This window comes from Cebus imitator, unplaced genomic scaffold (assembly GCF_001604975.1).
Source record: "Cebus imitator isolate Cc_AM_T3 unplaced genomic scaffold, Cebus_imitator-1.0 Scaffold79, whole genome shotgun sequence".
NCBI lineage: Eukaryota > Metazoa > Chordata > Mammalia > Primates > Cebidae > Cebus > Cebus imitator.
The window spans coordinates 956,078-1,017,208 of NW_016107394.1; the positions used below are offsets into that span (position 1 = coordinate 956,078).

At 42.5% G+C, this 61,131-nt stretch overlaps 1 protein-coding gene and 3 pseudogenes across 1 annotated transcript; all 4 read right to left on the minus strand.

Moving 5' to 3' along the window:
- Positions 1 to 3,947: 3,947 nt before the first annotated feature.
- On the minus strand, positions 3,948 to 10,063 carry LOC108307413 (annotated as a pseudogene).
- Positions 10,064 to 20,961: 10,898 nt separating this feature from the next.
- On the minus strand, positions 20,962 to 37,092 carry LOC108307414 (annotated as a pseudogene).
- Positions 37,093 to 38,508: 1,416 nt separating this feature from the next.
- LOC108307415 lies at positions 38,509 to 45,338 on the minus strand (annotated as a pseudogene).
- An 8,822-nt stretch (positions 45,339 to 54,160) lies between these two features.
- Positions 54,161 to 56,036, minus strand: LOC108307491 (olfactory receptor 52M1). The gene has a single exon (XM_017532845.2). It carries the CDS (start codon positions 56,034 to 56,036, stop codon positions 55,083 to 55,085), a length of 954 nt encoding a protein of 317 aa, XP_017388334.1. The 3' UTR covers positions 54,161 to 55,082.
- Positions 56,037 to 61,131: the final 5,095 nt, after the last annotated feature.

A 61,131-nucleotide genomic window follows, 5' to 3' on the forward strand; every position in this document is an offset into this window, starting at 1 on the left:
TACCCTGAGCTGTTCACCCTGATGAAAGAAATTAAACCTCATACAGGAGTGGTTAAACTTTAGAAGAGGTAAAGTTTAGCCACTCTTGCCTCATCTGCAGCAATTAATAAATACACCTTGGGAATTCTGGAGTTTGTGGGATGGTATGGTGGCCATAAAAACTGCTTCTGCTTTTTTGTGTCTCCCCATCTTTATCATGAAAGACTGAGGTAGCCACTTTCCCGAGGTTCTTTAAAGTAGTGTCTGGTCCCAGGGCCCATTTCTGCAATGTCCTCCTGATATCAGGGGCTGCCTGGGTAATAAATTTATCCTTCCTAATTCATCAGCTGAATCAGGAGATAGCTGTGCTTTCAAGGGCCCTTCTAGCCTTTCCAAAACAGATTTTTGTTAAATTCCTGTTATATCATGGTCTATTTCATCAAATTCCTGGTACATCTAATTGAGGCTTGGTCTTAGTTCTAAAAAAGCCATCCATTATGCACGCCTGAAAAGGCCGCCTCTTCCAGTCTCCTCTAGTCACTGGAATCCCATCCAGGGTCATTTGCTGTTGCCACTTTTCTTCCAGTTGGATAAAGTTAGCCCTTCTCCCTGACGCTATGTGATACAAAACTCATCCCCAAATTTTTCTCACACTGGCAGAGCAGCTTAGCTTGCTTCTCAGTGTCCAACAGGGTTTGATTTCAGAGTAACATTTTCAAGAGGGCTTAAATATTTGGGTTACATTCTAAAAACCCTCTCTCTCTTTCTCTCCATACATAACAACCTATATAAAGACTCTCCGGGGGCTGGGTGCGGTGGCTCACGCCTGTAATCCCAGCACTTTGGGAAGCCGAGGCGGGTGGATCACAAGGTCAACAGATCGAGACCATCCTGGTCAACATGGTGAAACCCCCATCTCTACTAAAAATACAAAAAATGAGCTGGGCATGGTGGCGCATGCCTGTAATCCCAGCTACTCAGGAGGCTGAGGCAGGAGAATTGCCTGAACCCAGGAGGCGGAGGTTGCGGTGAGCCGAGATCGCGCCATTGCACTCCAGCCTGGGTAACAAGAGCAAAACTCCGTCTCAAAAAAAAAAAAAAAAAAAAAAAAAGACTCTCCGGGATATCTGAAAACTTGCCAAGATTCCCTTAATTTGCTTTAATTTCTGTGGAGAGAATAGGACCTGGACCTTACTGGAGCCAAATTCACCAGGCATCAGTTGGAGGTGCAACAGTGATACTGGGGCTTGTCTATTGTGAGGATTTCTAGGATGGGGCAGGAGAGAGACTGAAGCTGGATAGGGAGGTTGACATGGACCTGGAGAAGCAGGGCTGGAGGGAGCTGGCTGCTCAGCTGGGGTGCCTGTGGAATTCATTTCTTTAGTTTTTTGGGATTGCCTCTTGTGACCTTTCCTTAGATGGCAAACAGGAGGGCTTCATTAGCCCTACAATGCTGTAAATTGCCCTGCAAGGTAATAGAAAGTCTGTACATATGGAACCTCAATCTGTCTTCATGCCTATATAAAAAAAAGTCCAACTGCCTAATAGTATTGAAATGACTCCTAAGCCCAGCCAGTCCTTTATAATTTGGCCAAACCTTTGTGCAGAGGGCTATGAGGCATTTTGTTCTCCAGGTATTGAGGGTTAAAGCAGTCTCCATGGTTCAGGATACACTCCAGAGGAGTAAAAGTTGGGGGTGGTAAAGAGAGCTGGTTGCCCATTCTGTAAGTAAGGGAAATATAGGCATTCCTCATTTCCCTTCTTTCACCAAAAGCTTGGGGTATGAGAAAGCATTCCCTCTTTTGTCCCCAAGTCCCAGTGACCCTAGACAGATGCCACCCATGCATACCACTGTAACCTGCAACTGTGAAGCAGGGAGCACCTAGAGAATAGGAATTACCCACTGTTGCCTGTGTCTGTATTTTCCCTACTGTCGGCAACCTTTGAGTTTCCTGGCCCTTATCTATGCCGTGGAGCATGGCCTCCTTCCCTGAATCAGGGTTTTAGTCGGCAGGCATTTGTTCTGCCTATTTACATTGTGCCTGTCACCTGGCTTTGGATTCCTCAGATCTGGTTTCCTTTCTAGGGCCTCAGCCTGAAGCCTGGAATTGAGTTTCAGACAAAATATTTCAGAGGCCTGCATGTATCTAAGTCTCAAATGAGGCCAGCCATATTTACAATTATTAGCCAGCAGGGGGCACTTCATTATTTCTATCATAAGCAGAGTGCTAGAACCTTCTCACCTAAGGAGTAGGAAAAAAAATTGGGGAAAGGAGAAAAACACAGCGTAAGTGGTAAAAGGGCGGAGGTCTAGAGGAAAAACTTCTATGCAGGGCCCTAAGGCAGCTGCAGTTTTCTCCTGCCCTTTGTAGGCATTGTGCATGGCTTCTGCTTGCTGCTGGACACTGAGGCACCTGAGCTGGGAGGGAAGGCACCATGTACCACGTGCACCTGTGGCTGTTGTGATGGGGCTGGGGATGGCACCTCTAAGAGACCACATGGTTCTGAACTGTACCTTTTGACTGAGCCAAATGCCATCATTTAATGTCATTGCTGCAGTCTGTAGCAAAGCCATTAACATTATAAAAGAAGAAATAGGAGCCATTTCAAATTGTGAAAGAGATACCATAACAAAGTCTAGGGATCTTGGCCAATGTAGTTCAGTCTTGGAGTCTTCCAGGAAAAGATGCCTTTGGTTGCCCCAGGGCTTTACTCCAGTCCCATGTGACAGCTAGATCTCTGAAGGGAAATGAAGCCAACATTCCTTTAACTTACAAGAGTGGCAGGATATGGAAAAGAAACAGATCTGACAGTTCTGTGTTTTAACTTGCTATTTTTTGTGTAGCAGACAAGCTCTCAGAGGACATGGAGTTCCCTGACCCTCATTGCAGGATATGTGACAAGGGTGTGGCTCGCGTTTAGATGCTGTGTGTGCTCAAGCCCCTTATGGGAGTGGGAGCACCCCTGGGCTCCAGCCCCATAGCAGTGTCCAAAATGGGAGCCTGCAACTCCCAAAGCCCAAGTGAGCATGTGTTAGTGTGCTTAGTAGGATGGGTGGGAAGCCGGAAAGAGGACAGATCAGAATTGACTACTGGATGAGCTGAAGTGTCTAATTTGCAGGCCAAAGTCACCAGGGAGAGACTTGCTGTGGTAAAGACGGGACCTTCAGAGGGTGAATGGTACCTTCCAGAGGGTGGAAACAGTGATTTTTGAAAAACGAAAGCTGACTAAAGCTCAGTTTGTGTATGTGGTGCCCAAAGGCAAAGACCAGAGCTGTTTCTATCAGGCCATCTGGGCCCCTCCCTCCTTTATTTCTTTTTTTAGAACACACATTCCAATTATTAAGATGGAACTCTATACAAAAGGATAAATTATTTCTCCTTAAGCGAATATGCACAAACCATAGACAATAGGATTCTTTTACTATATTCAAGCTGCCTTTAAAAACAGGAAGTGCTTTTAAAATGTTTACAATGATTTACACAGGAGAAATATTTTAAGAGGAAACATTTCATAAGTTTATTTCAAAAAAACATGCCAGTTTTCTAGCAGTGAATGGAAGATGTTGGAGCAATGGCAGCATTAAATAATTCAGCTTATTTTTAACAGGTTGCATGTGTTTAAACATCAGAAGCTGTGTAGTTAACACTGTGTCTTGATTTTATATCATAGAAGATGAACCTGATCAAATCCTCTAAAAATGTTTCTTAGTAAACAGACTTAAAGCACCAAACAGTGATCCTATCAAGGTTAATTTCTAACTGAAACATTTAATACTATAAAACTCTTATTTTTGCTTAAAATATGTATTGTCTAATTGTGAAAATTTAGGAATACCCACCCTGTTTATATATCAGACTTGAAACGGGTGAGATGAAGATATAGTAAATGACAGCATGACTTTCTTTTAACAGCACCTTGAAACAAATGCACTGAACTAGCAAATGCATTAAGAGGGAGAAAGTCCTTCAGACCCAATAGTTACAGAGCCCTGCAGCATGTGTGAGACCATAAGGGGACATGGTGACAACACTGTCATGGGTTAATATTAATGCTTTATGAAAAGAAAATAGGTTCAATTCATTCACTTCAAAGGGCAGTTCTGGACCTTCATTAGCTGCCTGGTGTTTCTGTTCTGAGGTCTTCATTTTCTTCTTAGCTTCTTTAGCCTCAACCTTAATCTTGTTTAGTTCCAAACAGTATTGGGGCTTACTCAGGTTTTTGTGCTGGTAACGAGACAGAGGAGAGACAGGTTGGATTACTGTGGTTGAGATGCTCAACAGGAGTGGTAGAGTGCTGCTCTCCCCAGGCACATACAATCAAAACCAAGCCCTGAGCAGGTGCAATGGCCAATCCACCAGTATTTGCATCGAAAAAGATGTGCTCATTGTCTGAACAATACTAATCAATGTGGAGCAATTTTTCCTCAGCAGGTGACAAGAGGTCATCAGATAGGAGCTCCCCTGATAGAGGCTCATCTGCTTCAGAGTGCTGCTCATCTTCCATTGTGGAAGAGGCAAGGTCTTGAGCAGAGGTGAGGAAGAATGGCTGCTGGTTTGGCTGATGAGACATTAGTGGCTCAGTCACACTAGTGGGAGGCTCAGAATTAATAAGGGGCTCCACAGGAGCAGACAGGGCAGGGAGAGGAACCACTGCCTCAAGCTGTGAAATGCCAGGGCCTTCTGCAGCAGCTGCATGGGCACCACTGCATCTTCCTGAAGGCATCGTGCAGTGGGGAGTGCTGCTTAAAACCCACACAAGGCTGTTGGATTATTCTTCAGTGGAGTTAGTGTCGCTGAAGCAGTCTTCAGGGACCAGGAGAAGCCTGGAGATGGCTCTTTTATTGGGCAAGATGGCATCAGTGAATAGGTTTAGTGTTGACTGAACTTTTTCAGGTAAAATGGTGATCAGTTTTACTGCAGGTCACATGGTCTGTTGTACTCCCTAAGGTTGGCAGTGGCAAAGCCTTACTGTTTGAGTTATTCTTCTGCTTGATTTGGCGAACAGCTTTCTTCTCCACTGCCTTTATGTTATGTGCAAAAACCTCCAATATTATTGTAGCCCTCTTCTTCCCAAAACAGGTAACAGGCTGAGTGAAAGACGTTTTTTTTGCTGTTTTTTTTTTTTTTTTTTTTTTTTTTTTTTTTTTTTTTTTTTTTTTTTTTTTTTTTTTTTTTTTTTTTTTTTTTTGCCATGGGGTGCCAGGACCTCAATGTCCCCAAAGTCCCCAAATTTGATCTTGGCTTCCATTTCTTCCTTGGAGCCAAACTCAACTGTGTCTGACAGTTTATAAAGAGGTAGCATATGGAGCTGTTCATCTTGAGGAACAACATCCAAAGAGTGGTTATCTCCTTGAATGGAAGCACTATGGTTTGTACTTTAACTCGTGTTCTGAATGTCCCTGTGGGGGTGGGCACAGAAGTTCATGCAAGCGGTGACCCCAGAGAAGAGATGACCATTTTTGCCACCAAGCCAACATTCTTGGGCAACGTTTTCATACTCCACCTGGTTCTGGTAAGCTACTGGAGCAAAGTGCTTATAAATTGGAGCTAATCCTGTGGCCAAACTGTTATCTTCAAGGTTTTTTCATGTAAGGAAGAGCTTGGATCAATTCTAAATCTTCTGGGGCTTGGGCTTCTACCAAACTTACAGCCATTAAAGTACATATTCCATGAACAGCCAAAAGAGAATGAAGCTCCACAAGTATCTGGATCAATTCCTTGACATGTACACGTACAATTTTCATTGAGGGTGCATCTTCCATCGGCAGGATGCCCACTGTATGATAGATTTTCTGTGAGCACTGTTTATAGCTGATCGGCTTTTGAAAGGGGGATGCCATCCCATACCATGAGCACCACCATCACAGCAGTTGGACAGTGGTGACCTACACGCTGCTGGACCAAACTATTCATCACTGCTGCTTCTTAAAACCCACTTAGCATTTGACACCCATGAGAGCTTGTCCCTTGTTTACTGGTCTACAATACTGTTTCTATCCTTACTGCATTTCCTTTTAGAACAAATCCTATTCTCCCTGATTTCCCTGACTTCAGAAACACTTGGTCCTGACCCAAGGTGTGTATAATATGGGGCTGTGTCTTTTTGTATAACTCGATCAAGACAGTTGCAGGTGGGCAGTTCAGAATCTTTATAGACATTAGGCTTTTTTATGATCAGTAAAGAAGTTCATGGCATAATCATTGAAATCTTTCTGTGCACTGTCCACTGTGGACAACTCTGATGTTCTAACACTGGACGAGCAGACTTCCTCTTCTCTTTTGGTAGAAACCAGTGTAATTCCACCTGAACACACTACATTTACATTCCTGAGAGTTAGTGCCAACTCCAGTAAGAGTGTTTCATGAGAGATACCAGGCAATGTTGGCAGTCTCTGATGCATGAGTTGCTCCTTAACCTGCTGAAACTGTATCTGGTCATTGCCAGCTATCATGTTAGCACACTGGTTAAGTGGAGAGGAGGGCTGGGTCAAAGGATGGGCTTTTTGATGGGCATTCATCGTTAAAGCTTGTAATTCTCAGGTATCAGTGAATGCCTTCCCATTGGATTCCATTTTGAGATGAAATAAGCTGAGTGAATCAAAAGGTTAACCCTTCATCTTTTCCCCTGCTGACTCAGGATATCTCCGTAATTTTATGAGTAGAGAAAATACTGTTTGGGTTGTATAATGGACCTCATTTGAGCCAGTGGTTTCCATAATTTGGTTGAGGAAGAAATTTTCCCAAATACAGTAGGAACATTGTGTGGACAAAATTTTGAAATTTCAATGCTATCCAAATGTCACATATTGTGCTATACATATGTGACAATGTTTCCTACTTCTGCTGATCATTTTCTTAATAACTTACAACTGTGGGCTCTGTTTTCCACCCGATGTCTTGATGGGTTGGATTTTTATCTTTTTCGGGGATGTGTTCTTTGCTTTGTTAATGATGAACCATGATTTTGTACACTTGAAGGTGGTTTCTGCTGTATGTATTGTACAGCAAAAATACAGTCGGGAGTAGGCACATTATATGCCACAAGGCTTGTGGGTGTACTTGCAACTTTTCGTCCTGTAGTTTCACATAATTGAACTTAGATAAGCTGTCCCAACTGTGCAGCAACATCTTCAATTTGAGTATGGGATGCATCCTGATATGAGAGATCAGCTAAGTCCAAAATTCTGCTGCCGTACAGTAACTGGTTACAATACACTACTTCATTATTTCTTGGTGGCAACTGATAAAAATTCTTGGAACAACTGTCAAGAGTAATTATCCCTGGAGCAATACTTGTTTTGGTTTCAGTCTTGGATGAGTTTGAGGTTGGTATAAAAATTTGAGTTTTGAATATTCATGTGAGTTTGTGGATGTTTGGTTAGTAGCTGAGCTGATATGTGAGTTGGAAAGCATAGTAGTTTGCCCATTGGAAAAAAGTTCATTTAACACGGTGGTTTCCTAAGATGGACATTGATGAAAATTTTGTGACTCTCCTTGTAAGTTTGCGTCTTGAGGTCTTTTCTTACAATGTAGAGGATAGCTTTGCAGCTATTAAGCAAACTGGCTATCCTCTGCTGATTCTTCCTCCTTCTGACTTTGATGGGGAGGAATTCTCTGGTGGGGCTTCTGAGAGTTGAGTCAGGGTCTCTGTCTCCCACTTGCTCCAATGTTAATCCCCTATCTTTCATTAATGATAAGACAGTTGGTTGAACTGGAGATCAATCTTTTGGTTCTTTACTTTGTATATTTTCGGGAGTTATGTGTTGATCACCTTCGTTGTGTATACTGGCATGACGACTTATGGTGGAGTGTGAAGAATGTGGGATGGAGTTGCAGTTAAAGCCAGGCTAGTGGAACACTAAAACATGACTTCTGCTCTTTGAGATGATCACAACTCATATCAGCAGCAACAGAGCTCATAGAATTGTTATGGGTTTTAGTGTCTTTTAGGAGTTTATAAGATTTGTTCTTAATGTCTTGCCAAAATCTTCAATATTGAATTTTTTAAAGGACACATTTGTTTCAGTTGGTAAATAGTGTACGCTTAATGCCATTTCTTACAGTTTGTACGAACAATTTTGGAGGTTTGGTTTGTTGTCAACTTCAGAATTTTTCAATTTTTCAGTTTCTGGGACATTAGCACTGAAATGTCCTTTGTGACAAGTTGAATGTGATTTCTTGTTTTATGTCCACTTCTCCACCTCGATGACTGTCATGCTTTCTTTATTCTTAGTTACATTATCAACAGGATGTGGGTTCAATTTCAATTTTTGTTCTTCCCATGAGCACATCTACTGTCCATGGATTCTGATCTGGGGCCATTTAAAGGCAATTTTGACAACAAACCATTAAACCTTTGGGCTGCTTTTCCTTCTGGGGCCTCTTGGTTTTCTTTGTAGCCTCCAGATGCCTCTTGGCAGGCTCAAAACAACTGACCCTTGGTGCTAAACCAGATAATCAAGAGACCCTTGAAATCTTAAAATCAACAGGAAATTGGGAAACACCCAATGAAGCATGGAAGAGTCCTCTCTCAGAACTTAATGGGAACCCTTGAGTGTTAGCTGACAGGAAGCTTATATGAACCTGCTTCTCATTTTCTGCATTGCTTATAGCCATAACTGGAAAGTGAATTTTTCTGAGTTTGAGAAGTGTGTCATGAGCCAAAAAGCTAGATATGCATACCACCCTGGACTGCAAGTTCATATGGGACAGTGCTTTGGGGCTCAGGCCATTTGGAAGGAGCATTAAAGGTAGCAATTGGGTTTGAAGGAAGAGAAAGGAAGACAGGCACATCTAGGACAACACCCGCACTCATGCCAAGAGTTTCTTGTTGCTTTAAAAGAATACCAAAGATCTCTCCTTGAACTGGAATAGCACCAGGAATCTCGAGTGGATCTGGGGCCTCACCCAGGATCTCACCATGACCTGGGTCATCCCCAGGAAGTACCCACTGGAGTAGTATAGCACCAAAGGCTGTCTTAGAAGAGAGGTGGTAACAAACTTCCTGTTGACTTGCAGTAGTTTTGAAGGTCTCTTGATCTGGCTTTAGCACCAAGGATCACTTATTTTGAGGCTGCAAAAAAAAAAAAAAAAAAAATCATTACGGTAGGAGATGTAGACTCACCAAGAGCCAAGCAGTTTCTACGGTTCCTTTCAGGCATAACCTTAAGACTGAAATGATTGCTACTCCACATCCATTTTTAACAGAATCCTGGTAAGAACTGGATAACTAAAGAGATTCTACTCGTGACCCCAACTCTTCTAACTGAATGCTGGGGTTTCCTTAAGAGGTAACTTTGGGGCTTGCTCTTTTAAGACAAAGGACCACACACTGTCCTGAGCAAACATTTTGGGGGAACCACTGCTATCATTCAATGTCTCTTCAGAGAATAGTTCTTCACCACTGCATCTCCCTTTCAGTGGCACAAGAAGGATCCCATCTGCAGGGCCACTGTGATTAGGGATACTGATTTTTGGAATCCTCAACTCTTTGGGACAAAGACTGAGTTGTCTCTTGGCTCTTAGCTTTAAAGAGGGATTTTGTACACCAGTTAGTCTCTGGATTAGGAAGGACTTGGGCGTCTTTCACTGAAATCGAGTCATTTTGAGTGCTTTACTCCCAAATCAGGGAGTATTTTATAATCACAATCATGTTGCTTTTCTAAACCCTTCAAAAGTGGAAGCTTTTGGTCTCCAATGTCTTGCAAAAGTCTTTAAGAATTTGGCTATTACCGATGGGGGTTGTGAGAGTCACCTGCTAAGAGGTGCTTCATAGCACCATTGTAAACCTATTGCAGGTTAAGGATTCCAGTTCTGAAAAAGAATCTCAGTCCTATCCAAATTCATTCGTGCTGCTCCAGCTCTTGTCAGAAGGCTTCTGACTGGCATGGGTGGTTTGGGTTTTTTTTTTTTTTTTTTTAAACGTCTTTCTTAAATTAATTGCTTTAATTTTCCAGGGCTTAGTCTTGACTGATGCCACATTTTGGCTGTCTTGGTGGTCTTTAGTAGTTGGCCGTTTTTCTTTGGTTTACATCTTTATTCCTGACTAATTTGGAAGGTCTTGCATGGCGGGATCAGGACATAGTTACAGAGTAGGAAAAAATGAAAGGGCACAAGAAAGAGTCATTGGTCCTTTTGGAAAGTCTCACTTCTGAAAAGAATCTGAGCTCTTGAGCTCAGTCACACAAGGTTTCATTCACTGGCCGGGACACACTCCCAGGGCAGTGCACTGCCCCCAGCTCCAAGCCTGCACCAGCCCTCAGGCGAATTTTCCAACTCATGCTCCTCCCCACAACTTTGGAGGTAGGGCCCCTTGAAAGCAAGGAAGCAAAGAACTGGGACAGGTGTGGGAGGATGCCTACCGGCTCCCAGCACTGTCAAGGCCCGAGCCCCATAGGTGGGGAGCCACTTCCTAAGGGTACACAGTGGAGGGAGGCAGATAAAGCTGTATGACTTGGTAAGAAGTGGGTGTGCCAAAGGGGCAGATCCAGGAGTAAGAGGATTAGGGGTTGCTCACACAAAACAGCAGGGAAGCAGACTGGCCACTCCCCACCAGGTCAGCACCCCGCCCCCCCACAGCAGCACTGTCTCCCCAGGACAGACCTCAGAAAGTCCCTCTATTCCTTCTTAAATGTCTTTGACAGAAGTCTTTGAAAAGAGATCTCAATGGACTCTACTCATAAAAGGTATAAGTTCTTCCCAGGGACCAACTGTTGTAGGCATAAAGTTGAAGACTTTCCTGTGGGACTTGCCGTAATTGTGTTAGCATGGGTCTTCCCAAGAACAAAGATGGAACTAGATATCTCAGAGGCTTTATTGAAGGGGGCTGGAGGGAAAATGGCCATAAAGAAAGATGGAGAGAGAGAGGGATCTCAAGATGCTAGGAGCCATGAGGTCACAATGCAAGCCTCATCTTTGGGAGGGTGGAAGGAAAATAAATGTTTTATATGTCTGTGCATCTCTAAGAAAGTTTTGGAAAGGCTAATGGAGACCTCGAACAAGGGTGCCTACAAAGAGTCCAGTATCTCACAAGATTAGGCCTGTCTTAATAGTTATGTGCTGATTCATTGGTTAGAAACAACCGAAGGGAAATGGAGCCCAGACAAATCCATGTATTTATAGAGCACAGAGCATGGTGACTGAGGCCATCCAATATACTGTCTGCATTGAAGTCTGAAAGGCATATTTTCATGGCCACCACAGTCCATTCTTTCACTGCATGGATCTCCTTGAAACAGATGTGGAAAAGCATCTCCTTCATAGCTCCAGTTGGCCTCCCTTTCTGAAGGGAATCTTAAGGTTAGTAGAACAAACTACAGGCATTTCACCTGAAGTTTTACACCACAGCTCTTCCCCTCATTCCTTTCCTACTCAATTCTCACCCTCAACTATCACAATGGCAAATCTTGGTGGCTTACCTAGTGGTGACCCCAATCCTTTATTCCTGAGGGGACTGACACTTTAATCAAGGAAGCACCAGAAAACATCCAAGTGGATCACCTGGCTTCACATATTTTGCATATCTCTTCCATACATTGCAACCCTCTCTTCCTGCTAATCAAGCTCAATTACTTTTTCCAGTATGGCAACTCATCCACAAATGTTGACCCCTGGGCATAGTAATCCAAGGTATCCTGATAGCTGTTGGTTATAGCTCAATGGGACCTTGAGTCCCTTGCCCAGAATGAATCTGCTTTGGTAACCAGAATTTCCAACCCTGAAGAGCCAAGACTTCCAGAGATGGGAAGTCAGTCTCCTAGTGGACTATTAGAAATGACTATATATAAGATACTGCTATTTTTAACCCAGTGGCTGCTAGTATGCGTTACTTCTATTGGAGACCCAGCACCATATTGATCTCTAAACACACATAATGTATTCTGAAGGCTGACATTGTTTCTGTTAAGTGTTTTCTGAGATGCTGCTTTAGTTTTTATTCTTAGATGGTAACCTCAATATCCTGAAGAAAACTGCTTCTGGTAGTTGATATGTTATACTACTAGTGAATCCCATGGTCATCAGCCCTATTCTGTCCTGCATATCCTTTGCTGTGAAACATGTCTACTCCTTTGATCATGTACCGTGTTGGTTCTCTTGCCTGTAGATAAGCGATTTTGGAAGACATCAAAGTTGTCCTAATGGCCAAGGCTCTGTGGACAAGAAAGGTTAAACCCATGGCCAAAACAAACATAATTATAAAAAGAAATTACTGGCCATCCCAGAATAAAGAGGCTCGATGTTGTTCTGAACTGCCACTAAGTGGCCTCCTTGAGGAGCAATACATCTGGGCTTTAGGAACCATACATAAGGTCATCTGTTGCCACGGATGTCATTCTATAACCCACTATAACCCATAATTCCAGTTCTGAGCTGAACAATGAAGCCTAGCTAACTTCAACTGGAAGAATCACTTTGATGGTTCAGTGCCTCTTCTGGTAGAATCTTTTAAAGATACAAGAAACTTCATAATTTTGGTCTGACTCCCATGTACTCATATACTCCCATATACTCATATTTATGTCCCTCTCCCAGTCCTCCTTGTTTCTAATCATCTAGTCTCTTTCTAAGCCCCTGACCAGACAGAAGGCATTGGCTGCTGTCCAGGGATTTGGAGAAATTGTCATCTTGGGCCACTTTTTCTTCCACAGAAACTGGAAAACCAAGTATAAAAAGTCTCACTAATTGAAGATTGCTTCTCTGTTCTCTTGAAATTGCTCCTGTATATGGCTATAATGCATGTGCCATGCATCTTAGACCATAGCTTGCCAGTGCATCTGGAAACAGGCTGTAGCTTCAGTTGGTCATATGGCACTACTCCACAGAGCCATGACCCAATGTGAGGAAGGAGGACTGGTGCAAATGGTGTGGGTTCCCTGAATCTGTACTACCTGTTCATGCAACGTATACTCTCTGGTTCTGTCAGGCTTGGTCCCAGATTAACCACTTCCATCTTATAGACCTGGACAGGTCCAGTGGTAGTCTATAGTGTGGTAGGTCAGACAAACCATTTCATAATAGGCTGTTTAGAATGGACGATCACTGGGTACCTCATGACCAGAGCCCAGTAAAATACCAGGAGCTATTTCTCAAAATACAATTGTTTTGCTGTAGACAAGACTAATTTAAAAATACCAGAGATAGCTATAATTCCATAAGCTCCGTCCTGCATCTCTTCCTACCACTGGCACCTGCAACACTTGTCTGTCAGTTCCTAAGGCTTACGTGGCAGTGATGCTTGCACCAAAGCCTGGACCTGCTATAGCACTCATTCCTGCTCTGGGCCCTCTTAAAGTTGGAAGCCTTTTATGGCTTTTCACATACGGGCCAGGGCAGGATTCCTAGGTGACAAATGTTCTCTCCAGAATCCAAAGAGACCTATTACTCATTGTGCCCTCCTCTTAAGGATAGCAGATGCAAGATGAAGGCTGCTGCTTTCCTCTGGAGATGTTCAGTGTAACCCTGGACCTAGTTAAATACTTCTGACATGATGCATCCTGAAAGTTTTTTGGATTTGTCTCCAACCTCTGGAGCATATGTCTTACTAAGGCCTTTAGAAAGCACCTCGTGTTCTTTTGGCACAATCTATGTGATACACCATTGGATCACTGATGTTCTCTGGAATGTTCAGGCAGTCCATGTCTTTTAGGACTATACTATGGCACACGACAGTGTTAATGTGCCTGAGGCAAACTGAGTCATATCTTCTATCCCGTATGAATATGAACTTTCTGATGATACAACTGGAATAGAAAGCAATACAACTGCAAAGTTCTCTATCATGCATTGAAAAAGCTTTCTATTTTGGTGGAGAGGGCAGTTTCAGAACAAAGGGTATATGGTAGTTAAACAACGTGGAACAGTAACTTTAAAATAGTAACTTTAAGTGACTAGAAAAATAACCAGTGGGTGGGTCAGTCTGTGGATCCCGGACGCATGGAAACTGTTTAAAGTGGGGGCTCTATTCTAGATACTAGTCTATGTAGTAAATAGAGGAGCCATGACTGTACTTCCAATTTCTGGATATTGGGGTTGACTCAAACTGTTCGGTAATCCTTAGTGTCCAGTTATTCTTTCTCCAAAGTACAGTTGCCTGAATAAATTATCACAGGTACCTGTGAGGAGGAACTGGGAGAATCATGATATGTAATGGGGGCATTTTCAGGGCTTTTCTACTTAAGGATTCAGGTACCTCTTCAATGAGTTACTGATCTAGAAACAGACACAAGTTTGGGAAATGGGCCTGACATTGGCTTCACTAGTAATTATCTTAGCCTTCTGATCGTCCATTTTTGACTTGTTCATAAGTGCTGAGTTAGAGCCCTGCTGGCTGCAAATCTAATTTGGTCCTTGGGGGAAAATATTTAATCTTCACACCTCTCTGGGTCAAGCCCCCTTAGTGTACCCTGTGACCTTGCCAGCTCTTACTGAATTGCAGCCTTCTGACTTCTCAGGGTTAAATGTTACCACCTGGCCTCACTATCACCCTCTTATCCTCATAGGTATTGATAAGCCTATCTGACTGCTGTCTTGTGTTCTGATCTGAAGAAAGCCATCACTGCACTATTTAATAGTGTTGGTGTCCATGTCATCAGATCATTTGTGATGGCCTTGGTGAATACTGTCCTTGGGTTCTACCATTGGACATAATCCTCTGGATCTTCTGCCCTTACATGTCTATTATATATTATGTTCCCATTTTTCCTCTTCTTTTTTCAGGGCAATCTACATATTTTGCTTTGCTGAGCACTGACCATCACTACTTCTCAGGCTTACAAGAGCCACCCTAGTGAAACAGAGCTCACCAACCCCCATCACAGCACATGTGACAGGGGTGCGGCTCATGTTTTCAACTGTCTTGCACACTTAAACACCTTACAGGAGGGAGGCATGCACACGGGCAGGTGCAGGACCCAGCAGTCCAGCCACACAGCAGCATGCAGGGCAGGAACCAGTGACTCCTGAAGCCCAAGTGGATGTGCTGGAAGAGGGATGCAGTGAGAAGATAATCTTCCCCTGGAGTTTGACCACCCAGTGGCCAATCTTGTATCTGATCACCCCCAGCAAAAGTCCTCACAGTTCATATGCTCCTTTTCTCTTTGCCATGCTGTTCTGTTTTATTCTGTTCATCTTGTTGTCTGCTTATCTGCTAATTGGTTCATCTATTTGTGGAGCCTGGGGTCTGGGGCTTATATGGGTACAGGATAAGGGGCCATAGCAGGCCAAACAGCTACTTTGGGGCATGAAAATAGGAATGTCTGTTCCCATTACGGGGCTGCAGGATTCCAGGCTTAAGTGTGGGGCCTTTGCTGAGGAATTGCCTCTTGTACCCATTATTTCCCTGTCTCTTGTCTGCCTCATTTCCCCTTCTGAAGAGGCACATCTGCCATTAGAATATGGATAATGGCTAGTCTTAGCTACATCCTGCTGAGAAGTGGTGTTAAAGGGAAAACAGTAGCTTCCTCCCAGAGGTTTATTAAAGGGTTGCCAGCACAAGGGAGCCATCGCCCGAGGCTCCAGTTACCTAACCATTTGGAGATTGGCCACCAGGGAAGAGAAATAAAGTTTTATAAGGTTAAATATGCATGGAATAAACCTGTGTATTATACAAGGAAAGAACCTAGTGCCCAAGATTATGGAAACAAAAAGTGAAATATACAAACAACATTGTACCGTAAGCTGTTTCACCCTGGTGAAAGAAATTCAACCTCACACAGCAGTGGCTAAACTGTTCTTGCCACATCTGTAGCCATTAAGAGGTACACCTTAGGAATTCTGGGGTTTGTGGGCTTGCATGGTGGCCATAAAAGCTGCTTCTGGTTTTTATCTATCTTTATTGTAAAAGGCTCAATGTCCAGAGGTTTTCTAAAGTACTGTCTGGTGTCAGAGCCCATTTCTGCAGTGTTCTCATGATATTGGGGGCTGCTTGGATAATAAATTTTTCCTTCATAATTATTGACCAACTGAATTAGGAGATAGAGGGATGTGCTTTACCAAGGGCCCTTTAAGCCTTTCCTAGAGGGCAGTGATATTTTTATGAAATTCCTGGTCTATCATGGTCTACCTATTAAATTCCTGGTCTATCTATAATTGAAGTGTGGTTCTAGTTCTACATAAGCCCCCCATTATGAACACCTGAAAATGTCTCCTCTTCCAGTCTCCCATCTCGTCATTGGAATCCCCTCCAGGGTCATTTGCTGCTACCACTTTTCTTCCAGTTGGATAAAGTTTGCCCCCCTCCCTGATGTGCTATATGTGATACAAAGCTCATCCCCAAATTTTTCTGCCACTTGCAGAACAGTTTGCTTCTCAGTGTTCATCAGGGTTTGATTTCAAAGTGACATTTTTTTTCAGGAGTGCTTAAATACTTGAGTTAATTGCCAAAAAAAACCTCTATATATCAGGGTTATCTGAAAATTTGCCAAGATCCCCTTAATTTAATTTCTATAGAGAGAAGAGGACCTGGACCTTACTGGAACCAAATTCACCAGGCATCTGTTGGAGGGGCAAGAGTGAGACTGGGGCTTGTCTAATGTAAGGATTTCTAGGAGAGGACAGGAGAGAGACTGAAGCTGGATACATAGAGGTTGGCATGGACCTGGAGGAGCAGGGCTGAAGGGGGCTAGCTTCTCTGTTGGGGGTGCCTCTGGGATTCATTTTAGTTTTTTGAGATTGCCTCTTGTGACCTTTCCTTAGATGGCTGTACATATGGAGCCTCAGACCATCTGTCCTTGTGCCTATATAAAAAGGTCCAACTGCCCAATAGTATGGAAATAACTCCTGAGGCCCAGCCAGTCCTTTATAAGTTGGCCAAACCTTTGTGCAGAGGACTATGAGGCATTTTGTTCTCCAGATATTGAGAGTTAAAGCAGTCTCCATGGTTCAGGATACACACCAGAGGGAGTATAAACTGGGGTTGTAAAGAGAGCTGGTTGCTCATTCTGAAAGTAAGGGAAATGGAGGCATTCCTCATTTCCCTTCTTTTAGCAAAAACTTGGGGTGTGAGCAAGAAAGGCATTCCTTTTATTTTGTCCCCAAGTCCCAGTGACCCCAGACAGATGCCACTCACATGTACCATTGCAACGTGCAATCCTGAAGCAGGGAGCACCTAGAGAATAGGAATTCTCCACCCTTACCTGTGCCTTTTATTTTCCCTACAGTCAGCAACCTATGAGTTTCCTGGGCCTTCTCTACACCGTGGAGCATGGCCTTCTCCCTGAAGCAGGGTTTTAGTCGGCAGGCATTTGTTCTGCCTATTTACATTGTGCCTGTCACCTGGCTTTGGATTCCTCAGATCTGGTTTTCCTTTCTAGAGCATCAGCCTGAAGCCTGGAATTGAGTTTCAGACAAAATATTTCAGGGGCTTGCATGTCTGTCTGTCTCAAATAAGCCCTGCCGCCTTTGCAATTAGCCAGAAGGGGTCACTCCATTTTTTTTTTTTTAACCACGAGCAGAGCATTGGGGAAAGGAACCCTCTCTTAGAGAAGTGAGGGGAAGAAAATGGGGAAGGGAAATAGCTTAACGGGCAAAAGCGGGGGAGGTCTAGCGGAATAACCTCCATGCAGGGCCCCAGTGGCAGCTGCAGTTTTCTCCCGCCTTTGTGGGCATTGGGCGTGGCTTGAGTGTGCTGCTAGACAGAGGCACCTGAGCTGGGAGGGAAGGCAGCATGCACCACATGCACTTGCGACTATTAGTATGGGACCCGGTATGGCACCTCTAAGAGACCACGTGGTTCTGAACTGCACATTTTGACTGAGTCAAATACCATCATTTAATATCATTGCTGCAGTCTGTAGCAAAACCATTAACATTATAATAAAAGAAATAGCCATTTCAAATTGTGAAAGAAGAGATACCATAACAAAGTCTAGGGGTCTTGGTCAGTGGAGTTCAGTCTTGGAGTCTTCCAGCAAAAGATGCCTTTGGTTGCCCTAGGGCTTTACTCGAGTCCCATGTGACAGACCTCTGAAAAGAAACGAAGCCAATATTCCTTTTACTTACAGGAAAGAATTAGCAGGGTCATGGCAAAGAGATCTGACAGTTCTGTGTTTAACTTGCTATTTTTTGTATAACAGACATGCCCCCAGATAAAACACTTCCCTGCGCCCCCCATATCAGGACATGTGAAAAGGATGTGGCTCATCTGTTTGGATGCTGTGTGTGCTCAAACCCCTTATGGGAGTGGGAGCACCCCTGGGCTCCAGCCCCACAGCAGTGTCTGAGGTGAGAGCCTGCAACTCCCGAAGCCCAAGTGAGCACATGTTACAGTGTGCTCTGTGGAATGCGTGGGAAGTTGGAAATGAGACCAGAGTTGACTATTGGATGAGCTGAAGTGTCTAATTTGCAGGCCAAAGTCACAAGGCAGAGACCTGGGGTGGTAAAAATGGGACATCCAGAAGGTGGAAACAAAGTGATTTTTGAAAAATGAAAGCTGACTAAAGCTCAGTTTATGTGTATGAGATAAAGGCAAAGACTGGAGCTATTTCTGTTCAGCTGTCTTGGCCCCTCCCTCCTTTATTTTTCATTCAAATAAATTTATTTCCTTGCTTTGTGAGAAAGAGCATTCTAAAAGCAGTGTCGCCAGCATACAATCACAATACTGCAGAACATTGAATAAGCTTTTGAAAAATCACAGGGCAGAGAATGAGATGGTAAATTGTTGAAATTAGCAAAGACTCCAACAAAGCAGGAATCCAGTTTGGTTCCACAGTGGCATAATCAGTTTAAGAAGTCCGTGATAATTACAACAATGGAATGAAAATATTTCAGTTGATACTAGATACTTTCACATACTTGGTAAATTGCAACAAGCATCAGAAATCCCAATAGTCCCAAAAATTAAATGTACCAAGTTTAGATTCAGAAACCTATTGAGACAGGTCAATTTGAATTACTGCATATGTTACCAGATTATTCTGAAGATAATTTGCTATTTTGAAATATTTGAGGGTAGTTTTTATTCAAGTTTACTATGTCATAGGTGGTGATTCAAAAGAAAATAAAAGTGACAGATTTTGCAGGCATTCAGTAAGTGTAGACTGGAAGAATGAATAAATGAGCAAATGCGTAAAGAGCCATAGAACTTTATCCATTAAATCTGGTGAAGAAATAATTTCTAGTGGGAGCAAAGGCCTAAAATCTAAAACATAATCTCGCAAGGGTATATTCCTGATAGTCGTTAGTCAAACACTAGTAAACATCTTACTGAAGCAGCTGAAGCAGTAAACAATCATTTATATACTTAAAAGTGTAAGAAACCTTAGGCCCACAAAAATACACATGTTTTAAAACAGAAATCTAAGGCACACAAAATACTAAAGTCAGTGAACTACCCTATTACACATTTTTACAAGCAGTAATCTACTTGTACATGATGCTCTATCAATGGACATTTTATTTACGATCCCTTCATATTCCTTTACTTGGATGAGTCAAAAGCTCAAAACGGATACTTTGTACCATATATTAATAAGTTACAGTGAGTTTTACTTTAGAGAGCTGGCTGGAACTGTTTGCTTTTGCACCAAAATTTTAAGTGTTAGTGGTTGTGGGATTCCCATGGTATTTCCAAGGGAGAAGCACCATTAGGTTTTCCATACTCCCCAGGAATCTGACACTTTGAATGTTACAGCACCTCTGCATTTTAACAGAATCAAGTATTTTATTGAAAGTTCTCCTTGTTCTAAACATGTTGTTTGGGTACTCCTTTTTGTTTTGCAATACAATGAGTCAAAGTAATGGGAAAAAATGGAATGACTAAAATAAACTTGACTTTTTTCCTGTTACTTAGAACATCAGCAATTATCAGAAATTATTTTCCCAACTCTAATACGCTAAGATAAATCAGTTAGCTCTTAAAGGACAAAGCCATGTTTATAGTATCATTCCTCTTGTTTGACATGGGGTTGGGGAGGCTGATTAAGTAGAGATACTTTGAAAACAAATTCTCGACAAAAACTTAATTTTCTAATTCTATATTAGACTTCAGTATGAATATCTACTTAATTTTTGTATTTTATTCACCTTGAGGCATTAGAAGCATTTGACTCTGGTGAAACCTATCCTGTCCCATCATCTCCTTTTGGAAACACACCTCATGGATTATACCAAGAAATGTGGGATGACACTAAAGTGAGAGTGTTCAATAAGTCAGAAAAGACCACTCTTACCTAGCTCCAAAGAAAATGTTCATGTTGGTGATAGGCTTCCTAATTCCATAATTAACAACTTCTCATTAACTATATACTGCAAGTTGCTAATAGTTGAATGTGAAAGGACACAGTAAAAATACAAACCATACACATGATTAGAATACATACTGCACTTAAGAGGAACTCTGCAGAGCAAGGATAAATGATTTCTCTTGTATGCAAATAAGCACAAACAGTAGACAATAGAATTCTTTATTTCAAGCTACTTGTAAAAATAGAAAGTGCTTATAAAATATATTTACAATTTATGAACAGCCTCCAACCATTACTAACAACAATGATTTATTTTACACAGGAGAAATATTTTAAGAGAAAACATTCCATAAGTTTATTTCAAAAGAATATGCCAGTTTTCTAGCAATGATTGGAAGATGTTGGAACAGTGGCACCATGAAATAATTCAGCTTATTTTTAACTGTGTGGATGTGGTTAAGCACCAGAAGCTGTGTAGTTAATACTGTCTTGATTTTACATCATAGAACATGAGCCTGTTAAAATCCCCTAAAAATGACTCTTGTTTCATAGTAAACAGAGCTACACGCCACCACTCTTGTTGAGCATCCCAACCATCTCTCCCTTGTCTTGTTACCAGCACAAAAATCTGAATAAACCCCAACGTAGTCTTGGTAACATAGTCTACCAAGGTTAATGCCTAAATGAAACATTTCTCTTATGTATTTAAAACTGTAAAACTTTTATTTTTGCTTAAAATGTGCACCTTCTACCAATTGTCAAAATAGTTAAGAACACCCACCCCATTTGTTCTTTTTTTTTTACCTCAGACTTGAAATGGGTGAAATGAAGACATAGTAAATGACAACATGACTTTCTTTTAACAGCACCTTGAGAAAATACACTGCACTAGTAAAGGGATTAAGGGGGGAGAAAAGCATCCAGACCCAATGGTTATGGGGCCCTGCGACGTGTGTGAGAGCATAAGGGGAAATGGTGACAACATTGTCATGAGTTAATGTTAATTCTTTGAAGTGAATGAATTGAACCAAATTCTTTCTCATAGAAGACAGTTCTGGACCTTCATTAGCTGCCTGGTCTTTCTGCTCTGAGGCCTTTATTTTCTTACTATTAGCTTCTTTAGCCTCAAACTTAATCTTGTTTAGTTAAAAACCGTGTTGGGATTTATTCAGGTTTTCGTGCTGATAACAAGACAAGGGAGAGGCGGTTGGGATGCTCAACAAGAGTGGTAGAGTGCAGCTCTCGCCGGTCACACTCAAAACCAAGCCATGAGCAGGTGCGGTGGCCACTCCACCAATATTTGCATCCAAAAAGATGTGTGCTCATTGTCTGACCAATACTTATCAATGTGAAGCAATTTCTCCTCAGCAGGTGACAAGGAGTCATCAGATAGGGGCTCCTCTGATAGAGGTTCATCTGTTTCAGAATGTTACTCATCTTGTTCCATCGGAGAAGAAGCAAGATCTTGAGGGGAGGGGAGGAATGAGGGCTGCTGGTTTGTCTGATGAGACCTTAGCAGCTCAGTCACACCAGGAGAAGGCTCAGAATAATGAAGGGCTATGTCACAGGAGCAGACAGAGAAGAAGTGCAACTTCACCAAGCTGTGAAATGCCAGGGTCTTCAGCAGCTGCATTGGCACCACTGAGTCTTCCCAAAGGCATCATGCAGTGGGGAGTGCTGCTGCTTTCCGAAAACCCACAAGAGACTGCTTAATCATTCTTCAATGGAGTTGGTGTGGCTGAAGCAGTCTTTGAGGACCAGGAGAAGCCTTGAGATGCCTCTATCACTGGGTGAGAAGCAGATGGCATCAGCGAATAGGTTTTCATGTTATCTGAACCTTTTAAGATAAAGTGAGGATTGGTTTCACTGTGTACTCCAGATTGCATGATCTCAGTTTGACTCCCTAAGGTGGCGGTGATAAAGCCTTACTGTTGTTATTCTCCCGCTTGATTCGGGGAATAGGTTTCTTCTCCACTGCCCTTATGTGCAACAATCTCCATCTTTGCAGCCCTATTCTTCCCAGAATGGGGAATAGGGTGAGTGAAACATGTTCCTTTTTCTGGAGGGTGTCAGGACCTCAATGGCCCCAGATTTAATCTTGGTTTCCGTTCCTTCCTTGGAGCCAAACTCATCTGTGTTGAAAAGTTTATAAAGACGTAGCACATGGAGCTGCTCATCTAGAGGAATAACACCCAAAGAGCAGTTATCTCCTCGAGTTAAAGTACAAACCAAGGTGCTTCCATTATTCATGTTGTGAATGTCCCTGTGGAGGTGGGCACAGAAGTCCAGGCAAGCAGTGACCCCAGGGGAGGGACGACCTTCCTTGCTGCCAAGCTGACATTCTCAGGCAACATTTTTATATTCCACCTGATTTTAGTAAGCTACTGGAGCATAGTGCTTATGAATTAGAGCTAATAGTGTATCCAAACTGTTACCTTCAAAGTTTTTTCTTTCGTGTAAGGGAGAGCTTGGATCAATTCTAAATATTCTGGGGCTTGGGCCTCTACCAAACTTAGTTGTTAAAGTACATACTCAATAAACAGCCCAAAGAGAAAGAAGCTCCACAAGTTACCTGTACATGTCAAGAAATCCGGAGAAAATTTTCACTGAGGGTGCATCTTCGGTCAGTAGGATGACCATTGTATGACTTTAGATTCTGAGCTCTGTATAGTCGGTCGGGATGCCATCCCATACCATGATGAGCACCATCATAACAGTAGTTGGACAGTCATTACCTGTATGCTACTGGACCAAAGAACTTTTTCTTCAAATGCTAAGTGGGTTTTAAGAAAAAGCAGTGATGGACACCCATGAGAGCTTTTCCCTTCTTTACTGGTGTACACTATTTCTATCCTTACTGTATTTCCTTTTTGACCATACCTATTGTCCATGACTTCCCTGACAGCAGCAACATTCGTCCTGCCCCAATGTCTGTATAATATGGGCCTGTCTTTTCGTATAACTCGATCAAGACAGTTGCAGGTGGGCAGTTCAGAATCTTTACGGACACTAAGTTTTTTGTAGGGTTAGTAAAGAAGTTTATGGCATAATCGTGGACATTTTTCTGTGCACTGTCTGCTGTGAAAAATGCTGATGTTCCCACACTGGATAAACAGACTTCCTCTTCACTTTTGGTAGAAACCAATGTAATTCCACCTGAACATACTACATTTACATTCCAGAGTTAGTGCTGACTCAACTAAGGGTGTTTCATAGGAGATACAGGGCAATGTTGGCAGTCTCTGATGCATGAGTTGCTCCTTAACCTGCTGAAACCGTATTTGGTCATTGCCAGCTGTCATGTTAGCACATTGATTAGCTGGAGGGGAGGGCTGGGTCGAAGGATGTGCTTTCTGATTGGCATTCACTTTTAATCGTACCTGAGAACTATAAGCTTTATCAGTGAATGCTTTCCCATTGGATTCCATTTTAAGATGAAATAAGCTGAGTGAATCCAATGGTTTAACCTTCATCTTTTCCTCTATTGATTCAGGATATCTAATTTTATCTGCGTGAGTGTAGGAAATACTGTTTTGGGTTGTATAATGGACCTCATCTGAGCCACTGGTTTCCATAATTTGGTTGAGGAAGAAATTTTCCCCAATACAGGAGGAAAATCATGTGGACAAAATATTGAAATTTCAATGCCATCAAAATGTCAAATTGTGCTGTACATAAAGGACAACGTTTCCCACTTCTGATCCTTTTCTTGATAACTTACAACTGGGCTGCTTTTTCCGCCAATCTCTTGATGGGGTGGATTTTCTTGTTCTGGAATGTGTTCCTTTGCTTTGTTAATGATGAAGCGTGATTGTTTTGTAATTTGAAGGTGGCTTCTGTTGTACAGCAATAACACAATTATTTTTGGATAAATGTGCCCTTGTGCATGTAATGTGCCTATTTTACCTTTGGGCTCATGAGACACTCCTCAGTCATCAAACTCAGAAAAATTCAATACCTCCAATAATGGCTATAAGCAATATAGAAAATGGGAAGGGCACATTACATGTGACAAGGCTTGTGGGTCTACTTCCAACTTTCTTGTCCTGTGGATTTATATAATTGAACTTAATTATTGAAGCAAGTTGTCCCAACCGTGTTCCAAGGTCATCTTCAATTTGAGTATGGGCTGCATCCTGACATAAATAGCTGAGTCCAAATTTTTGCTGCTGTCTAGTTATGAGTTACAATACCATACTCCATTATTTCTTGGTGGCAACTGATGCAAATTCTTGAAACAACCATCAAGAGTAATTATCGCTGGAGAAATACTTGTATTGGTGTCAGTTCTGCATGAGTTTGATTTTGGTATAAAAAGGGAACATTTGTGATTTTTGAATATTCATATGACTTTGTGGATGCTTGGTTAGCAGCTGAGCTGTTATGTGAGTTGGAAAGCATAGTGTGTCCATTGAAAACCACCGTGTTGCATGAACTTTGTTTTTCCAAAGATGGGCAGTGATGAACGTTTGGTTACTTTCCTTGGAAGTCTGGGTCCTGGAGGTTTTTTTGTTTTTGTTTTTTCCAGTGTAGAGGATAGCTTTGCAGCTATTAAGCAAACTTGCTATTCTCTGCTGGCTTTTCATCCTTCTCTGATTTTGATGGGGAGGAATTCTCTGAGAGTTGAGTCAGGGCCTCAATGACTCCCACTTGCTCCAATGTTCATCTCTTATCTTTTATTAATGATGGGAGACTTGGTTAAACTGGAGATTCATCTTTTGGTTTTTTACTTAGTATATTCCCCGGAGTTATTGGTTGATCACCTTCATTGTGTATACTAGCATGACAACTTACTTTGGAGTGTGAACAATGAAGGATGGAATTTCAGTTAAAGCCAGGCTAGTGGAACACTAAAACACTACTTATCCCCTTGAGATGATCACAACTCATATCAGCAGCAAAGGAGCTTATGGCATTGTTATGGTTTGCAGTGTCTTTTAGGAATTTGTAAGAATTGTTTTCCAATGTCTTGCTGAATTCTTCAATACTGAATTTTTTAAATGACACATTTGTTTCGGTGGGTGTAAATAGTGTACATGTTTAATGCCATTTCTTACAGTTTGTACAAACAATTTTGCAGGTTTGGTTTATCTCACTTGAGTTTTTCAATTTTTTCAGCTTCTGGGACATTAACATTGAAATTTCCTTTGACATGATCAGTTAAATGTGATTTCTTTTGTTCACTTCTCCACCTCGATCCCTGTCATGCTTTCTTCATTCTTAGTTACATTTTTAACAGGATATGGGTTCAATTCCAATTTTTCTTCCCCATAAGCACATCTACTGTAGTCCATGGATTCTGACTCAGGGCCATTTACTGGCTTGTCAAAATCTACCTTTAAAGCTTTGGGCTTCTTTTCCCTCTGGGACCTCTTGTTTTCCTTTATAATATCCAGATTCCTCTTGGCAGGCTGAAAACAAGGAACCCTTGGTGCTAAACCAGATCATCAAGAGACCTTCAAAGCTTCTGCATCAACAGAAAGTTGGGCAACAGCCAGTGAAGCATGCAAGAGTCCTCTCAGGGGCTAATGGTGCTGAGTGCTAGCTGTCAGGAAGCTTATATGAACCTACTTCTCGTTTTCTACATTGCTTGTAACTGAGTGTGTCATGAGCCTAAAGGCAAAAATCTGTATAGCACCCTGGATTGCAAATCCATATGAGACAGTGCTTTGGGGCTCAGGCCATTTGGAAGGAGCATTAAAGGTAGCAATTGGATTTAAAGGAACAGAAAGACAGGCAAGTCTGGGACAACACCCCCACTCATACCAATAGTTTCTTGTTGGTCTAAAAGAGTACCGAAGACCCTCCTTGGACTGAAATAGCACCAGGAATCTCAGGTGGATCTGGGGTCTAACCCAGGGCCTCACCATGACCTAGGTCAACCCCAGGAAGTTCCCATTGAAGTGGGATAGCACCAAAGGCCTGTCTTAGAAGAGAGATGGTATCAGAAATATCCTGTTGATTTACAATAGCTTTGAAGGTATCTTGATCTGGTTTAGCACCAAGGGTCACTTGTTTTGAGCCTGCCAAGTGGAATTTTATTACAGAGGTAGGAGATGTACACCCACCAAGAGCCAAGGAGTTAATAAGGATAACCTGAATTGAACCTTTGGAGGTGAGGTAGCGATCATATTCACTTTTAATGGGATCCAGGTAAGAGTCGGGTAAGTTCAGGGGTAGAATCTCTTAACTCTTCTAACCAAATGTAGGGGTTTCCTTAAGGTAACTTTGGGCGTTGCTCTTTAGGGCAAAGGAGCACACAGTGTGTCCTGAGCAGACAATTTTGAGGAACTACTGGTATCATCCCATGTCTCTTCAGAGAATAGTTCTTCACCACAGAATGTCCCTTCCAGTGGAGCAGGAAGGGTCTCAGCTGCAGGGCCCCTTTGGGTAGGGATACTGATTTTTGGAATCCTCACCTCTTTGTAACCAAGACTGCATTGTCTCTTGGCTCTTAACTTTTTATTAAAGAGGAATTTTGCCCACCAGTTAGTCTATATCAGAAAAGGCTTGGGTGTCTTTCATTGGAACCAAATCATTTTCTGAGTGCTTTACTCCCAAATCAGGGAGTATCTTATAATCATGTTGCTTTTCTAAACACTTAGAAAGTGGAACCTTTTTGGGTTTGGCTATGACCAGTGGGGGGTTGGGAGAGTCACCTGCTAAGAGGTGCTTCATAGTGCCATTGTAAGCCCATTGCAGGTTAAGGACACTCTGGGTTCTGACAAAGAACCTCAGTCCTATCCAAACTCTTATTTGCTGCCCCAGCTCTTGTCAGAAGGCTTCTGACCAGCATAGGTGGTTTAGGATCTGTTTAACATCTTTCTTGAATTAATTGCTTTAATTTTTCTTGGCTCACAGTATTGACTGATGCCACATGTTTGTTGGCTGCCTTGGTTGTCTTTTGTAGTTGACTGTTTTTCTTGTTTACACCCTTTTTCCTGATTGATGTGGAAGGCCTTGCATGGTGGGATCAAGAGATAGCTAGCTACAGAGTAGAAAAAAATCATAGGGCACAGGAAACTGTCACCGGTCCTTTGGAAAGTCTCAGTTCTGAGGAGTATCTGCATGCACTGCTGTTGAGCTCTGTCACACTCCTAGGGCAGCACATGGCTTCCAGCTCCAAGCCTGTACCAGTCCTCGGGAAACCTTTCCAATTCCCTCTCACCCCACGACTTTAGTGACGGGGTCCCCACAGGTGGGAGGGGCGTGGGCAGGTCAGGAGGAAGACTACAGGCTCCCAGGACAGTCAAGTCCTGACCCCCCGGTGTGGGGAGCCACTTCCCACAGGTCTACAGTGGAGATATGCAGGTAGGGCTGCATTTCTTGGATGGGCCAGGAGGGTGTCCTGGGATGGCAAGCCCAGGAACAGAGGGGCCAGCAGCTGCCTGCACAAAGCAGTGCAGGAGCAGACCGCACAGCAACTCCTTGCCAGGTCAACCCCTGGAGCAGCAGTATCTCCCCAGGACAGACCTCAGGAAGTACCTGTATTCCTTCTTAAGTGGCTTTGACAGAAGTCTTTGAAAAGAGATCTCAAAGGACTCTACTCACAACAGGTATTAGTTCTTCCCAAGGACCAACTGCCGTGGGTATAAAATTGAAGACCTTCCTGTGGGACTTTACATAATTGGGTTAGAATAGGTCTTCTGAAGAACAGATAAAGATAGAATTAGGTATCTCAGAGGCTTATTGCAGGGGGCTGAAGGGAAAATGGCCATAAAGGAAGATGGAGAGAGAGGGGTCTCAAGACAGGCTAGGAGCCATAAGGTCACAATGTAAGACTCACCTTTGGGAAGCTGAAAAATTAATTCAAGAAAGATGTTCAGGGGAAAAAAAAAAAACAGAACCTTAGATGTCTGTGCATCTCTAAGAATGTTTTGGGAAAGGTTAATGGAGACCTCGAATAAGGGCATCTATGAGGAGTCCAGTATCTCACAAGATTAGGCCTGTCTTAATAGGCCTAATTCATTCATCAAACTCTGTGCTCATTCATTGGTCAAACAACCAAAGGGAAGTGAAGCCTAGACAATGCCGTGTATTTCTAGAGCACGGTGACTGAGGCCATCCTATATGCTGTCAGCATTCAAATCTGAAAGGCACGTTTTCATGGCCACCACAGTCAATTCTTGTACTGCATGGATCTCCTTCTAACAGATGTGGGGAACATCCCCTTCATAGCTGCAGCGGGCCTCCCTTGCTGAAGGAGAAACATAGAGGAAGGTTAGTAGAATAAACAGCCCTTTTCTCTCAAGTTATAGGCTAAAACTCTTCCCCTCATTTCTTTGCTACTCAATTCTTCTCACCCTCAACTACTGACATTGTAAATCTTGGTGTCTTCCCTAGTGGGGTGACCCCAATCCTTTATTCCTGAGAGGACTATTTAATTGTACCCTTATCTGAGGAATGATCTACATATATGCCCATAGTCACAATTGGTCAAGGAAGCACCAGAAAATGTCCAAGTGGATCACATGGCTTCACATATTTTACATATCTTTCTTCATATACATTGTATAAAGGCAACCCTCTCTTCCTGCTAATCAAGGTCAATTACTTTTGCCAGTATGGCAACTCCTCCTCACCTGTTGATCCTTCGGCATAGTAGTCCAAGGTATCCTGATGGCAGCTGTAAGTTGTAGCTCAATGGGACCTTCAGTCCCTTGCCCAGAGTGAACCTGCTTTGGAAACCAGAATCTCCAACCCTGCAGAGCCAACACTTCCAGAGATGGGAAGCCGGTCTCCCAGTGGACTATTAAGGATGACTATATATAGGATATTCCTGTTTTTACCCCTTGGGTTCTGGTTTATGGTACTTCTCCTATTGGAGACACAGCAGCACATGGATCTCTAAATACACATAATGTATTTTAAAGGCTGACATTCTGCTTCTGTGAAGTGTTTTCTGAGATGCTGTTTCAGTTCTGTTCTGAGAAGGTATCCTCAATATCCTGAGGACAGCTGCTTGTGGTAGTTGAGATAATGATATACTAGTGAATCCCATGGTCATCAGCCCTATTCCATCCTGCATATGTCTTCCTGTGAAACACGTCCACTCCTTTGATCCTGTGCTATGTCAGGTCTCTTGCCTGCAGATAAGGAATTTTGGAAGCCATCAAATCACTAATGGCCAAGGCTCTGTGGATGAGAAAAGCAAACACATGCCCAAAACAAAAACATAACTGGAAGTAGAAATCACTGGCCATCCCAGAATAAAGAGGTTCAATGTGGATCTGAACTGCCACTAAGTGGCCTCCTTGAGCAATACATCTGGGCTTCAGGAACCATACATAGGATCTTCTGCCACTGATGCCATTCTGTAACCCATCATTCCAGTTCTGAGCTGAACAATGAAGGCTAGCTAACTTCATTGTTAGCAGAATCCCTTTCTCTACTTGATTGTTCAGTGCCTCATGGGGTAGATGTCTTTTAAAAATACAAGAATCTTCACAATTTGGACCTGACTCCTCCCGTATACTCATATTTATGCCTCTCTCCCAGTCTTTCTTGATTCTAATCTGGTCTCTTTCTAAGCCCCTGATCTGACAGAAGGCCATTGGCCACTGCCCAGGGATTTAGAAAAAAATCTCATTTTGGGCCACTTTTTCTTCCACAGGAAGTGGATAACCAGGTATAACAAGTCTCACTAATTGAAGACTGTTTCTCCGTTCCCTTGAAACTGCCCCGGATATGGCTGTAATGCAAGTGCCATGCATCTTAGAACATAGCTTACCAACCCATCTGTAAACAAGCTCTAACTTCAGTTGGTCATATGGCACTACTCCATAGGGCCACTGATGGGATGTGAGGAAGGAGGACTGGTGCAAATGTTGTGGGTGCCCTGAGTCTAGGCTACGTGCTCATGCAATTTATGCTCTCTGGTTCTGTCAGGCTTGGTTCCAGATTTACCACTTCCATCTTGTGGACCTGGACAGGTCCAGTGGAAGTCTATGGTGTTGTAGGTCGGGCGAACCCATTTCATAATAGGCTGTTTTGAATGCATGATCACTTGGTACCCCATGACCACAGCCTGGTAAAATAGGAGCGATTTCTCAAAAGATCTACAATTGTTTTGCTGAGAGACAAGACTAATTTCAAAATACCAGGGATCTCTATAGTGATAATTCCATAAGCTTCATCCTGCGTCTCTTCCTACCACTGGCACCTCCAACACTTGTCTGTCAGTTCCTAAGGCTTGAGTGGCAGTGATGCTTGCACCAAAGCCTGGACCTGCTATAGCACTCATTCCTGCTGTGGACCCTCTTAAAGTTGGAAGCCTTTTATGACTTTTCAGACATGGGCCAGGGAAGGATTCCTAGGTGATAACTGTTATCTCCAGAATCCAAAGAGGCCTACTATTCATTGTGCCCTCCTCTTTGGAATAGCAGATGCAAGATGAAGGCTTTTTCTTTACTCTGGAAACATTCAGTGTAATCCTTGACCCAATTAAATACTTAACGACATGATGGGTTCTAAAAATTCTTTGGATTTGTCTCGACCCTCTGAAGCATGTATCTTACTAAGACCTTTACAAAGTGCCTTTTTCATTTGGCACAATCAAATGATACCATTGGATCACTGATGTTCTCTGGGATGTTCAGGCAGTCCATGTCTTTTAGGACTATACTATGGCACATGACAGAGTTAGTGTGCCTGAGGCAAACTGTAGGAGTTCTTTCTATCTCATATAAATATGAACTTTCTGATCATCATATAACTGGAATAGAAAGCAATAAAACTGCAAAGTTCTCTATCATGCATTCAAAAAGCTTTCTATTTCGGTGGGGAGGGCTGTTTAAGAAAAGTTTATATCATTAAACATCCCAAAATAGTAATTTAAGTGGCCAGAAAAATAACCAATGAGTGGGTCTATGAAGACTGTTTAAAGTAGGGACTCTATTCTATATATTAGTCTATGTAATAAATGGAAGAACCATGACTGTACTTCTGATTTCTGGATATCAATGTCAACTCAAATTGTTCAGTAATCTTCAATGCCTAGTTACTCTTTCCCCAAAGTACAGTTGCCTGAATAATCACAGATACCTTTGAGGAGGAACTGAGATAATCATGGCATATAATGAGGGCTTTTTCAGGGCTTTTCTACTTAAGGGTTCAAGTACCTCTTCAGTGAGTTCTAGATCTAGAAACGGACACAAGTTTGGGAATTGGGCCTGACATTGACTTCACTAGTGATTATCTCAGCCTCCTGATACTCCATTTTTGTCTTGTTCATAAGTGGTGAGGAGAGCCTTGCTGGCCACATATCTAACTTGGTCCTTGGTGGACAATACTTAACAATCTCCACAACTCTCTCCGGATCAAGCTCCCTTAGAGTCTCCTGTGACTTGCTAGCTCTTACAGAACTGCAGCCTTCATGTTAAATGTTAACACCTGGCTTCACTATAGCTCCCTTATCCCCATAGGTATTAAAACAACTGTCTGTGACTACCTCTGCTGCCATGTGTTCTGGCCTGAGGAAAACCATCACTGCACTACTTAGTAGTGTTGGTGTCCATGTCATCAGATCATTTATGATGGCCTTGGTGAACACTGTCCTCTGGGTTCTCCCATTGGACATAATCTTCTGGCTCTTCTGCCCTCATATGTCTATCATAACATGTTCCCTTCCCTCTTCCTCTATCTTCTTCCAGAGAAATCTAAGTATTTTGCTTTGCTGAGAACTGGCCATCACTACTTCTCAGACTTACAAGAGCCACCCTAGTGAAACAAATCTCCCCAGCCCCCATCGCAAGACATGGGACAGAGGTGTGGCTCATCTTTTCAACTACCATGCACACTTACAGGATGAGGAGCATGCAGATGGGCAGCACAGGACCCAGTGCTCCAGCCCCACAGCAGCATGTACGGAAGGAACCTGCAACTCCCAAAACCCAAGTGTATGTGCTACAATGCATTTTTTTATCCTTGCTATCTGCAGATGGCTTAAATCTTAAACAGCTCAGTGGACCCTGTGTCTTTTTGCAAGAGCAGAAGGCCAGTGTGACAGCTTTCCATATCCTGATCTCTTGTCTGGCATCCAGAAAAAATTGGGTTACACACAAACTTGAAATAAATTTGGGAGTTTTGAGTGGTGGATGTGGCTCTCAGCTGGATGGTTGGGGAGCTGGAAAGGGGATGGAGTGGGAAGACAATCTTCCCCTGGAGTTTGGCCATCCAGTAGCCAATCTCTTCTTTGACTACCTCCACCAAACTCCTGAGTTCATACGTTCCTTTTCTCTTTGCCATACTGTTCTGTTCTGCTCTTCTGTTCATCTTGTCTGCTTATATGTTCATCTGCTCATCTGTTTGCAAAGCCGGAGTTCTAGGGCTTATGTGGGTATAGGATAGGGGGCATGGCAGGCCAAAAGGCAACTTTGAGACATGAAAATGGGAATACCTGTTCCTATATTGTGGCCACAGGCTTCCAGGCTGAACAGAATGGTGCCTTTGCTGAGGAACTGCCCTCTTCTACCCAGTATTTCCCTGTCTCTTGTCTGTATCATTTTCCCCTCTGAAGAGGCATATCTAACTGCAATTAGAATATGGATAATCACCAATCTTAGCTACTTTCTGCTTGACAAGTGGTAGAGTTTAAGGGAAAATAGATTCCTCCCAGAGATTTATTTAAGGCTCCCTGGCAAAAGAGAGCCATTGTCTGAGATTTCAGTTGCTTGATCATTTGGAGTTTGGCTGCCAGGCAAGAGAGATAGTTTTATAAGGTTAAGTATGCTTGGGTTAAACATGTATATGATACAAGGAAAGAATCTAGTGCCAAAGATTATGAAAATATGTAAAATATGCTAACAACATTGTACCCTGAGCTGTTCACCCTGGTGAAAGAAATTAAGCCTCATATAGGAGTGGTTAAACTTTAGAAGAGGTAACTGTTCTTGCCACATCTGTAGCAATTAATAGGTATGCCTTTGGAACTCTGGGGTTTGTGGGCTTGCATGGTGGCCATAAAAGCTGCTTCTGCTTTTTTGTCTACCTATCTTTATTGTGAAAGGCTGAGGTAGCCACTTTCCCGAGGTTCTTTAAAGTACTGTCTGGTCCCAGGGCCCATTTCTGCAATGTCATCCTGATAACAGGGGCTGCCTGAGTAATAAATTTATCCTTCCTAATTCCTCAACTGAATCAGGAGATAGCTGTGCTTTACAAAGAGGCTTTCTAGCCTTTTCAAAAAGATAGACCATGATAGGCCAGGAATTTAATGAAATCGATTTTTATTAAACTTCTGGTCTATCTATAATTGAGGCCTCATCCTAGTTCTACATAAGCCCTCCATTAGGCACACCTGAAAATGTCTCCTCTTCCAGTTTCCTCTAGTCATTAGAATCCCATCCAGGGTCATTTGCTGGTACCGCTTTTATTCCATTTGGATAAAGTTTGCACTCCTCCCTGATGTTATGTGATACAGAGCTCATCCCCAAATTTTTCTGCCACTGGCAGAGCAGCTTGCTTCTCAGTGTCCATCAGGGTTTGATTTCAAATAACTTTTTTTTTCAGGAGAGCTTAAATACTTTGGTTATATTCTAAAAAGCCTCTCTCTCTCTCTCTCTCTCTCTCATTGCTTCCTCCCTCCATTCCTACCTCATATGTATATGTATAATATATAGAGAGAATGTCAGAGTTATTAGTAAACTTGCCAAGATCCCCTTAATTTTCTTTCATTTCTATAGAGAGAATAGGACCTGGACCTTCATGGAGCCAAATTGACCAGCCATCAGTTGGAGGGGCAAGAGTGAGACTGGGGCTTGCCTAATGTGAGGATTTCTAGGAAGGGGCAGGTGAGAGACTGAAGCTGGATAGGGAGGTTGGCATGGACCTGGAGAAGCAGGGCTGGAGGGAGCTGGCTTCTCTGTTGGGGGTGCCTCTGGAATTCATTTATTAGTTTTTTAGGATGGCCCCTTGTGACCTTTCCTTAGATGGCAAACAGGAGGGCTGCATTAGCCCTACACTGTTGGCAAAGCTCTACCTTACCTGCAAGGTATAAAAAAGCTGTACCTATGGAGCCTTAGATCATCTGTCCTCGTGCCTATATAAAAAGGTCCAACTGCCCAATAGTATTGAAATAAATGACCCCTGAGGCCAAGCCAGTCCTTTATAATGAGGTCAAAGCTTTGTGCAGAGGGTTATGAGGCATTTTGTTTTCCAGGTATTGAGTGTTAAAGCAGTCTCCATGGTTCAGGATACGCTCCAGAGGAGAATAAGCTGGGGATGGTAAAGAGAGCTGGTTGCCCATTTTGAAAGAAAGAGAAATAGAGGCATTCCTCATTTCCTTTCAGCAAAAATGTGGGGTGTGAGGAAGAAAGGCATTCCTATTTTTTTGGTTTTTTTGTCCCCAAGTCCCAGTGACTCAAGACAGATGCCACCCGTGGGTGCCATTGCAAACTGCAACCGTGAAACAGATCACCTAGAGAATAGGAATTATCCATCTTTACCTGTGCCTTTATTTTCTCTGCTGTTGGCAACCTTTGACTTTCCTGGGCCTTATCCATGCCATGGAGCACATCCTCCTTCCATGAAGGAGGGGTTTGGTCGATAGGAATATGTTCTGCCTGTTTACATTGTGCCTGTCCATCTGGCTTTGGTTTCCTTAGATCTGTTTTTTCTTTCTAGGGCCTCAGCCTGAAGCCTGGAATTGAGTTTAGAACAAAATATTTCAGAGGCTGCATTTATCTGTTAAAGTCTCAAATGGGCCCTGCCAAATTTGCAATTATTATCCAGCAGGGGTCACTCCTTCATTTTTTCTATCACAAGCAGAATGCTGGGGAAAGGAACCCATTCACTTAGAGAAGGAGGGGGGAAAAGAAAATGGGTATGGGAAAGAAACACAGCATAAGGGGCAAAAAGGGGAGATCTGGGGGAAGAACCTCCATGCAGGGCCCCAGAGGCAGCTGCAGTTTTCTTCTGCCCTTTGTGGGCATTGGGTGTGGCTTGAGTGTGCTGCCAGACACACAGAGGCACCTGAGCTGAGAGGGAAGGCACCAGGCACCACATGCACCTGCGGCTGTTAGGACGGGGCCATGGATGGCACCTCTAAGAAAGGCCATGTTCTGAACTGCACCTTTTGGCTGAGCCAAATGCCACCATTTAATGTCATTGCTATAGTCTGTAGCAAAACCATTAATATTATTAAAAAAAAAAAAATAGGAGCCATTTCAAACCCTGAAAGAAGAGATACCATAACAAAGTCTAGGGGTCTTGGCCAGTGGAATTCAGTCTTGGAGTCTTCCAGCAAAAGATGCCTTTGGTTGCCCCAGAGCCTTACTCCAGTCCCATGTGACAGCTAGTCCTCTGTAACAGGAAGCAAAGCCAATATTCCTTACTTACAGGAAAGAGTTGGCAGGATCACGGAAAAGAGACAGATCTGACAGTTCTGTTTTAACTTGCTATTTTTTGTATAGCAGACAGGTCCCCAGAGGAAGCAGAGTTCCCTGACCCCCATATCAGGACATGTGATAAGGGTGTGGCTCATCTGTTTGGATGCTGTGTGTGCTCGAACGCCTTATGGGATTGCGAGCACCCCTGGGCTCCAGCTTCGCAGCAGTGTCTGCATGTGAAGCATGTGTTAGTGTATTCAGCGGGATGGGTGGGACGCTGGAAAGGGGATCAGAATTGACTACTGGATGAGCTGAAGTGTCTAATTTGCAGGCCAAAGTCACAGGGCAGAAACTTGGAATGGTAAAGATGGATCCTCCAGAGAGTGAATGGTACTTTCCAGAGGGTGGAAACAGTGACTTTTGAAAAACGAAAGCTGACCAATGCTCAGTTTATGTGGTGCCCAAAGGCAAAACTTGGAGGTGTTTCTATTTGGCCATCTTGGCCCCTCATTCCTTTTTTTTTTTTAATTTCAAACAAATTTGTCTCTTCGCAAGAAAGAGCATCCTAAAAGCAATGTAGCCAGTATATAATAACGATGCTGCAGAACATTGAATAAGCTTTTTAAAAATCACAGGGCAGAAAATGGGATGGCAAATGGTTAAAAGCAGGAGAGTCCAACAAAGTAGGAATCCAATTTGGTTCCCTCAGTGGGGTAATCAGTTTAAGAAGTCCATTCATGATCATTACAACAATGGAATGGAAACATTTCAGTCGATATTAGGTATTTTCATATACTTGTTGTGGTAACCTGCAAGAAGCATCACAAATCCCAATAATCCCAAAAATTAACATTGATCTTTCAAGTTTAGATTGTTAAGAAACCTATTAAGAGAGACATCAATTTGAATTACTGCGACATTACCATGAATTATTCTGAAATATTTTTTTAAATATTCCTGAGGGGGAGTTTTCAAGTTTACTGTGTCATAAGTGGTGATGCAAAGACAGAGGTGACACATTATGCATCCACTCTTCTATTTATTGTTTGAGCCTATACTTATCAATGACCATCCGATAAGTTTAGGGTGCATAAAGAACCATAAAACTTTATTCATTAAATCTGGTGAAGAAATAATTTCTAGTGGGAGCTAAGGCCTAAAATCTAAAACATAATCTCGCAAGGGTGTATTCCTGATAATCTAATACTAGTAAACATCTTACTGAAGCAGCTGAAGCAATAAACAATCACTTATTTACATACTTCCATGTATGAGAAACCTTAGGCTCACAAAAATGTACATGTTTTAAAATAGAAATTTAAGGCACACAAAATAAAGTTAATGAATTACCCTATTACATTTCAACCAGCAGAAATCTCTACACAATGTTCTATCAATGGACATTTTGTTTACAATCCCTTCATATTCCTTTACTTGGATTAGTCAAAAGCTCAAAGCAGATACTTTGCATCGTATTTTATTTTAATAAGTTACAATTAGTGTTACTTTAGAGAGCCTACTGGACTGTTTGCTTTTGCACCAAAATTGTGTTAGCGGTTGTGGGCTCCTAGGGCATTTCCAAGGGAGAAGCACCATCAGGTTCTCCATACTCCCCAAGAATCTGACACTTTCAATGTTACAGCACCTCTGCATTTTAACATAACGAAGTATTTCACTGAAAGTTCTCCTTGTTCTAAGCATGTTGTTTGGGTAATCCTTTTTGTTATGCAATACAATGAGTCAAAGTAATAGGAAAAAATTGAAAGACTAAACTTGACGCCTATTTTCCTGTTACCTAGAACACAGGCAATTATCAGAAAAGATGAGTTATTTTCCCAACTCTAATATGCTAAGATAAGCAAATGAGTTAGCTCTTAATGGACAGTCATGTTTATAGTACCATTCCTCTTGTTTGACTTGGGTTTGGGGAGGCATTTCATAGTAGGGAATTTCTTTTCAAAATATTTCAAGAATTTCTCTAATTCTATCAGATGTCAGTACAAATACCTGTCTAGTTGATTTTTGTATTTTATCACCTTGAGATATTAGAAGCATTTGACTCTCCTGAAACCTATTCTGTCCCATTATCTCCTTTTGGAAACACCTCTCATGTATTAGAAAGGTGGGATGAAACTAAACTTAAGATTGGTCTCTTCTGACTTATTGAACAACCTATCTAGTTCCAAAGAAAATGTTAATATTGGTGATACGTTTTCAGTTCCATAATTAAGAACCTCTCAATCTATTTTATATAGTGCAAGTTGCTAATATTTGAATGTGAAAGGACACCATTAAAAGAACAGAAACCATACACGTGATTAGAATACATACTGCCGTTAATAAGATGGAACTCTATACAGAAGGATAAAAGACTTCTCTAGCATGCAGCTATGCACAATAGACAACAGGCTTCTGCTATTTCAAGTTACTTTTAAAAATAGAAGGTGCTTTTAAAATACATTTACAAGTTATGAACAGCCTCCAACCATTGCTAACAACAATGATTTATTTTACACAGGAGAAATATTTTAAGAGAAAACATTTCATAAGTTTATTTCAAAAGAATATGCCAATGTTTCAGCAATAATTGGAAGATGTTGGGACAATTGCACCATGAAATAATTCAGCTTATCTTTAACTGTGTGGATGTGGTTAAGCACCAGAAACTGTAGAGTTAACACTGTGTCTTGATTTTACATCATAGAACATGAACCTGTTAAAATTCCCTAAACATGGCTCTTGTTTCATAGTAAACAGTTAATTTAAAGCTCCAAACTGAGTGATTCTACCAAGGCTAATGCCTAATATTCCTTTATATATTTAAAATGATAAAGCTCTTATCTCTGCTTAAAATGTGCACCTTCTACCAATTGTCAAAATATAGTCAGAAATACCCACATTTGTTTTTTTACCTCAGACTTGAAATGGGTGAGATGAAAATACGCTAAATGACAACATGACTTTTAACAGCATCTTGAAAAAATGCACCAAACTAGCAAGGCATTAAGAGGGGGAGAAAAACCTTCAGACCCAGTGGTTACAGGGCCCCACAGCATGTGTGAGAGCATAAGGGGACATGGTGACAACACTGTCATGGGTTAATGTTAATGCTTTGTGAGAAGAAATTTGGTTCAATTCATTTACTTCTGAGGACAGTTCTGGACCTTCATTAGCTGCCTGATGTTTCTGTTCTGAGGCCTTCATTTTCTTATTCTTAGCTTCCTTAGCCTCAAACCTACTCTTGTTTAGTTCAAAACCGTGTTGGGGTTTATTCAGGTTTTTGTGCTGGTAACAAGACAAGGGAGAGGCAGGCTTGATGATTATGGTTGGGATGCTCAACAGGAGTGTTAACACGCAGCTCTCTCCAGGCACATACAATCAAAACCGAGCCATGAGCAGGTGCAATGGCCACTCCACCAATATTTGCATCCAAAAAGAGGTGCTCACTGACCGATACTCATCAATGTGGGGCAGTTCCTCCTCAGCAGGTGACAAGGGGTTATCAGATAGGGGTTCCTCTGATAGAGGCTCATCTGCTTCAGAATGATGCTCATCTTCCATTGGAGAAGAGGCAAGGTCTTGAGAGGTGAAGGAGGGATGCTGGTTTGGCTGATGAGATGTTAGTGGTTCAGTCAGTCACACCAGTGGAAAGCTCAGATTAATAAGAAGCTCTGTCACAGGAGCAGACAGGGTGGGAGAGCAGCAACGTCACCAGGCTGTCAAGTGCCAGGGACTTCTGCAGCAGCTGCATTGGCACCACGGAGTCTTCCCAAAGGCATCATGCAGTGTGGGGAGTGCTGCTGCTTTCTGAAAACCTGCGCAAGACTGCTGCAACATTCTTCAGTGGAGCTGATGTGGCTGAAGCAATCTTCAGGGACCAGGAGAAGCCTGGAGATGGCTATGTCACTGGGTGAGAAGTAGATGGCATCAGCTTAGTGTTGCCTGAACTTTTTAAGATAAAATCGGGATTGGTTCCACTTTGTATTTCAGGTTGCATGGTCTGTTTTACTCCCTAAGGTTGGCAGTGACCAAGCCTTACTGTTGGTTGTTGTTGAGTTATTCTTCTGCTTGATTCAGGGAATAGGTTTCTTCTCCACTGACCTTATGGGCCACAACCTCCATCTTCACAGCCCTCTTCTTCCCAGAACAGGAAACAGACTGAGTGAAACACGTTTGTTTTTTTTTCTGGCAGGGTGTCAGGACCTCAGTGGCCCCAGATTTGATCTTGGCTTCAATTCCTTCCTTGGAGCCAAACTCATCTGTGGCTGAAAGTTGATAAAGAGGTAGCACATGGAGCTGCTCATCTTGAGGAATAACACCCAAAGAGTAGTTATCTTCTAGAGTTAAAGTACAAACCACCGTGCTTCCATTATTCATGTTGTGAATGTCCCTGTGGGGGTGGGCACAGAAGTCCAGGCAAGTGGTGACCCCAGAGAATGGACGACCTTCCTTGCTGTCAAACTGACATTCTCCCACAACATTTTCATATTCCACCTGCTTTTGAAAAATTCTGGTAAGCTACTGGAGCATCCTGCTTACAATAGTGTAGCCAAACCCTAAATTATCTTCAGGAGTTTTTTTCATGTAAGAGAGCTTGAATCAATTCTAAATCTTTTGGGGCTTGGAATTCTACCAAACATATAGACATTAAAGTATATACTCCATGAACAGCCAAGAGAATGAATCCTCACAAGTCTCTGGATTAATTCCTTGACATGTACAGGTATGATTTTCATTGAGGGTGCATCTTCAGTTGATAGGATGCCCATTGTATGACTTTAGATTCTGTGAGCTCCGTGTATAGCCAATCAGCCACTGGAAGAGGGATGCCATCCCATACTATGAAGAGCACCACCAGCACAGCATTGAACAGTGGTTACCTGTATGCTTCGGACCAAACAAAGAACTTTTTCTTAACTGTTTCTTAAAATTCACTTAGCAATTGGACATCCATAAGACCTTTTCCCTTCTTTACTGGTGTACACTATTTCTGTCCTTACTGCATTTCCTTTTTCACCATACCTATTCTCCATGATTTCCCTGAGAGCAGCAACACTTGGTCCTTACCCAAGGTGTGTATAATATGGGCCTGTGTCTTTTTGTATAACTCAATCAAGACAGTTGCAGGTGGGCAGTTCAGAATCTTTAGTTATAGACACTAGGTTTTTGTAGGGTTAGTAAAGAATTTCATGGCATAATCATTGAAATTTTTCTATGCACTGTCCACTGTGGACAACTCGGATGTTCTAACACTGAATTGAACAGACTTCCTCTTCATTTTTGGTAAAAACCAATGTAATTCCACCTGAATGTATTACATTTACATTCCAGAGAGTTAGTGCTGACTCTGCTAAGGGTGTTTCATGAGAGATACTGGGGAATGATGGCAGTCTCTGATGCATGAGTTGCTCCTTAACCTGCTGAAACCATATTTGGTCATTGTCAGCCGTCATATTAGCACACTGGTTAGAAGGAGAGGAGAGCTGGGTCAAAGGATGTGCTTTCTGATTGGAATTCACTGTTAACTGTACATGAGAATTATAAGCTTTATCAGTGAACGCCTTCCTGTTGGATTCCGTTTCAAGATGAAATAAGCTGAGTGAATCCAATGGTTCAATCTTCATCTTGTCCTCTGTTGGTTCAGGATATCTGTAATTTTATCTGAGTGAGTGTAGGAAATACTGTTTTGGGCTAGATAATGGCCTCGTTTGAGTCAGTGGTTTCCATAATTTGGTTGAGGAAGAAATTTTCTAAAATACACTAGGAAAATCATGTTGACAAAATTGCCCAAAATTATGTGACATTTGGATAGCTTTAATTTCAAATTGTGCCATACATAAGGACAACGTTTCCCACTCCTGATCATTTTATTGATAACTTAAAACTGTGGGCTGCTTTTTTCACCAATCTCTTGATGGGGTGGATTTTGTCTTTTTCTGGATTGTGTTCTTTTGCTTTGTTAGTGATTAGCCATGATTATTTTATATACTTGTAGGTGGTTTTGTTGTATTGAGCCCTTCTCCTGATTGTATTTTTGCTGCACATTTCATGCCACAAGGCTTGTGGTATACTTGCAATTTTTTGTCCTGTGGTTTTATATAATTGAACTTAATTATTGAAGCAAGTTGTATCAACTGTGTTGCAACATCTTCAATTTGAGTATGGGCTGCATCCTGAAGCAGCAATAGATCATCTGAGTCTGAATTTTGCCGCTGTCCAGTAACTGGTTACAAAACCCCACGTCATTATTTCTTGCAGGCAACTAATGCAAATTCTTGGAACAACTGCTCCAATATCCCTGGAGCAAAACTTGTTTTGGTTTCAGTCTTGGATGAGTTTGAGGTTGGTATAAAAATGAATTTATAACGTTTGAATATTCATGTGACTCAATGGATGCTTGGTTAGTAGCTGAGCTGATATGTGAGTTGGAAAGCATAGTAGTTTGCCATTGAAAACCACCATGTTGCATGAACTTTGTTTTTCCAAAGATGGACAGTGATGAAGATTTGGTGACTCTCCTTGGGTCTTAGAGATCTTTTCTTACAGTGTAGAGGATAGCTTTGCAGCTATGAGGCAAACTGGCTGTTGTCTGCTCTAATTCTTCATCCTTCTCTGAGTTTGATGGGGAGGAATTCTCTGATGGGGCCTCTATGGCTACCGCTTGCTCCAGTGTTAATCTCCTATCTTTCATTAGCAATAAGAAGCTTGGTTGAACTGGAGATCCATCTTTTGAGAATATTCCAAGTAAACCAAGAGTCTTTGGTTGATCACCTTCATTGTATATACTAGCATGATGACTTATGTTGGAGTATAAATAATGTGGGATGAAATTGCAGTTAAACCAGGCTGCTGAAACACTAAAACATGACTTCTCTCCTTGAGATGATCACAACTCATATCAGTAGCAACGGAGCTCATAGTGTTATGGTTTGCAGTGTCTTTTAGGAATTTATAAGACTTGTTTTCCAATGTCTTGCTGAATTCTTCAATACTAAATTTTTTAAATGACACATTTGTTTCAGTGGGTAAATAGTGTGCATATTTAATGCCATTTCAATGTACAAAAAACTTTGTGGGTTTGGTTTGTTTCTTGTCAATCTCGGTTTTTTTATTTTTCAGCTTCTGGGACATTAGCACGGAAATTTCCTTTGACATGATCAGTTAAATGTGATTTCTTGTTTTGTGTCCACTTCTCCACCTTGATGCCTGTCATGCTTTCTTCATTCTTAAGTATATTTTCAACAGGATGTGGACTCAATTCCAATTTTCGTTCTTCCCCATGACCACATCTACAGTAGTCTATGGATTCTGAGTTGGGGCCATTTATTCCTTTGTTGTCAAAATCTACCTTTAAAACTTTGGGCTGCTTTTTCCTTTGGGGCCTCTTGTTTTCCTTTATAACCTCCAGATTCCTCTTGGCAAGCTCAAAACAAGTGACTCTTAGTGCTAAACCAGATCATCAAGAGACCTTCAAAGCTTCTGCAAATCAACAGGAAGTTGGGCAACAGCCAGTGAAGCATGGAAGAGTCCTCTCTCAGGGGCTAATGGGAACCACTGAGTGTTAGCTGTCAGGAAGCTTATATGAACCTACTTCTCACTTTCTACATTCCTTGTAGCCATTATTGGAGGTAATTAATTTTTCTGTGTTTGATGATCACTGAGTATGTCCTGAGCCCAAAGGACACACTGTATAGCACCCTGGATTGCAAGTCCATATGAGACAGTGCTTTGGGGCTCGGGCCATTTGGAAGGAGCATTAAAGGTAGCAATTGGATTTGAACGAACAGGAAGACTGGCAAGTCTGAAACAACACCCCAACTCATACCATGAGTTTCTTGTTGCTCTAAAATAATACCAAAGACCTCTCCTTGGACCAGAATAGCACCAGGAAACTTGGGTGGATCTGGGGTCTCACCCAGGGCCTCACCATGACCTGAGTCATCCCCAGGAAGTCCGCATTGAAGTGGGTTAGCACCAAAGGCCTGTCATAAGACAGAGGTGGTATCAGGAGCTTCCTGTTGATTTGAAGTAGCTTTGAAGGTCTCTTGATGATCTGATTTAGCACCAAGGGTCCCTTGTTTTGAGCCTGCCAAGTGGAATTTTATTACAGAGGTTGGAGACATACACTCTCCAAAAGCCAAGGAGTTAATAAGGATATACCTGAATTGAACATTTGACTGGAGGTGGGGTAGCAATCATGTTCACTTTTAATGGGATCCAGGTAAGAATCAGATAACTTGAGATTCTACTCACGAGTTTAACTCTTCTCACTGAATGCAGGGGTTTCCTTGAGAGGTAACTTTGGGGTAACTCTTTGGGGCAGAGGAGGACACACTGTCCTGAGCAAACAGTTTTGGGGGAAACACTGGTATCGTTCAATGTCTCTTCACAGAACAGTCCTTCACCACAGCATGTGCCTTCCAGTGGCCCTGTGGGTAGGGATATTGATTTTGGAATCCTCAACTCTTTGGCACCAAGACTGAGTTGTCTCTTGGCTCTTAACTTTTAAGAGGAATTTTGTACACCAGTCTCTATCAGGAAGGACTTGGGTATGTTGCATTTGAACCAAATCATTTTCTGAGTGCTTTACTTCCAAATCAGTATCATATCACAATCATGTTGCTTTTCTTTTCTTTTTTTCCATTTATTTATTTTATTGCATTTTAGGTTTTGGGGTACATGTGAAGAACATGCAAGATTGTTGCATAGGTACACACGTGGCAGTGTGATTTGCTGCCTTCCTCCCCATCACCTACATCTGGCATCTCTCCCCTTGCTATCTCTCCCCAACTCCCCACCCACTACCGTCCCTCCCCTATTTCCCCCCAACTGACCCCAGTGTGTAGTGCTCCCCTCCCTGTGTCCATGTGTTCTCGTTGTTCAACACCCGCCTATGAGTGAGAACATGTGGTGTTTGATCTTCTGCTCTTCTGTCAGTTTGCTGAGAATGATGGTTTCCAGGTTCATCCATGTCCCTACAAAGGACACAAACTCATCGTTTTTGATGGCTGCATAATATTCTATGGTGTATATATGCCACATTTTCCCTGTCCAGTCTATCATCGATGGGCATTTGGGTTGGTTCCAGGTCTTTGCTATTGTAAACAGTGCTGCAATGAACATTCGTGTGCACGTGTCCTTATAGTAGAATGATTTATAATCCTTTGGATATATACCCAGTAATGGGATTGCTGGGTCAAATGGAATTTCTACTTCTAGGTCCTTGAGGAATCGCCATACTGTCTTCCACAATGGTTGAACTAATTTACACTCCCACCAACAGTGTAAAAGTGTTCCTATTTCTCCACATCCTATCCAGCATCTGTTGTCTCCAGATTTTTTAATGATCGCCATTCTAACTGGCATGAGATGGTATCTCAATGTAGCTTTGATTTGCATTTCTCTGATGACCAGTGATGATGAGCATTTTCTAAACCCTTAGAAAGTGGAATCCTTTTGGATTTGGTTGTGACCAGTGGGTGTGGGATAGTCGCCTGCTAAGAGGTGCTTCCTAGCGCCATTGTAAACAAATTGCAGGTTAAGGGCTCTGGGTTCTGACAAAGAACCTCAGTCCCATCCAAACTCATGCGTGCTACTCCAGCTCTTGTTAGAAGGCTTCTAACTGGCATAGATGGTTTAGGTTCTGTTTTTTGTTTGTTTGTTTGTTTGTTTGTTTGTTTTAACATCTCTTTCTTGAATTCATTGCTTTAATTTTCCATGGCTTACAGTCTTGACCGATGAAACATTTTTGTTGGCTGCCTTGGTTGTCTTTTGTAGTTAGCTGTTTTTCTTTTTCTTGTTTACATCTTTTTCCTGGCTAACCTGTAAGGTCTTTCATGGCAGGATCGAGGCATAGTTACAGAGTAAAAAAATAAAAGGGCACAGGAAACAGTCATTGGTCCTTTGGAAAGTCACTTCTGAGGAGAATCTGCATGTACTGCTCTTGGGCACAGTCACATTAGGTTTTGGTTGCTGGCAGGGTCACACTCCCAGGGCAGAGCAGGGCCCCCAGCTCCAAGCCTGCGCCGCTCCAAGCCTGCACCGGCCCTCAGGCAAACCTTCCAACTCACACTAGTTCCCACAACTTCGGAGCCCAGGGGAACGGGCAGGTCAAGGAGGATGCCTTCTGGCTCCCAGCACAGTCAAGTCCTGAGCCCCTGAGGTGGGGAGCCACTTCCCAAAAGTCCACAGTGGAGAGAGGCAGGTAGAACTGCATATGTTGGGTGGGGCAGAGGGATGTCCCAGGAGGCAGACCTGGGAGTAGAGGGGCCAGAGGCTGCCTGCACAAATCTGCACCAGAGCAGACTGCGCAGCCACTCCCTGCCAGGTCAGCCCCCAGAGCAGTACTGTCTCCCCAGGACAGACCTCAGGGATTCCCTTTATTCCTCCTTAATTGGCTTTGAGAGAAGTCTTTGAAAAGAGATCTCAAAGGACTCTACTCATAAAAGGTATTCATTCTTCCCAAGGACACACTGCTGTGGGAGAGAAAAGACTCCTCTGTGGGACTTGCCATAATTGTGTTAGCATGGGTCTTCCCAAGAACAGATAAAGATGGAACTAGATATCTCAGAGGCTTATTGAAGGGGGCTGGAAGAAAATGGCCATAAAGGAAGATGGGGAGAGAGAGGGATCTCAGGAGAGGCTAGGAGCCACGAGGTCACAGTGCAAGTCTCCTTTTTGGGATGGTGGAAGGAAAATAAGGAGGTTCTTAAATGTCTGTGCATCTCTAAGAATGTTTTGGAAAGGTTAATGGAGACCTTGAACAAGGGCACCTATGAGGAGTCCAGTATCTCACAAGGTTAGGCCTGTGCTCATTGATTGGTCAGAAACAATCAAAGGGAAGTGGAGCCTAGAAAATGCCATGTATTTCTAGAGCACAGTGACTGAGGCCATCCAATATGCTGTCTGCATTCAACCTTAAAAGCATGTTTTCATGGCCATCACAGTCCTTTCTTGCACTGCATGCATGGTCTTTTCTTGCACTGCATGGATCTCCTTCAAACAGATGTGAGGAACATCTCCTTCATAGCTCCAGTGGGCCTTCCTTGCTGAAGGGGATACTTAGAGGAAGGTTAATAGAACAAACAACAGCCCTTTTCTCTGAAGTAGTTTTAGGACAGGGCTCTTCCTCTCATTCCTTTGTTACTCAATTCTTCTCACCCTCAACTATTGCCATGGCAAATCTTGGTGGCTTTCCTAGTGGGGTGACCCCAATTGTTTATTCCTGAGAGGACTGACTATTTAATCGTACCTTTATCTGGGGAATGATCCACATGTATGTGCATAGTCCCAATTGGTCAAGGAAGCACCAGAAAATGTCCAAGTGGATCACATGGCTTCATGTATTTTACATATCTATCTTCATATACATTGTATAAAGGCAACACTCTTCCTGCTAATCAAGATAAATTACTTTTGCCAGTATGGCAACTCCTCCTCACCTTTTGGTCCGTGGGCATAGTAGTGCAAGGTATCCTGATGGCAGCTGTGAGTTGTAGCTCAATGGGACCTTGAGTCCCTTGCACACAGTGAACCTGCTTTGGGAACCAGAATCTCCAACACTGCAGAGTCAAGATTTCCAGAATTGGGAAGTCAATCTCCTAGTAGACTATCAGAAATGACTATAACATATTCCTGTTTTTACCCCTTGGGTTCCGGTATATGGTACTTCTCCTATTGCAGACGCAGCACCATATAGATCTCTAATTAAGCACACATAATGTATTCTGAAGGCTGACATTCTGCTTCAGTGAGATGCTGCTTTAGTTGTGTTCTTAGCAGGTATCCTTAATAGCCTGAGGCCAGCTGCTTCTGTTAATGTTATACTACCAGTGAATCCCATGGTCATCAGCCCTATTCTATCTTGCATATCCTTTGCTGTGAATCATGTCTATTCCTTTGATCCTGTGCCATGTGGGGTCCCTTGCCTGTAGTTAAGGGATTTGGAAGTCATCAAAGTAGTACTAATGGCCAAGGCTCTGTGGACAAGAAAGGCAAACCCACGCCCAAAACAAATATATAACTGGAAGTAGAAACCACTGGCCCTCCCAGAACATAGAGGCTCAATGTAGATCTGAACTGCCACTAAGTGGCCTCCTTGAGGAGCAATACATATGGGCTTCGGGAACCATAAATAGGATCTTCTGCTGCCACTGATGCCATTCTATAAGCAATCATTCCAGTTCTGAGCTGAACAATGAAAGCTAGCTAACTTCAACTAGTGGAATCACTTCATCTACTTGAACGTTCAGTGCCTCATGGGGTAGATGTCTTTTAAAGATACAAGAATCTTCACAATTTGGGCCTGATTCACACATACTCAAATTTATGCCTCTCTCCCAGTCTTTCTTGCTTTTAATCATCTGGTCTCTTTGTAAGCCCCTGACCAGATAGAAGGCAGTTGGCCACTACACAGAAATTTAAAGAGATTCTCATCCTGGGCCACTTTTTCTTCAATAAGTGATAAAACTACTTGATACCTGGTTATCCACTTCCCATGGAAGGAACTGATAATTGATAAACTTGTTGTCAATTCGTGATAGCAAGTTTTACTAATTGAAGACTGCCTGTCCACTCTTGTAACTGCCCCTGGATATGGCTGTAATGCACGTGCCATGCATCTTAGACCACGGCTGGCCAAGCCATCTGGAATCAGGCTTGAGCTTTTTTCGTCTAAGGCCTTTACTGTACAAACCACCTCGTGTTCATTTGGCACAATGAACATGATACCATTGGATCACTGAGATGTGCTCTGGGATGTTCAGGCAGTCCATGTCTTTTAAGACTATACTACGGCACGTGACAGTAGAGTTAATGTGCCCAAGGCAAACTATGAGTCCTATTTTCTGTCCTGTATGAATATGAACTTTGATCATCATATAACTGGAATAGAAAGCAATAAACTGCCAAGTTCTCCATCATGTGTTCAGAAAGCTTTCTATTTTGGTGGGGATGGCAGTTTCAGAACAAAGTCTTGTATGGTTGTTATCTAAACAACCTGGTATAGTTATTTAAGTTTCAGTGTCTAAAAACATAACCAGTGAATGGATCTGTGGAACCAGGCTATATGGAGACTGTTTAAAGTAGGGGCTCTATTCTAGAAACTAGTCTATGTAGTAAATAGAGTAACCATGACTGTGTACTTGTGATTTCTGGAAATCAATGTCAACTCAAACTGTTCAGTAATCGTCAATGTCTAGTTCTTTCCCCAAAGTACAGTTGCCGAGTAAATTATCATAGGTGCCTTTGAGGAAGAACTGAGATAATCATGGTACATAATGGGGGCTTTTTCAAGGCTTTTCTACTCAAGGATTCAGGTACCTCTTCAATGAGTCTAGATCTAAAACTGACACAAGTTTGGGAATTGGGCCTGACATTGACTATACTAGTGATTATCTCAGCCTTCTGATCCTCCATTTTTGCTGTGTTCATAAGTGGTGAGAAAAGCCTGCTGGCTACATATCTAACTTGGTCCTTAGGGGAAAATACTTAATCTCTACTGCGCTGTCTGGGTCAAGCCACATCGGTAGTAATTAATAGGTACGTCGCCTTGGGAATTCCGGGGTTTGTGGGCTTGCATGGTGGCCATAAAAGCTGCTTCTGCTTTTTTTGTCTCCCTATCTTTATTGTAAAAGACTGAAGTGTAGACACTTTGAAGAGGTCTTCTAAAGTACTGTCTGGTTCCAGGGCCCATTGTTGCAATGTCCTTCTGATTTCAGGGACTGCCTGAGTAATTTATCCTTCATAATTAGTTGTTCCTCCACTGAATTGGGAGATGGAGAGCTGTGCTTTACCAAGGACCTTTCTAGCCTTTCCAAGAAGGCAGTAAGATTTTTACTAAACTCGTTGTCTGTCATGGTCTATCTACTTCATTAAATTCCTGGTCTATCTAAAATCGAGGCTTGGTCCTAATTCTACATAAGCCTGCCAGTATGCATACCTGAAAATGTCTCCTCTTCCAGTCTCCCATCTCATCATTGGTATCCCATCCAGGGACATTTGCTGGTACCGCTTTTCTTCCAGTTGGATAAAGTTTGCTCCCCCACCACCCGATGCTATGTGATACAAAGCTCATCCCCAGCTTTTTCTGCCACTTGAAGAGCAGCTTGTTTCTCAGAGCCCATCAGGGTTTGATTTCAAGTTAACATTTTTTTTCAGGAGACCTTAAATATTTGGGTTAAATTCTAAAAAGACTCTTTCATATATAATATATATAATATGCATATATATAATGTCAGGGTTACCTGAAAACTTGCCAAGATCCCCTTAATTTGCTTTAAGTTCTGTAGAGAGAAGAGAACCTGGACCTTACTGGGGCCAAATTCACCAGGCATCTGTTGGAGGGGCAAGAGTGAGACTGGGGCTTATCTAATCTGATGATTTCTAGGAGGTGGCAGGAGAAACTAAAGCTGGATGGGGAAGTTGGCATGAACCTGTGAAGCAGGGCTGGAGAGAGCTGGCTTCTCTGCTAGGAGTGCCTCTGGAATTTATTTTTTCAGTTGCCTGGGATTGCCCCTTGCATCCTTTCCTGATACGGCAAACAGGAGGGCCGCATTAACCCTGCACTATTGGCAAAGCTCTGGATTGCTCTGAAATGTATAGAAAGGCTGTACATATGGGGCCTCAGACCACCTGTTCTCTTGCCTGTATAAAAAGGTCCAACTGCCCAATAGTATTGAAATAAATGACTCCTGAGCCCAAGCCAGTCCTTTATAATTTGGCCAAACCTATGTACAGAGGGCTATGAGGATTTTTCCTTCAGATATTGAGGGTTAAAGCAGTCCCAATGGTTCAGGATACACTCTAGAGGAGTATAAGCTAGGGATGGTGAAGAGAGCTGGTTGCCCATTCAGAGAGAAAGGAAAACAGAGGCATTGCTCATTTCCCTCTTTCACCAAAAACTTGTGGTGTGAGGATGAAAGAAAGGCATTCCCTTTTTTTTTATTGTTGTTGTTCCCAAGTCCCAGTGACCCTAGACAGATGGCTGCCATTGCAATTTGCACCCAGGAAGCAGGGGCACCTGGAGAGTAAGAATTAGCCACCCTTACCTGTGCCTTTATTTTCCCTACTGTCGGCAACCTTTGAGTTTCCTGGGCCTTTATGCCATGAAACACGGCCTCCTTCCCTGATGCAGGGGTTTAGTCGGCAGGCATTTGTTCTGCCTGTTTACATTGTGCCTGTCGCCTGGCTTTGGATTCCTCAGATCTGGTTTTCCTTTCTAGGGCCTCAACCTGAAGCCTGGAATTGAGTTGGGGACAAAATTATTTCAGGATCTGCATTTATCTGTTGAAGTCTCAAATGGGCCTTGTGAAATTTGCAGTTACTAGCCTGCAGGAGTCACTCCACTTTTTCTAGCATAAGCAGAATGCTGGGGAAAGGAGCCCTCTCACTTAGAGAAGGGGAAAAAAAAGAAAATGGGGAAGGGAAAAAACACAGCTTAGGGGCAAAAGGGGGAGGTCTGGTGGGAAGAACCTCCATGCAGGACCCCAGCAGCAGCTGCAGTTTTCTCCCACCCTTTGTGGGCATTGGATGTGGCTTGTGCGTGCTGCAGGACACACAAAGGCACTTGAGCTGGGAGGGAAGGCATCATGCACCACCTGTACCTGCGGCTGTTGAGATGGGGCTGGGGATGGCACTTCTAAGAACAGGCTACATGGTTCTGAACTACACCTTTGGCTGAGCCAAATGCCATCATTGCCACAGCTGTAGCAAAACTGTTAACATTATAAAAGAAGAGAGAGGAGCAATTTCAAACTGTGAAAAAGATATAACAAAGTCTGGGGTTCCTAGCCAATGGAGTTCAGTCTTGGAGTCTTCCAGCAAAAGATGACTTTGGTTGCCCCAAGGGTTTACTCCAGTCCCATGTGACAGCCAGACCTCTGTGAAGGGAAACGGAGTCAGTATTCCTATTGATTACAGGGAAGAGTTGGCAGGGTTATGGAAAAGACAGATCTGACAGTTCTGTGTTTTACTTGTTGTTTTTTTTTATCCCAAACAAGCCCCCAGATGAAAGAGTTCCCTGACCCCCATTGCAGGACATGTGACAAGGCTGTTGCTCATCTGTTTGGATGCTGTGTGTGTTCAAACCCCTTTTGGGAGAGAAAGAACACAGATGGACAGGAGTCGGGCAAGCACCCCTTGGCTCCAGCCCCACAGCAGTGTCCGAGGTGGAAGCCTGCGACTCCTGAAGCCCAAGTGAGCGTGTGTTACAGTATGCTCAGTGGGATGGGTGGGAAGCTAGAAAGGGGATGGAATGGGAACACAATCTTCCCCTGGAGTCTGGCCACCCAGTGGCCAATCTCTTCTCTGACCACCTCCAGCCAGACCCTCTTGGTGTTCAGATGCTTCTTCTCTTCTTGCTGCTATGCTGTTGTGCCATTCTTCTGCTCTTCTGTTCATCTCCTCACCTGCTTGTGGGGTCTGGGGTTTATAAGGGTACAGGATAGAGGGGGTATGGCAGGTCAAAAGGCAACTTTTGATGCAAAAATAGGAATGCCTGTTCCCACTTAGGGCTGTGGGTTTCCAGGCTTGAGGGTGGGGCCTTTGCTAAGGAACATATGTTAGTTAACTCTAAAAACAATTCTATTGTACAGTTACTTCTTTATCCAGCCCTGCCTGTTCTCAGCAAGAATACTCTGTCCTTAACCCTATGTATTACCCTGGCAGCCAGAAGAAGTGAGAGCAGCTCCTGAGGGAATACCTGTTGCTGCACCAAAGTGTTACTTTTTACTAGAGAAAAGTCATTACCACTGAAAGCCCAAAGCATTTAGGGTATCTACAGTTTCAACATCCTCAAGGGCATCCCTTCCCATGCCATGTTTCAGTGTCTCAGGTTTTCCTAAATATGGCTCTGACTTTAGAATAACACTTTCCTGAGCTCTCAAACATTTCTGTGTGCTTGTAACAATTGTCTTTAGTCTGCTTTTCAGCTGTGCATCATTGCAGGGGACTTTCTCTGGTTGCTTAGAAGGAGAACCTTACGTTCTCACGCCTTATCCATTAATTGTTTAAGAGCTCTCCACTTCATTATTCTGCAGGGGCACCAGTGTAACTTAGAAGAAACCAATAAACTCTAAGATCTTGGGCCTAATCTCATCTTAGTATTTTACTGAAGAATATGCTTGCGAAGGAGAATCAGGCAGGGAGCCGGAGGAGGTTGGGAGAACTAATGGTAAATGCCAGCCTGACTTCTGTAAAGGATTGAGAGATGCTAAGGAATTATCACTAAACTTGGCCTTGCTGAAACTTTTAGAAGTTCCATGTGAGAGTCTTGGAGTCATAGTTCCCTGTCAGAAGTGTACAGTCCCAGGTGGGCCTATTCTAGGTCCCTATCATGCTGGATCACTGGGAACAGCTTCTGGGAAATGTGGCCTCAGTAGAAGCATGGTGATAGTTTAGATGGTAGCAGTTAAAACTGTCAGTCAACTGCATTCACTGTAGAAGATATGGAAGATACAATTAAAGGTTGCCACAATAATTTTCATGGCTTCTTATATGTTTCATAAGTTATTTCACTTTAGGTGACAAACATAATGTCCTTTGGCTATATTTAGATTTCACAACTTCTGTATAACAATATACGAAAGCTAGAATTACAGGAACATGGTATTTTATAATCTGACACAGACTGCACAACTATTGGAGAATGAAGACATGATTCTTTCACATGATAGGCTGAATTTCTTGAAATTCCATAAATCGGGTTCCAACTTATGTCTACTTTCTTCCAGTATACTTTCCTCCAGGAAGAAGAAAAAAAAAATGTGCGGTGGGAGAACAGCGAGATTTCTTAGTTTAACCTTACTAGATGACATTTTAAAATTTCATCAGAGGTCATTCTGGGTCACTGTGATTTGCCCTTTCACCCCTGCTCTGTAGACAGCTTGTGAGCACATACTTTGCACTGATTCCAAAAGTCTTCCTCTGGTTCCCAACCATGGCGGGATAGGTAAAGCAGAAGACGCATCTTATGATTGTTCTCCATTCATAGGGAGAACACTCATTCTCTAAACTCGGTCGAAAGTTTAAGGAAAGCTCACTACGGTGTGAGAGGATGGAAGTTAGAGATGCATGTAATTGGATCCCTAAATGATTACACATTCCAGGTACCTCAATAGTGGAGTGGTTTCCATTCTTTGGACTAACCAAAGAGAAACTAGAAAGCAGTTTCTATAGTTTCATGCAAAACTCTTTCCTTTGCACCTGACTACTCCTTTCTGTCATGCCCAATTACATGATTTGGTATATACCTAAAGACTAGTGTATTCAAAAATGTCGTGACTGTATGGAGTTGTAAATCTAGGTCTGTTCACTAATTTTACATTTTGTCCTTCCTTTGGAAGCAGCACTATAAAGAAGACTTCTTTTGGATCTGGCTTCAGAAATAATGAATGTAGCTAATGTCTGCTGTGTTGGGAACTTTAAGTGCATGAAAACTCAGACCTCCAGGAAATTTTCAGCACCTTTCCTTAGTTAAGGAAAATGTAGATCAGAGGCTGGAAGCTTTTGAGCTTTAAAAACTTGGCTGAATCCCTGGTTTCATTGTTGTTCACTGAGTGACCTTGGGCAATTATATCACTTACATCACTTCTGGGAACTCAATTGCTTCATTTGCAAAATGGAGTAATTCTTACCTTACAGTGTGGAAGTGAGGACTATGTCAGCTCTGTCAATAGTAACTAAATACTTTATTCACATTAACTACATTCTAGTTATTGTGCTAACATTTAATCTGCAGGATGAAGTCAGTGTCTTTATAAATTGTATAACACAATTTATGCTGATTCATTTTAAGGATGTAGAACTGTCGGCAGGAATCCTACAGATGGATCAGGGTTTGGGAGTGTTTCTGTGGGAAAAGGAAGGCTTATTTCCACAGAGCCCTCATATGTCTCAAGCCTGCAGAGAATACAACAAAGGCAATGTTGAGACATGGTAATCTTGTCTCATTTTCCTTCATTTACCTGACAAATTTTGGGGGGCCACATTCTCTTTCATAAGTATCCCCAAATCTTCTGGGCATACAAATAAGTCTTCTAGAACACATTATTACCAGCAGTTTGATCATCTCAATCACTAGAAGCTAAACTCGGGAAGTATCTTGTAGCTAAGGAAACATCAATTAAATGATTTAGTTTTTAGAATTTACCTCTTAAAAGATATACAGGAAACAAAGAGTAGAAAGTATTAATACGTAACAATGTATTACAAACTCCAACCAAAACATGGAGCAAGGCAGCTTAAGTAACTGTATGCAGTTCATAGAGCAAGGGTGTTCTGTCCTATTTCCTCATAAAATATAAACAATACTTCATGTCAGGATATTTCCAAGAGTTACATGACACAATGCTAAATGTTAGCAGTTTGTTGCTGTTACTGTTGGTTTACCTTCTTTGAGCTCAAATATCTTTTAGTCATAAGTTTTATATTTTCCACCTTTAGGATTTAGAGTTGTATACTTTCTTAGTATTCCTTTGGAACTACAAAAGTTGGAGACCACAGGGCCTAATATCTCAAACTGTTTGTAAAGTTCCCAACAGGAAGCAGCCTACCATATTTAAACACCTTCTCCATGAGCTTAGTTGAGAAGAAAATAGCAGTCAGCTAATCTTCCTTTCTATCCTCAGGATTTGGAGAAGCCTCTCTCGGATCGGCTTGGTGCGAACAGCATAGACAATGGGATTGAGGATTGGAGGAATGAGGAGATAGAAGTTGGCCAGCAGTGTGTGAACTGGCGGAGGCACACAGCGACCAAATCGATGAATCAGGGAAGAAACGGCAATGGGAACATAAAAGATCAGGATGGCACACATGTGTGAACCGCATGTCCCCAGGGTTTTAAGCCTGGCCTCGGGAGTGGCTAGCCCCATCACGGCCCTGAAAATCATCACATAGGAGGCAGCAATAGCCACTGAGTCCAGGATCAACACCAGAAAGCCAATGCTCAGCCCATAGATATTATTGACCCTGCTGTCACCACAAGTCAAGGCAACTACAGCCATGTGCTCACAATAGGAGTGGGAAATGACATGGGCTTTATAAAGGGGCAGCCACAGGCGGATCATCAGAGGCAGAGGTCCAATGTAGAGAACCCCCCGGAAGAGGGAAACCAACCCCAAACGACCCACCACTGCATGAGTGAGCACCATGCTATGACGTAGTGGGTTGCAGATGGCCACGTAGCGATCAAAAGCCATGGCAAGGAAGATGCCCGACTCAACAGTGGCAAAGCAGTGGATAAGGAACATTTGGCCCAAGCAGGCATCCAGGCCGATGTCACCAGCACCAAACCAGAAGATTCCAAGAAGTTTAGGCATAGTGGAAGTAGACAGAACCAGGTCAATGGCAGCCAACATGCACAGGAAAAAGTACATGGGCTGGTGCAGGCTACGCTCTACCCTTACCACAGCCAGGATGGTCACATTCCCCACCACAGCCACCAGGTACATGGAGCCAAAGGGGATGGAGAGCCAGATGTGCAGGGACTCCAGCCCTGGGATGCCAGTGAGCCAGAAGGAGCTGGGTACTGAGCAGACATTATGAAAATTGAGCATGGTTATTTATATGTGAACCTTCTCACTTGTACCACTAAAGGCAGCAGGGTGTTTTTCCTGGAAACAAAAGAAAATATTTTACTCTAAGGCCCTATAATAGGGAATAGGATCACTGACTAGATGTTAGATAATAAGTCATCCTTAGAAGAAATTGTAGAATGTCAGTGTCACATCATACTAAAATATTCACAATCTTACCAAGCACAAGCCAAAACACTCATTTGAATGTAATACATCTCTTTGCAGTATGACTTCAAGGTGTTGATATTCTTGCATCACTGAATGAATTGACCTAAAGCAAATATCTATTTGGTTATTTACCACTGCATGTAGGCTATGAGATGACTCTTGAGATAATATTGGAAGGCTTTAGAGTACAGAGTTCCTTGAAAGAAAAGGAGATGCATTGAAGTATCAGAGGATCAGAGAGTCCTGGAACTATCTAGGCTCTAATGGTAAATGAAAGCTTAAGCCTGGGACCAAAATTGACTACTGGATGAGCTGAAGTGTCTAATTTGTAGGCCAGAGTCACAAAGCAGCGGCTTGGGATGGTAAAAAATGGGACCTCCAGAGGGTGGAAACAAAGTGATTTCTGAAAGATAAAATCTAATCAAAGCTCACTTCCTGCATATTTGATGCCCAAAGGCAAAGCCTGGCAAGAGCCTCCTCCCTTTCTGAAGGCTGAATATGAAGATAAGACTCCAGAAACAGGGTTATCAGCAGGGAGGAAGAAGATACTCAGTGCAGAGTGGTGTGAAGCCTAGGATACAAACATTTGGTGATGAAACATCTTTACTCAGAGTCCAGGGCAACTCACTAACAAGATACCAATTTAAAGAAAATACATGAAAACAATTTGTGTTATCTCTGATTTGGTTTTTTTTTTTTTTCTCTGTCCAAAAGATCATACCAGAATTTGTTCCTTAGAGATCAGAGGAATGTGAAAGGAAGTGAGGAGCTTGTGAGAAGTTTAATACTCTACGTCTTGAGCCTAGTTATGTTGACTACAGTAGAATAGTCGGTTGTCTGGGCTTAGGACCTTTCTAGGTCTGTCTTCAGATCTTGGCATTGGGAGCTTAGGTGAACTGCTTTATCCCATTAGTGAAATACGACTGACCTCAATTTGCAACAGACTTAAGGCTGTGGCCTACAGAAGTTGTCATGTCCAAATGAAAATGCAGCGTCTGACAGTAACACTAAGCATTAGCTCTTTATTCTGTTGAGACTAACATGCAAAGCCAAAAATGTTCAAACATCAAAGGACTCTAGAATGTCTATCTCCAGGAAGCTGTAGTGCTCGGGAGGATGACTGCTGTAAGCCTATTGACATTATTCCATAAAGCTTCTTAAGCTGGGCTCACCTTAAGATTCTCAAAGATTATAAGTGGACATAGGTTTGCAGTAGCTGTGAAGAGGGAAGATAAAAAGGCTGAATCATTGGAGCTAGGAAGAAAAGGAGTACACAGGAACTGGCCTGTGAGGCCATCAGCTAGAATAGGGTGATGGGTTTAGTTGGAAGGTGGCTGGTTTGGCTTCCTTAACCTATATGCTGGTTCTCCATTTGCATAGATTCCTGTTCTATGTCCCAGAAGTATTATACTCACAAGCTGTATCACCCAGATTCCCTTATCCTCTAGATTCCAGGGGGGCTCAGTCAATGTGAGGCACTAACGTTAGATAAGAGGGTAAAACCAGTGATCAGAGACTTACTGTCTAGTTCCCTTCCTGCCTGCCACTTCCCTTTTGGCAGTGTCTTGGTCTTCAGCCAAAGGCCCCAGCTCCTGAAGTGACCCTTTCTGTGTCCTGGTAACCATGCCCTGCTTTACCTGGTCAGCTCTGGGCTAAGAAGTGCCACTGTTGGTCCTAGTGCCTCCCATCCCTTGTCAAGTTCCTTAACTCTTCCTATGTCTCTGCATATAGTCCCTTCAAATGCCCTTTGACTATGCCACTTGTTCTTTCATGAATATGTCAGACCAGATCCAAACAGTATATAATCTTTACCCAGTATTGTCTCTTGACAAGAAAACTGCTTCCTCAGTAGAGCACAGAATCTGAAAGTTGACAAGTCACAGAAATAATTCTAAAGGCAAAGGAGCTATAAACTCAAGGCAATTGGGCCAGATACTCTTTCCTCTGATACTAAGATTTACAATAAAGGGGTCTTGTCTATTTTACTTCTATGTCGAATCAAATGGATTTTATAGCTTGAATGGTATCCTAAGCAAAGCTGTAATATGAAAAAGTTTTGTTCTACTCCAGAAATGGAGAGCTCTTGAATGGTAAAATTAGCAGGACTCTACCAAGTAGATTTTTGTTTTGCCATGATTCCTGAGTACAGCTATTACTCCTCCTATATTGGTGAGAAAGCTGTTTCAGGGTTCATCTTTCTTTCTAATGCAATTTGAACCCCTTCGCTATTTCCCTGGCAAGTGGCTCCCTTCTAGGTTTGTGCAGAGATGATGTTGTAGGAGAATCTTAAAGGCACAAATCACAGATGAGACTAAGTGTGTACGTGGTGAATTGTGGACATGAGAGGAAGTGACTTCTCATGAAATCCAATAGGCCTCTGGTGTCACAGACCTTGTTACAGCCACATCAGATGTCCTCTGGAGTGACCTGAAACTCTGGAGAAGTTCGAATTTATCTTCTCTCACTTTCCTTTCTCATACCTGACAACATACAGGCCTGTTTCCTGATGGACACCTCCATTTCATCTCTTCCTATTCATTTCTGGGAGCACATCATGAAACTGAATAGGATATCCTTGACTGGAGAGATGTACTTCAGCTGCTTACATGGAGAGGACCCACTCTTGAGATAAACTTTTGACCCCTGTCTTTTCCTCTAAGACCCCAACACTGAGACTAGCTCTTTAATTCATACCTCCTTTGTCAGGAGCAGTTCTCATACCTTAAATATAGTAGTCTACTGCAGCTTCTGTGCAGGGATGGTGTGAGCATAATGATGTGTCCAAACACATCCACTAAACCTGTCATGGTTTTTACTGTTTCTCACCCTTCTTACTACCTTCCAATAAGACTGCATTTTTGTTTCCCAGCTGCAACATGTCCTTTTGCCTCTGAGAATAATTCATGTTCTTTCCTGATACTGAAATGACATTCTTCCTTCCTCCCTCACCTAGTGAATCCTTACATACTCACCTTGCCATAGCTTAGATACACACTTAGTGAACCTTGCCTTGATTCTGGGTTTGGCGCCCTATTTCTGTACTGCCTGAATAGTTCTCTGAATTGTCTTCTGATGTATGTTTCCCCAAACAGAGTAAGCTGTAAAAGGGCGGTGATCTTGCCTGTCTTTTACTAGAAGTCATGTGCTAGCACAGTACATGGCTCTGCTGAATAAGAAATTATTGCGCCTATTTAAAGAACATGGCTGTGTATTAAAGGGTCTTGTAAAAATTGGCATTAGTGAACTAGAGGCTTCATCAGACTTCTTGTTTGTGGCTCTGTGTGGACTCCACCTTTTCTAAATCCCCTTCCCAGAGAATCCCTTTCCTGAGTCTTGCCTTAGACTTACAGGAACACGAGCTAAGTTGGCTCCCCAAGGTCTGTACATCCTTATAAGCTGGGGACTCTTCCCTGTGACCCCTATTCTTTCTCTATATCATTCTTCGTAAGATCCTCTTACCCGGGCTGTGTCCTGTCAGTAAGCCTGGAGCTCTACAAATGCCTCAGAGACCTTGTACTTATAAGCACTCTGCTCAGGTGTCTGGGGAATTCCATCTGGGATCTGAGCCTCCCCACTTCCCTCAATATAGAAACTAATAGCAGGCTTTGTCCCAGAAGGATGAGCACAGAATCTAAACTTAAGCACAGCTGTTCCTGGCATGCCAGAGTTGGTCCAGAGGGAAGGAATAGACCCATTAACTGAGTCCTAATCCCTTGTGTCCAAGTCCTCTTGTTTCTTGCATCTGGCCTTCCTGGTATTTGAAGCTATTCTAAGGTCACCAAGTAGAAATCAAAGGTATTCCTGGGGTAGGGATGAGTCCTCTAGGGCTCGGATGGAAATTGGAGTTCAGCCCACTTGTCTAAAGTCCAGGCTCTTTACAGTACTAGGTGATGGTAGGGTCCTAAATTTTATTTAAGACAACTCAATAGCAACTCTTTAAAATTAGATACTGAACACAAATTTTCCCCCACTCTGGTTTATATTGCAGAAAGGACCCTAAACTTGTACATGGAATGGTAGATCTCCTTTATATCTTTTTGAATCCAGCCTTCTCTAACATCACTTTTCTCAAAGTGAAAAACTGAAGCAGCAGTTTTTTCCTTCAAGTGTTCTGATAGGATGTTCATGGGTTGGAGCATCACACTTGAGGATGTGTGACAAGGCATGGCCTCTGAAGCTTCAAAGGCTTGAGTTTGCATAGCCAGCTTGGTTACATGGTCACTATGTAACCTGAAGTAAGTTACATCATTTCCAGTTCTTCAAGCATAAGTTGAATAATCTCTTTGGGTAGAAGTTATAACTTGGATACTGCATATAAAGAACCTAGTAAGACAAACATGACAAATGCTTAAACAGCATTATCACCATTACTGCTGTCCCTGTGTCTTCAGAAAGGGTTAGCTCTAAGCCTTGGAGACAAAACCTGACCTTCTGCTTCTAGCTAGGATCTAATATGGTCAGAGAAGGGGCCAATGCAGTAGAATTATTATGGAAAGGATTTCATTTTCACTTCCGCTCCCTTTCAGATAATTCTACCTCTGTAGATCCTCAGGAGAAGCTGGGAACTTCTAGAAGCTTGCAACCTGCTCCTCAAACTTACATTTCATATTCTGTGTGAAATTGCTGGTAGTGGCCAAAATATACAGGATTCTTCTATCCTGCATATATGCTGTACCCTTAGCCAAGTAAAAAGTAGGACTATCAGTCCATACAAATTCATATCCAGATTTTGAAATTCATATTGAGATTCATATCCAGTATTCACCACCTCCAATGGATAAACTCTGCTTTGATAAACTTCGTTTAGAATCTTAGTCTGTTCTGTATCTGGATGCCTTGTATAATTAAAAACAAAATATTCAATAAACCAAAGTACTTGTTGAATTATCCTTAAGGTTATATCCCT

Excerpts from the sequence above, each read along its gene's own strand:
- LOC108307491 (XM_017532845.2), bottom strand. The coding sequence starts at position 56,036 with ATGCTCAATTTTCATAATGTCTGCTCAGTACCCAGCTCCTTCTGGCTC.